Source organism: Lolium rigidum, chromosome 2 (genome assembly GCF_022539505.1).
Source record: "Lolium rigidum isolate FL_2022 chromosome 2, APGP_CSIRO_Lrig_0.1, whole genome shotgun sequence".
In the NCBI taxonomy this organism is placed as follows: Eukaryota; Viridiplantae; Streptophyta; class Magnoliopsida; order Poales; family Poaceae; genus Lolium; species Lolium rigidum.
In genome coordinates, this window is record NC_061509.1 from 74382178 (window position 1) to 74454266 (window position 72089).

At 43.4% G+C, this 72089-nt stretch overlaps 3 protein-coding genes across 4 annotated transcripts; 1 reads left to right on the top strand and 2 right to left on the bottom strand.

Moving 5' to 3' along the window:
• The first annotated feature begins 4928 nt into the window (after positions 1–4928).
• LOC124691957 (rab GTPase-activating protein 22-like) lies at positions 4929–13511 on the top strand. Of its 2 annotated transcripts, XM_047225247.1 has the most exons (12): positions 4930–5403; positions 6011–6109; positions 8173–8276; positions 9844–9998; positions 10176–10658; positions 10752–10874; positions 10954–11042; positions 11130–11330; positions 11687–12094; positions 12563–12646; positions 12755–13141; positions 13223–13511. In XM_047225247.1, exons 1-11 carry the CDS (start codon positions 5257–5259, stop codon positions 12776–12778), a joined length of 1917 nt encoding a protein of 638 aa, XP_047081203.1. In that variant the 5' UTR covers positions 4930–5256; the 3' UTR covers positions 12779–13141; positions 13223–13511. The 2 variants fall into 2 exon arrangements, with proteins under 2 accessions (XP_047081202.1, XP_047081203.1); XM_047225246.1 differs by having other exon boundaries at positions 4929–5403; positions 9844–10658.
• Positions 13512–29427: 15916 nt separating this feature from the next.
• On the bottom strand, positions 29428–38568 carry LOC124691958 (nuclear pore complex protein NUP205-like). The gene is made up of 19 exons (XM_047225248.1): positions 38396–38568; positions 36983–37075; positions 36799–36912; positions 36566–36724; positions 36425–36480; positions 36270–36342; positions 35986–36176; positions 35686–35896; positions 34915–35079; positions 33298–33468; positions 33078–33179; positions 32339–32482; positions 32142–32264; positions 31971–32063; positions 31142–31270; positions 30826–30926; positions 30091–30210; positions 29928–30003; positions 29428–29755 (listed from the first exon to the last, which is right to left on the bottom strand). The coding sequence occupies exons 1-19, from the start codon at positions 38468–38470 to the stop codon at positions 29672–29674; spliced, it is 2280 nt and encodes a 759-aa protein (XP_047081204.1). The 5' UTR covers positions 38471–38568; the 3' UTR covers positions 29428–29671.
• Positions 38558–58153, bottom strand: LOC124689886 (nuclear pore complex protein NUP205-like; the record flags this gene model as incomplete). The annotated part of the gene is made up of 26 exons (XM_047223344.1): positions 57992–58153; positions 57798–57893; positions 57261–57335; positions 57058–57162; positions 56859–56969; positions 55820–55979; positions 55560–55642; positions 55327–55446; positions 54990–55217; positions 52859–52948; positions 52511–52666; positions 50049–50165; positions 49771–49977; positions 48917–49017; positions 48702–48834; positions 47942–48072; positions 47751–47870; positions 47381–47498; positions 40813–41010; positions 40602–40720; positions 39983–40133; positions 39784–39896; positions 39630–39711; positions 39462–39548; positions 39294–39371; positions 38558–38590 (listed from the first exon to the last, which is right to left on the bottom strand). Coding segments are annotated over exons 1-26 (3159 nt in total), but the record flags the coding sequence as incomplete, so codon positions are not given.
• Positions 58154–72089: the final 13936 nt, after the last annotated feature.

Sequence of the window (72089 nt, forward strand, 5' to 3'; positions counted from 1 at the left end):
CCCATGGCGGAACCCTCCCGGTTCCCGGCCTCCAAACGCCGCGAGCCCCACGGTGGGCGCCAACCGTCGTTGCCTAATCGACGGTACCTCGGAGGAGGGATCCTCACGAGGGGGAGAAGAAGTAGGGGCCATAGGGCGGAGTGCACACGGGACGGTGGTACGCGAGTTACCCAGCTTCGGAACACCCGCACGACGACGGTGCCTACCGCCGCTTGTCCGGAATTATCCGGGCGCTTTCGCGTTGTTACAATGAGTTGTGGTTGTGCCTCTAGGGCTCCCAGGATCCGGCTTATAAAGGCGCACGGATCTAGGGTTTACATGGAGAGTCCTAGCCGGATTACAGATAGCCTAACTATGGTACAATGTCTTGCCGTGTACGTCACGGATCCGCCTTCCATATACGTCGTACTGGATCCGGGTTCCTCATGGGCCTCCACGGATCCGGGTTCCTCCTAATGTCGGTACGGATCCGGCTTACTGATCCTGGGCCGGACTTCTTCCTTCATGATCAACGGCAAGATCGGGCCGCCCGATGGGCCACATGCCTCATCACCGTCCGTGGGCCACCCGGGCTCGCCGGATCTAGGCACCTGTCGATGGTACACCCATGAAGTATACCCACAACACTCGTACATGAGCACAAGAGGCATGGCTGTAGGATCCTCACAGAATTCTCTCATATCTTGTTTGGTGGCTAATAAGACTAAGGAATTCACTCTCTCACTTTTCGTTATATCACTCACGACATTACAATTCTCTCGCCTATCTATAGATGCATCCTCCAAGTTTACTTCAATCTTCTGACGAGACTCATTCACAATTTGTTGTGGTGACATAGGCTGTAAGTTAATTCTCTTGCCCTTGAACTCCAAGTGATATGTATTGGCGCGGCCATTGTGTTGCACAGAACGGTCATAGAGCCATGGTCGGCCCAACAGTAGGTGACAAACCGTCATAGGAACCACATCAAAATCAATGGAATCCTTATACGGTCCAATCTCAAAATCAACATGTACCATGTGGCTCACCTTCATCTCACCATTATTGCTCAACCGCTGAATATAATATGGATGCGGGTGCGGTAGATACTTCAGTTTCAGCTTGGCACATAACTCTTTGCTTGCTAAATTGCGACAACTCCCGCCATCAATAATGACCTTGCAAGCCTTGTCAGGACCAACTAGTGCCTTTGTTTGGAACAAATTATAGCGCTGTGTAGATGCACTCGGCTGCACATTAAGAACACGCTGCGAGACAACAATAGTTTGAGCTTCAGAAGGAAAAGCATAAAAACCATCACTGTCATAATCATCCTCATCTGGAGCATTGGGATCAACATCATCTCCAGTTTCATACTCATTGTCCTCATTAATGATCATAACTTTTCGGTTAGGACAATCTCGCTTGAAGTGACCCTTGCCACCACATGTATGACAAAGCATATCACGGTTGCGTGTTGTCGACATGTTAGAACTAGTTCCACTTGCTGCAGGGGACGGGCTTCTTTGTGTTAGACACATTGGAGACCGGCTTGCTAGACGAAATAGGAACATCCGCGGGCGCGATGATGGCGCCATGGAGGGCGGCGCGCGGGGTGTGTAGCGCCCAACGCCTGTAGCACGGCCCTTCATTTGCAGTTCTTCAGCCAACTATGACTCAGCTTCTCTTGCATGATGTAGCAACTCATTCATAGTAGCATAAGTGTGATAACGCACAATGCCCTTGATGTTAAATCTGAGACCATTCAGAAATCGCTGTAGTGTCATCTCAAGAGACTCACGGACACGGGCACACTGCATAAGCATCTCCATCTCCATGTAATAAGCATCAACTATCAACACACCTTGTTTCAATTGGGTCAACTTGTCAAAGACGGAACGCAAGTAATTGGTAGGCACAAAACGAGCTCTCATTGCCGCCTTCATAACACGCAACGTGATAATGGGCAGCTCACCATCTTCTTCTCGGGCACAAACAAGTCCATCCCACCAACGCAATGCATAGCCATCAAATTCGAGAGGAAGCAAGCTTGATCTTCCTATCTTCGGTATAGTCGGGATGTAAACGCCATAATCTCTCAATCTTTAGCTCCCATGTAAGATATTCTTCAACATCGGTACCTCCTTCAAATCCGGGAATTGAGAACTTGGGCTTACCCAAACCATCTTCTTGTTGTTGAGGAACACGTTGGGCTCCGACGGGGGCAAAACCACGACCACGGAAATCACCAACACCACGGCCAATACCACGACCCATACCACGCCCTTGAGCATTAGCAGCTTCAGCATTGTCGCCTTGCACACTGCCATCGTCATCATGTGGTGGTTGTTGTGGTTGCACCATAGTACGTATCTCACCAACGGCGTTAGTCAACGTCTGTATAGATGCTTGAAGAGTCGTCATGGATGTTTGAACGGTGTTAACCGCTGTAGTAGCCTCATCGACCTTCAAGTGTACACTCTGAATATCCTTGTCCAACACGTCACTAGCAACTCGTAGTGCTGGATCACGAAGTGCCTCATCGACCTTCAAGTGTGATCACGAAGTGCCTCAAATTCCAGCCAAGTAACTGTCGCTGCTGGATCCTTTTTCTGCATCACATCAACATTCTCGGTAGAAGACATGATTAGTAGGTTAGTGCACTAAACAAAAATCTTTGGTGGTACTCTCACAACTCACTCAAAACTGATAAGAAAGGTAAATCTTACCACTCCAAAGTGAATTAGTATTGCCTACCAACTTGGATTGACGGACTAGTGCACGGATGTAGCGAAGCGAATATCAAGGGTATAAGAACAAATCACACGACAAAGCAGGATATATGTGGGGCTGTAGGTGGGCTACCTATTTGCACCAATAATAAGCTCTAGCGCTGATCGTAGACAACCAATGATACTCACACAAGGCGATATAATGGGTCAATGCAACTATATGTAGGAAAGGTTGCAATGCACAAAAGAGACGCTAGCAAAGCTCAACGCGACAGGCACAAGATTGCTCAACTACGGGTGCAGTAAAGTAAACTTAGGCCTTCACTTGATTCAACTAGCACTTCACTTTTCTTTTTGTATTTTCTTTTTGTATAACACGCAGCTATGTAGCTCTTTTTGCTTCTTTTCTATTTTCCTTTTTTTTTGATTTTGTGACACAACTCCTTGATAACACGGCCAACAGAAATTGCAAAGCACAAAAAACCTAACGAGCAGCCTGTCGAGCGGTAAAACTAGTCTCTTCTGGGGAAGTTCCTAGTCACTTATATTGAAAGGCCGTGTCTATGGTTGGGAACAAGCACACTGTACGCTATATGGACTCAAAGTAACAAAAACTCGACACCACTTGATATGACAACACAAGATGATAGTATAAACTCAAACCCTAAAAATACTAGATGGAAGAAAAAGATACGCAAAAACAACTACGAAAAACAACTAAAACTTGGAATTAGTGCAATCTAAGGCTATGGAAAACTCTAACCCTAACTTTTTATGGCTTTTTCCGGATAGGAAAACACTCACAACTCAACTATGGGGTCGATTGTGGATGGCTTACCGAGGAAAACTGGAAATCTGATACCAAGATGATAAGGGGTTGCCCGATCTTCTCAGTAAGCGACGGGTGTTGATGAACACGTGATGGTAGCAGCGGATGAAATCGATGATGATGAGGAGGATAACTTGTATGACGCGACGAAGTCTCTCGATTGATTCCTGATGCCAACGCAACAGCTCTCAACCCTGCAAGATATTCGCAACTCCACACACTTGCGCACGTAGCCGCCGACCACGAAGCGGTAGATTGTAATCTTCTAATTCCCAATGGAACAGCAGATCACACAAACTTTCGCAGCATAAAACTCCGGATCGCAACGAATTGGAGAGTTGGGGAACAATAGTTTTGCTTAGCAAACAACTATGAACTAGGGTTTATCTTAAACGTGGTCTCAAGCAACTTTGGGGGCGTCCTATGGACTTACATAGGCGTCCAGGACGACCTCAGGTCGAAAAAGTACGGAAATAACCGACCCAGAATAGATCTGGTCGAGATAGACTCGGAGTCGGCCGGTCTGGCGGCCGGTCGACCGGGTCTGGGACCGGCCGGTCCGGTTCAAACCGGACCTGGCACCGGGTGGTGACCGGGCGAAGCTCCCGGGCATACTGGATAGTGCCCGGATGGCACAAGCGTCGCGTTCGGTTGAAACCGGGCTGACCTGGCGCAGAATCCGGTCGGACCGGGTCTGTGACCGGATGACCTGGCGCAGAATCCGGTCGGACCGGGCCTGGGACCGGCCTGAACTTCAGCTTCCCTCTCGCGCATGCCTCCCGCTCCTCCCTCGCGCGTCCATGGGATGTCTTCATGTCCGGCTCCATGTCCAGCTTCACGTCCATCTTCTGGTCCAGCTGCTCCTCTCCTCCTCGTGCGATGCTTGCTCCCTCCTCGTACCTGATCATACATAAGTAATAGCACTTAGGCGGTATAAAGTTCTCATCAATCACAATATCGTTTAGGAACAAGTTCACCTGTTGTTTAAGTAGCTTCGCACGAGCTCGTGTCATTGGTCCAATCCTAACTTCATTGGATTTGAGCTTCACAGCAGGTTCATCTTCATTTATCAATGACAGAGGTAGTAGTGAGGTACGGATGTCCTCATCATTGTTGCTAATTATAAAGATAGCAAACTAAACATGTAGCCTATCTATAAAGCTCGTTAGTAATTTCATCTAAGGATTCGTATTTTCCCCCCTGCCACATATCATATTATAATTGAAAAAGAATTTGATTTACGATGAATTGAAAATTAGTTTAGTGAAATGAATTACTAATGGAAAGGCAATTGAATTTCCACACTTTGTAGATGCAATTCCCATATTTGAACAGTACTAATTTGTTAGGTCGTTGGAAATACCCTCTACCTGCACGGAGAGGTTCGTTGCTTCCTCCACTCTTCCTCTTCTCTCTCTCCCACGTCTCCCACCCAAGCAACCGCGCCGGTCGACGGAGACTATTCCTTCGTTCCCAGGCACGGCGGCGGCGGCGGCGGCGGCTAATCTCGGCTTCATTCTCTTCGAAGACTAAGATCAGGACAGAGGCGAGCTCGCTAGGGAGCAGTTAGCGCGCGGCGACCAGGCCGTGGACTCGGACTAGCAGCGATTTGGATCCCCCGATTCATTCGATTTGCCTGCGCCGGAGATCCAACTTCCCCTGCCTCCGTGCCGCGCCGGAGAGGGGAAGGAGATCCGTCCGAATCGGACTCCATCCATGTCCCAGCCCCGCAGGCCCAGCAGTACTGCCGGCGGGGATTCCATCAGGTCATGGATCATGTGCGGCGGCCACCTCCAGCGCGGCGTCGGCTCCCTCGTCCGCGAACACCCCTGCGGCGGGGGGCCCGACCCCTACTACCTCAAGGTTTCCTATCCTTTCAATACACATACATATCCCTTCTTCGATTCTGCTCACTACTGTATGTATATGTGTCTATAGTAGTATATGCCAATGCCATCACACCAGTAATGCTCACCATTAGTGGCACTGATTGCTGCAACACTTGAGCTTCTTAACTAATCTTCTAAATCTAGCTAGCCACTCTTCTCAGCAGTCAGCGTATAGTCATCTCTACATTTGGCAATATAGAACATAGACTGTATTTTGCTTCTTCATACACATGTGCACAGCTCGATGCATACTCACCTCCCTTGCTTTGGATAATCCCTTTCTCTTTTCCTGCAATTCCACAGCTTGATCACAACTCCCATCTTCAATTGTACTAGTACTGTATGCCAATGCCATCAGGGAGGATAATAATCCTCTTTATTATCAATGCTTGCTGCAGCACTTGAGCTTCTCGGCTCCTCATCTAAATGTCGCTATCTAATCTTCTTCTCAATCTGTGTTTCTATATTTAGCCTGCAGCATAAACTCTTATGTTTTTCATTATACACACGCGCGCACACTACCATTCATGGTCACTTCTTTTGCCTGCCAGTACTCACATTTCCTTTCTGCATTTGTACAGGGGGGCAAGATGCTCAGGCCAGAGAAATGGAACGCTTGCTTCGATACTGAAGGAAGGGTCACAGGGTTCCATAAGACCCTAAAGTTCATCGTCTTGGGAGTGAGTTCACTAACTAATACTGTACCTATGCGCACCTGAGGCAGATCATACCAGGATGATTTATTATGCACCCCGAAAACCCAGGGAAATTTGATGTTAATTTAACACGCTGATCAGGCCTTAGAAAGTTAGGGCATGTTTGGTAGACCGGGGCTCCTCAGAAATTCTCCTCCCAACCGAGATTTGAAGGAGATACTATGTTTGTTAGGCCGGCTCTTCCCATCTGCGCAGTGCTGAGGAGATACGGAAAACGCCCCAGAGCCGGGATGAGAAAATCCCGCAAACCACTGTAGCAGCGGCCCGCGCACCCCCCAGACCCCAACCCGACATCTTCATTTTTCCCTTGGCTCCCGCATCGCTCTCGTGCCCCTCCTCTGCACCCCTCCACTGGCCGCCGCCGCCCGCCCCATGGCCGCCATCCCTCCTCTGGCCGTCGGCCGGCTGCGCCCCCCGCCCATGGCTGCCTCTACCTTGCAGCGCGGCCTCTCCTTGGACGCCCCTTGACATGCACGGGCCGCCGCCTCTCCCTGGACGCCCTCGCCCCGCGCGGACCGCCGCCTCTCCCTAGAGACGCCCCTTGACATGCACGGGCCGCCGCCTCTCCCTGGACGCCCTCGCCCCGCGCGGACCGCCGCCTCTCCCTAGACGCTCGCCGGCGACCGGACGGCTGGGAACAGGACCTCCTCGACGCGGCCGACCGCCCACCGCCGAGCGGTAGCTCCAATGGCCGCCGTTCCTCCCGGCTCGCCACCGGCGAAGCTCCACCGGAATGGAATGGACCCGGTCCGCCGCCTCAAGCCGCCAAGACGGCTCCAGGCCCCTCCTCCTCGCGCCGCCACGCCGGATCCAGGCCCCTCTTCCTCGCCAGGCGCGAGCCACAGCTCCGGCCAGCCTCCCCAAGAAAGGACCCGATTGCTTTTTTTTATTCTGCTTAAGGACCTTTGTGTAAAAATTCGGACTCAGCACGTCTCAACGTATACAGCCTATACCAAACAACTTCTCTACTCACCATTTCTCAACCAGGCCGGGCTACCAAACACCTACAAAATCTTAGTTGGGCTTGTATGAGGTCAACATGTATGAGTGTTCCGAGGCGCCTGTGGTGACTTCGTCAATTTCAAGATCCAATCCGCCGGCCCAGTCTTCCGGAGGTGCTCATAGGGGTAGGGTGTGCGTGTGTGCGTTCATAGGGGTGAGTGTATACGCGTGTATGTGAGCGTCTGCGTTTGTACTGTGTTTCTCAAAAAAAAAACATGTATGAGTGGAGATAGTTACTCTGAGGTGGCCCGGGCTACCAAACACACCCTTAATTTCACAAATGGATCTCACCTTAGACAGCTATCTTGTCACACTATATTCATGCTGTATCCTGTACCAGGAAATTACCGCACCCTATTTCTCTTGACGCATTGATCTCACCTTAGATACTTAATTGGTATCACATTAAATACTTTCTTAATTGACAAATGCTTCATAGATCTAATTTTCATCTTCTTGTACCTTGTACACCTGTGTGCCTTTATCATGCATATGTTTTTAGCCTTTCACACAACGTCTTGAAAATTCTATGCCCCAGCACAGTTATATATGGACTGGTATTCTGTACCAGAACCCAGGAAATGTCACTTGGCTTACATATTTCATTTGGCACATTGATTTTGCCTTAGACATTACTTTTTACACGTTGATCTGATCTTACACAGTTAAATTTGACACATGGTCTCACTTTAGAGGATCCGCTGACCGAGACAACAATTTTTCTGATGCTTCACATTTGATGCACCATTCATCTGCTAATAGGAAGTTTGGATTAACTGTGCTGATTGTAATAATTTTTGCATTTCTTAATTAATTATACGGATCTTTTTTGGTCTGGGTGATTCTTGAATTTGCACAATAAGCCAGATGAATCAGATTACTTTGTCACTGTCATTTTGATGTACACCATTTCAACATGAACCGAAGCATGTTCCATCCTACAGCTGTGTGTAAACAAAGAAAGCACACCGACACCTGTCTTCTGCTTTTAACAGCAACTATTGACCTCCATTATCGATGTGCAGGGTATGGATCCCTCTATCCGAGCAGAAGTTTGGGAATTCCTTCTTGGATGCTATTCCTTAAGTAGCACAACAGAGTATAGGAGGAAACTAAGAGCTGCTCGAAGGTTTGATCTCGTTCTCTGTTAAGTCCCATGGCTTTAGAAGTTTGACCGGCAAATTAGTTTTCTATTTGCTTATCTTCAATAATAGCTGTATTAGGCATTGATTTGGCTATTTATGCATTATACCGAAACTGGAAGCGCTGTAGCTAAATCTCCCCATCCTTTCCAGTTTCCTCGTTGTCTTCTATATATAAAGCATAAAACCACTGCCAAAGGCTACAGTTGTCCATTGGTTTGTACTTGTGTGTAGAACATGGGAGATAACGGCTGCTACATTTGATGTAATTGGCTCCATGATTGTCACTGTGAACTAGGCAATCATGGAACCTGACAGACGCATGGCCGGTAAGGCGCACACCAAACTGTTCCCTCAGGTGAACTTGAAAGGCTGATTTGAACAACAAATTAGCGAGGTCAATCTCGATACCAATTAGAGATAGAGTAGCTCTACTTCTACACTTCTGTAGTAGAGAAAAACAGGTAAGCAGGTTCCGGAGATCCTAGCAGTAGAGCTCAGGCAGAGAAGGCTGGGGAGATGCTGGCAATAGAGCATATGCAGAGCTGGTTGGGGAGACCATAGCAGTGGCAACACAGGTAGATGAGGTGAGGGAGAACAAAAGAAGAACATGGAAGACAGTGGAGAACAGAAGAACAGAGAGAGAAGAGACAACTGACTAGGGTGGAAAGAAGGAATGGAACAAAGGCAGGAGACAGCCACCCAGGAAGGTAGTGGACAGAAGCCTGTTGGAGGAAGCATGCCTGTGGCAGCGTTCGCAACGGGTGCAATGGGGGCAGCAGTGCTGTCTAGGACTCCATCCTGAATGCTTTTGCGCCTACTCGCTCCGTGACAAGCATAATTGGCTCGATAACTGAATATATTTGTGCAGTCCACCTCACATGCAGTTTTGTGCTTCAACAGTGTACTCTACACTTTAAGGCTTAGGTCCCTTCATCCCCTTGATGGCTCAGAAGATATTATGTGTTACATACACAGAGAAAATGAAATACGGGGAATCTAACTTACACGATTGATAGGTAGCTTGGGTGAACAATCTACATAAGTTTCTTGCTTCACCCCCGCCAGTATATAATAAGTTACCATAATGCATGCCATCCATGCCAAATATTAAATGTGTGCATCTTCATGTACATGGCAGATGATATCAACCAGACTCAAGTTCAGAATCTACCATGAAGGGCTATCATATCCATTGCCACAGACTCATATCGTTAGCCAACTAATTTTTATTCCTTGAACCATTACCGGCCAATGATTATCTATTCCTTAGTGGTGCTACAAGGATTCTAGTTTCAGTCTAGGAGGTACTTTGCATGATTTTGTACCATAATATTATACTCTAGCTGATTATACAGTTATTTTTTTCCTAACACCTAGAGGCTGGAGTGTTTTACATTTATTGCTTTTACATTGCTATTTGTTCATAGAAGGCTGATTAATTCAAACTTCTGTGTTTAACCGGAATGGTTTACCATTTCTGGTTTTACACATGCGAGCAGTGGGCATTTTCGGAAGCGCCTAACCTCATGCTTTTTTTCTATTTCTATGAAGGGAGAAATATCAGTGTTTAGTTAAGCAGTGCAAGAGTATGCACCCAAGCATTGGTACAGGTGAGCTCGCATATGCTGTTGGCTCGAAGCTGATGGATGTCAGGACTACGTCGAAAGAAACCGACTGTAGAGAAGAAGTTAGCACAAGTCAACGAGGTACAAAACACACACCTGGCAGCACAGTAGAAAATTCTAACTTAAATTATGACTCTGGTGGCACACCACTGTCACAAGAAAGAAACAGCTGTAGCAAATCGGTTGAACTAGTTGGTTTCAAAGTACATAATGATAGCTCTGCATATAATTCTTCCAAATTAATGGTATCATCCACAGCGGTGAATAGTTGCTTGTCAGACTCTGGGGATTGCAGCGACATGGGCGAACCAAGATATGACAGTGAGACCTTCATGGAGTATCCCTCCCTGCCTGCTGCAAACTTGTTCTCAAAGGCTAGCGGGGATGCCAATGGAATCGACGAAAGCCTTTGCAGTTTCCCGGTTCCTGAAGATAGGTTAAGGCAACGTGACGAACGCATGCACAGCTTCCAAATCAATAATAACATAGATCTCATTATAGAGTCCAATCCCAGTGATCTGTTCCGGGCTAGCAACAGTGACTCAGCCATCTTTCACTCAGACGCGTTCAAACAGGATAGATGGTTAGACGATACTACTGGCTACAACAGTGAAATAGTAGTAGATTCTTTGAAGATATCTGATGCACCAGAAGCAGATTTTGTCCATGTAACCAACTCCGACAGTCCGGTTACCAACAAAGACAGAGTCGCCGAATGGCTGTGGACACTTCACAGAATTGGTATGCTTATCTTTCTCTCCTCACACCACACAATTAATATGGCCTATTATGATTGTCGTATTGTGTTCTAACGATCAAAAATGTCTCGTGCAGTGGTAGATGTTGTCAGAACAGATAGCCATCTTGATTTCTATACAGAATCGAGAAATATGGCTAGGATGTCGGATATACTTGCGGTTTATGCATGGGTTGATCCTTCCACTGGATACTGCCAAGGTTTGCATACTTCAATGGAGCATTACATCATTTTACTTCGATTAATTAAACTTAACTAAATGGTATAAGTTGATTGTAGGTATGAGCGATCTGCTTTCCCCTTTTGTTGTCCTATACGAGGATGATGCAGATGCCTTTTGGTGTTTTGAGATGCTACTGAGAAGGATGGTAATTATTAGCAACTATCTCAAATGATAATGCCATCTGTTAGGTTGCATGATTTAATGCATGTAATAATCTTTTGTTGCACCTCAGCGTGAAAATTTCCAGATCGAGGGACCAACAAGAGTTATGAAGCAATTGGAATCATTGTGGAAGATAGTGGAATTGTCAGATACGGAGTTATTTGAGCATTTATCAGCAATTGGTGCTGAAAGCCTTCATTTTGCTTTCCGGATGCTGCTAGTGCTTTTTCGTCGAGAGCTATCTTTTGAGGAGTCGCTCAGCATGTGGGAGGTCTGTCAGGCATTTCCATATGTGATTTGGACGGTTTCTAGTTTCTATATAGAATTTTTTTCTTTGGATGCAAAAATTGTTAGGTGAGAATTCTTTGAAATAGTTAATGTTTGTGACAAGGTTGTTTTACCTGCATTGCATAATCTACAAATTAAATGTGGTATTTGGCCTTACAGTAATCACAGTTAATGTTCGTGACAAGGTTGTTTTACCTGCATTGCATAATCTACAAATTAAATGTGGTATTTGGCCATACAGTAATCACAGCGAAGTACCCACATAATTCAATTAATATGTTTAAATGCTCTTCATAGTATAGTCGTGTTCTGTTAACTAACTGTGATTTGTGTCTTCAGATGATGTGGGCTGCTGATTTTAACGAAGACGCAATCAGGAATTTAGAAGAGAACTGCCTAGAACCGTTGCTAGTAGATGCAAAGAAGGATTTGTCATGCGAGGTCAAAGAAGAGCACCGGGTGAACAAGTTCACTAGAAGAAAATCCAAAAGCAGGAGATTCTATCGTAGAAACGGTGAAATGCGTGGGTCTTGCAACCATGGAGTGAAGTCTAGCACACAAAATCCTCTGTGTGGCTTGTCAGGTGCTACCATCTGGGCAAGGCATCAGCAGACGCATCATTTGAGCACAAATGTTTTGACAAAGAATGGAGACAATGAACTGCCTATATTCTGTGTTGCAGCAATTCTGATAATCAATCGACACAAGATTATCAGAGGTACACACTCGATAGATGATACTATCAAGGCAAGTCCAGTCACTACTCTCTTTTCAATCTCCTGTCACTATTTTTTTTTCATTCTTGAGTCACTGCTTGTTCTCATGTTATTTAAAGCCTTTGGTCCATGATCTACTAATACTTATTCGCAGTAGACCTTGTGAAGTGTTAAATATCGTTCTGATGCATTTTGATGAGTTAAGTTTTTGTAAGGTAGACGAGTTATGGTTAGGACTGCATATTTCTGTTTTGATAGGTCTGTAAGGTAGACGATTTATGGTTGGATATAATTATGTTTTTTTTCTGACACATTTGCAAGTTATGACAGCCACTAGTCATTCTCTATATAGTAGGTCTCGGTGTAAAAGTTGCTCTCCTGCTGAAATTGGATGGATTTTGGTGTGCCAGTTTCATCAAGTTTAGATCTACTGCAACTGTATTTGTATATACATACTCCTTTTGTCTTTCCGGAATTGATCTTGTCAATTTTTGTTCAGATGTTCAATGACAATATACTGAAGATTAATGTGAAAAGATGTGTGCGCATGGCTGTCAAGTTGAGGAAGAAGTACTTGCACAAGGTAAACTCCGATATGGACACATCTAAGATTTAAATTCCTCGTGGACATGAGCATCATCCACACATGACATAGTTTTCTTTATTACTGTTCTTGTCTCTTGGATTACAGTCGCTTAAAGGAGGTCTGGAGTAGTGATGAGGAAGGAACTTGAAGAATTCAAGTTTCCCCTTAGAAGAAAAAAACATGATTAAATACTGAAGATCAATGTAAAGAGATGCCTGTGCAATGGCTGTCAAGCTGAGGAAGAAGAGCATCATCCACTCACTACATTAGTCGGGCTTTTGAGTACAACTTTGCTTGTCTCCTTGATTAGTCACTGAAAAGAGGTCTGGAGAGGTCCGGAGTCATGGGAAAGGAACTTGAAGAATTCATGTTCCCCCTTATAGAGAAAAAAAACATAATTATATCCAACCATAAATCCAATGTCAAAGGAGGGCGAAGTTGAAGCAGCGTGTCTTGAGCATGTCCAGGACTATCTGGACTATCTGTTTCAAGGTAGATATAAAGCAAATCTATCTCTGCTTCTCGTGTTGGCCTCAGATAATAGTTGACAGATTTTTGCATACCTTGTTTCAGCCTTTCAGGGAATGTGTACATAAGAGCATGGGTATACTTGGTAACAGTTGTAGATGCGGCGTTGGAAGCGGGAAGTGTAAAGAAAGGGATCCCGCAATGTCTGCTGTGATTGTTTCTTTTGTACAATAGTGACGACACTGATGATGCTATTTATAAATTCTTGACCGCCGGTGTCTTGTCGAAATGAAACAGAAAAAAGGAATGTAAAATGGGTATAAGTCTATTTAACGGATCTATTAGTTCATTCATTCAATAGAGAATAATAGGAAGAGCCTGGTTGTCGCGGACAGTGTTGTGTTTATCTGTTGACATACTTGCATTTCTCCCAGGATGGTGATTTTCTAGGAAATATAAAAGGTGATTATCTTAACCAAGATGCGGATTATTTTTTCCGCAAACAACCCTGTTTCACTAGCCACACCAAAATTGAACTGTCCTAAAATATCAACAGTTGCATCATGATGTAGGGATGATAAATTATACTACCACATCAACATCCCTTTCTTCATTGCTCGTCCAACGGTTTAATAAATCGAACACTGCCACCTCCCCTCGCATCGGACTGCGGTCGCTCATCGAAGAGTGCACAACTTGCCCGCTGAAGAGGTGCTTGTCCAGGTGGACTCTGCTCAGGAAGATCACCTGCAATGTCCTTATTGTTCGCACAAACAACAATATGGGGCTGTCATTGAATGGATGTTGTGAAAGAAGAATTCTAGCTCAAAACTAGACAATGATTTGTTGTACTTACACTTAATTACCACAATCAGTTTCACGGGCGTTCTCTGGTCTCTTGATCACCCTTAGGAGTTGTTTGGTTGCAAGTGATAAATATACCAGGGAGCCAAATTCCAACATGGGTTTCTTAGGGCTTGTTTGGATGCACCCAATCCCGAGAGGATCCGCGTGTTTTCCCTTGGCAAAAAAACACGGGCTGATCTGCCCCGGGAGAACCCACCGTGGCATTTGGTTGTCTTCGAAGGGAGGGAACCCGAAACCTCTCCACGCCTTTCCCTGGGAGAACGATCCACTAGTCGGGACGTCGGGGAAGAATTCCTCGGCTCGCGACAGAGAAGCGACGGCGCTGGGCGCAACTCCTCCCGCCTCCCAATTTCTTCCTTATGCGACCTGGACCGAGCACCCCCTCCCGATTTCTCTCTCCGATGAACTGGACCGAGCACCCCCTCCTGAGCATCCTTCTCCCAAAATCCAATCGCCACCGGAAAATCAGCCCCCAAATCGAATCTGGCTTGCTGCTCGTCCGCGGTCTCCAGTTCCTGACGTGGCTTGGTTGGCCGGCCGGAAAGAAATAGAAAGAATGACCTAGGAGGAGAATGAGCTCCTCGATCCACAACATGATATTGACCTTGAAGAACGAATGAAGAAGAAAGAAGCCTCGAGAGAAAACATTGAAGAAGATACTGAGAATCAAGATGAGGTATATGATTCTGATGCTGAGACGTTAGAGGCAAAGGAAGAAGCTGGGGTAAACCGTGAAAAGGAAGAAGAAGCTATAATATCCAAAGAAAAGCAACTAGAGAAGAAGGCTAAGAAAAAGCCAAAAATAAAATAAACCAGAGCCAGCACGAAAGGTAAAACCGAAGGTATCAACTCGAGATATTCCTTACCCTAATGGAATGAAGGTTGATCATAGTAAACACATTTATGATGCTTTTGCTAATGCTCTTGCTAAACTTCGTTTAGAACTTTTGTTATCACAGGCTAACTAGTACCAACTTATACTAAAGTCCTTCGAGATATTCTTAATCGAAATAAGAAAGTGACTACAACTATGGCCGTAAATACTAACTATGGAGATAAGCTCTCAGCTAAATTAGGTGATCATGGCATACCTACTATTACTTGTGCAATAGGGAAGACTGGTATACATAATGCTTTATGTGATCTAGGACCTTTATAAGAAATTAGACCTAGGAGAGTATTCTCCGACATCCATCACTTTACAAATGGCGGATAAAACAACTAAAAAACATGTGGGAATGATAGAGGATGTTTTGCCCAGAATTGATCAACACGTCATACCCACTAACTTCATAATACTTAATATGCCTCATGATGATAAACTTTCTATTATACTTGGGAGACCTTTTTTAAGTATTGCAGGTGCAAATGTTGATTGCACCGGCGGCAAGATAGTCTTCAATATATATGATGACCAAATTACTCGGTACTTTCCAAAGAAGCCAGAAGAAGGAAAATATTTGCCACATGTGCACCCAAAAGGTAAATGCATTTGCTAGTGGACAACCTAAGGTAAGTTCCACTAATCAAAAATATGGTTGAAACAACACGCAAATTTTCAGTAAAATGCTTGATGGGAGTCAACCCATATTTTCCTTTCAATAAATTTTAACTTTTTATAGTCCTTTGCTTTATTTATTTTTAGCCATTAGGTTGTCGCTAATAAAGTCTGCTTAGTTTTGAGGGTCTGCAGATATTTTCGGTGAGAATAAAATCAGAGATTAGAAGGAGAATGGAAGTTGGGATCAATTTCCAGTAACTTTAGCGGACGTCGGTACGGTGGCGTACAACCGTACCGCGCGCCCGTAGCGAAGAATGGAGCCTCCTCGCAAATTCGACAGAGACTCCAGTAACTTCAGCGGACAGCGGTACAGGGCGGGATCCGCCCGTACCGTCTGCCCGTACTAGTTCCGGCTTTGGAACATCAATTTTCGACGAAGGCTCCAGTAACTTTAGCGGATATCGGTACAGGGGCATCCGCCCGACCGTCCGCCCGTACCAGATCCAGGTACACAATCGTAACCCAACCAACATATCCAACAGTGGCGACCGTCGGTACAGGAGGGTTTGCCCCGTACCGCCCGCCCGTACCGAGTGCTCGGCTTCGTGAAGACCACGGCTGGCAGCGAAATCCCAAGCTAGCCATTCTCTCACATCTTTCTCTCAAAAACTCAAACCCTAATTGCCTACGATTCTTCGCCGATTTCGTTCGTTTGAGTTGGGGGATCTTCACATCGGTACGGTTTCACGGCCGATCCATGTATTATTTGCAGCAATGAACGGTTGAATCTCTCATATTGGATACCTAGATGAGCTCATACTTTTTGAAATTTCGTGTTGATTCTACACGTTTGAATTTAAAGTTTCTGCTTGTAATCATTGTACTATATCATAGAAACCTAATGCCTATACTTTTGTTGTGAATCTTTTTTCAGCAATATGAATTTCGGAAGTTTGTACCGTAAGATCTCGACGAGTGGTTCTGGTGGCTCGAGCAGCCACCCTAACTCGCGCAAGAAGCCGCGTAGGGAGAGGGACGGACTTGCAGCAACTTCAACAAGGAGTACAAGCTATTGGCTGAATGCAAAGTTGTAAGGGTATTTTACCCTTATCCATTATTTTGGTAACAATGACACCATTGCTAGAGTAATCGTACTAATACATGTCTATAAGATTATTCCCATGTATTAGCCAAATAGGCATAATGGTGTATCAATGGAACAAGAAGGTAAAGGAGACCCCCCACTTCAACAAAAATGAAGAAAGGCTTTTCAGCCTCAGGCCGGTCTTTGGTCCGGTTGGACCGACCCTAGCACCGGATGGCCCGGCGCCGACAGGCCCCAGGACCGGTGCCAGCCGGGCACCATCCAGTAAGGTCTCCACCTTCGCCCGGTGCTGGCCCGGCGCACGGTCCGGTTTAGACCGGCCGGTCCGGTCTCACGCCCGGTCGCGCCGACCTGAGGATCGGCCTCCCCGGCGCGTGTCGGATCCTGCACCGGTGACTTCCGAGGGTATGTACTATAAGCCCTCGATCCACCTCGGTCACGGCCCGGCGCCCAGACCGGTTTGGACCGGATGGTCCGGCCTACGGCCCGGTTGGACCGGCCCTTGCGCCGGATGGGCCAGCCCCAGGCCCGGCTGACCAGCTCCCTCGATTGTTTGCTGAACTGGACAAGTTACAACGGCTGGATTTCAAGGGACCATATAAATACCCCTTCACCTACCTCAGAACACTTAGGCACTACATTACAAACTGTTCTTGAGCTCTCTCTCTCATACTCCATTGATAGAAACACCAAAAGCCTCAGATCTCCCTCCTACTCCACTCAAACTTGAATCCCTCCGGGGAAAAGATAGAGGAGACCTAGATCTAATAGTTCCACCAAGACAAATCTTGTTCCCCCTTGTATTCATCGAGATACCTGCTCTCTAGGGTTCCTTGGAAACCTAGGTGGGCAAAAGAGGTCCGGAAGCATCCGGGCTGTGGATTTGCTCCTGACAAGATTGTGAAGGTTTGGAGGCTACCTCAAAGTCTACCACAAGTAAGAAGAGTTATTCCTTCGTGGGATAGGCTCAGGAGAAGAAGGTGAGCCTTCATGGCGTTGGAGAATCCTTGATGGGACCCCCACCTCTCCAAACATGACGTACCTTCTTGCAAAGGAAGGGAACACAGGAATAAACCTTCGTCTCCGCGTGCTATCGGTTATTTATAACTGAACTCTTACTTGTGATATATCTGCCTTGAGAGCCTTCGTGCTCGAGTTACTTGTATCATCATATAGGGTGCCTCACCTAGTTTGCATTAGGCTCACCTTTATATTCCACAAAGCCTAATATTGTAAAGAAAGAATTAAAATTTGTAGAAACCTATTCACCCCCCTCTAGGTTTACCATCTCCGAACTTTCAAAAGTGCTCCCGACGAAGTGGGTCGACTCCGAGTTTCTCTCCCACCAAAGCCTCAGTGGCGACTTTGACATGCTGGTGCGGAATGCCGGCATGGAGGTATTTGCGTCTCTGAACCAGGACACCTACAAGCGTGCCACCCTGGAGTTCCTCTTGACCTTCCATGACGACCTCGCCCTCCTAGGCCGCCAAACCACTGTAACAATTTGGTTGAACAATGAACCTCATGTCCTTACTTTCGATGAATTTTGCGGTTTCTTCGGGTTCTCCACTAATGGAGAGCTTGATACTACTGAGGAGGTTGTCCAAGAGGTGCAACATGCCTGGCAACAAATTTCTATACACAAGAACACAAACTACATGCGGAAGAAGACTGCCACCATCTAGAACCCTGCCATCTGCTACTTCACCACCTTCTTGGTGAACTCTATTTTTGGCAAGGGATACATCGGGGTCATGGATAGCCCCGAGATGTGTGTCATCTGCAACGCCCTTTACCCCAACATGGAGCACATGGTGAACCTCGGCGCCCTTCTTATTCAGCACTTCCGCCGACAGAGATCGGCAAACTTAGGTGATATTCGTTGCGGTGGATTAGTTACCCAAATTGCTTATTCCCGCAACCTTGTGATGGCCTCGGGCAATGTTGTTGTGGGGATTAAGCATTTTGATACTAACCATATGGATAGTACAAAGTTCTTGTGTGTGTATAGGTTGAACAATCAACTTCGTGCCTATCAATTTTTTTTAAAGCTAACGGTCACTTGTTCCAAGAGTCACTTGCTCCAAGAGTTGCTTCTTTTTCTTTTGCCTTTGGTATTCCAGGAAAGGAACACTTGGGTGCTTTCACTGGAGGAGTTCCACACTTTGAGGGTGGCGGCTGGGCGAGATCTAGCCCTTGAAAGAAATGCTGCTTGGGAGCAGCAAAATGACCAAGCTGGAGATGATGACCGGCAATGGGGAGAACATGGTGGGATGACTACGGTCAGGACCACCAATTCCTGCAGCACCAATACCAGCAGACGCAGCAGCCCTACATGCAGCCATAGGCGGGATACGACTATGACCCGATGGAGGAGTACGACACCTTGGTTGGTCACGTCGGTGACGTGGGGAGCATGTTACATGATGTGAATGCCAACGTGTTGTCTCTCACCTAGATCTTCAACGAGTTCTCCACCAGCTTCCAGACCTACTACCCGTACCTGCCGCCGCACGGTGGTGCTGGCGGGCAATGATCCAAGTTAGGCTAAACACCTAAGCTTGGGGAGGTTTAAATCCTCCACCTTTGCATTCATATTTCAGTTTATTCTTTTCGTTTATTTCTTTTCTTGTCATTTGCATGTTTACTTCTTGTTTTGCATTTATAATTGAAAACAAAAAAAATAGTTAAAATTTCCTCTATTTGCATCTTGTGAAACTCTCTTTACTTTTTATTTGGATTTTTTGTAAGTTATTCGCTTCCAGTGACCTCGTGATGGGAATGGAAGGGAGGAAGACTCGGGTACAAAGTAAGCAAGCAAGACGAGGTACCATTTCTCATCTTCACTCTCCTTGTAATCCCATTCGTGATCATATCATTATTTGCTTGGTTGCACTATAGTCTCGCTCCCCATTTAGCTCGCTATCATATAAATTTCGTTCCCATGCTAGTGTCACCCTTTTGGTTTTGTTTCACAATCATTGAAGGAGGTATGAAAAACAAACGCAATTTGATTCATGCATGTCTTTTTAATAACAAGAACAAGCATGTCTTGATGACTTTGGTGTCATATGTGTGTCTTAAGGTTTTAATCTTAGTAGTGCTCAACCACATATCTTGATGAATTGATTTGATAACACTTTTTGAAAAGACTTGTTCGAAGGAATGGATACTTTGCAGTGTGTGAGTTGAATACCAAATTTGTGCTTTTACTTTCAGCAATAAAAAATTTACATATCCAACAAAGTTTAGCAAATTATATCCATGCCCATGAGACTAACAACTCCGCTGGCCAATGAATGATCTGCAGACAAAGAGTCCCGATATTCGCTTATTTTGAGTTGAAGGCATGGGGAGCATGCTAGATGCTGCCCGTGGGCAAAAAAATTAGATTCATGGGGATGGATATAACCGCAGTTTTACAATTATCAGTAAGCACGTATGCAATTCATTCAAGTTTCCATCAAAGTTTTGCATGTGATCATCACCAATGGGTAGAAGATCTTGAAAAACAATGAAAAGATTGGGTGTTAGAAGGTCATGATTCTTGATGTGGAGGTCAATGATTTGCTCTAAGTTTAATTCTCTTTTTTACTTACACATTCACACCCTTAATTTGACCAAATCATTGATTGCTTAAAATATCTATTTACTCTCAGTAAGAAGAGATACACCGAATCAATGCATTCACGAGCCTAGCCAAACTCTTGACACTATCCATGGGTTTCGAATTTATTTTGATTAGCAAAACTACACGTAGTTAGGACGCGACATTAGGTGCAACCATTTGAATATCTTATGATCGTGTTTGACGTTGCAAGGTTTTTGAAGATGAAGTTGATATCACTTCGAACTTGTGAGCTCTTCTACTCAAGTTTATTTCTCACTATTATTCTTTTATCACTTTGTCAGTCGAGGGTGAGTAACAGCTAAACTTGGGGATGTTGATAGCTCCAAATTTTGATGCTTTTACTGTGGATTCTTCACCATCTATCACTTGGCTTCATTGGGTATTCATTGGGTTTTCATTGGATTTTGTGTTTCAACTAATGTTAATATCGCAATCTAGGTGAAACCTTGTTTTGAATTCTGTATTTTAGGAAACCATCATTTATGGAGGATCCAAAGACATTTATGAGTTGATTGCAACGAAATAAGAAGATTTCCTTTAGAGGCCAATTCCATCCTGACACAACAGGGTGTTTAGCAGGCAGCCATACGGGCGGGGCCGGCCATACCACCCGCATGTACTGTGCGCCGCGACCTTCCTCATATCAACACAAGCCTCTTTCTTGAAGGGACAACAAAAGAAATGCAACGCAGCAACCACCATTCCCTCCAGAATAGAGGAGATCAGATCCGAAGAAGGAGAAGACCATCATCGACTCCCGCGAAGATCAACCCCCTCAAGATCATCCACTCATACATCAGATCCCACTTTTACTGAGAGAGAGAGAGAGAGAGAGAGAGATTCATACTTGTAAGATTAGGGATTGGAACCTCTATTCAATCCCGGTTTGAATTTGATTTGATCTTCAACTATTGTGGCTTGCTATGGGTAATATCGAGATGAACTTCATTTACATTGCTATAATATTATAGTGCTATTCTCCTCTAATGTGTGAGTAGATCCCATTGGCGTGGGAGATGTAGGGGATTGGCGAGATGTGTCGTGCCTATTTTATTCCATATATTTGTGAATTTATGATTAATATGATTATGTATGAGAATGAATGTCTATGTGCACCTAATGCTGTTATCTAATTTAAGGGCCCATGTAACATGATCTCAAGAACTCATAGACATGAACTTGTTTGCTGGTGAATCGGCGACCCCCCGAGTGACACGACCAATATCAAAGAGGATCTAGCAATACTAGAGGAATCAAAAGGAACCACCAAACTTAAATCTTTGATCTGATTTAACCACCTTAATAGATGCGATGACCATGTCTTTGGTAACATGCAGAAGGATCATTGGAGAAAGATAAATCTACTTTTCTCTTTTGGGTTGCTTGCCTTCTCAAATATAAATAGGAAGGATCATATTCACTTATCACATTTATTCAACCAGGAACATTCACTATCACCATGAACTGAATCTCCTTGCGCGTACCTTTCCATATACAGAAACCATTTACTTCTTAATAGTCGTTTACATTTATGCACTTTACTTTATTGCACTTTCAACACTTCAAATTTCCTTATTCATATTCACCATTTTCCATTTCAATCCTTGCAGTCAATTCACTTTGTGACACCTTGGGTGCGACAGAAAAACCGCAGATAAACATCCTCCTACGCTCCTCTTTGGGACACGATATAAAAACTGGAAATAATACTTCCACAAAAACATGCATAAATGACCCTGTGTTCTCGTAGGCCATCAGTAAACCGGATTGGTTTCCTGCAACTGACTCTGACCTGGTCAGATGGTGGACCTCGACATATGGCTAGGGAGCGGCACAAACAGGACCTTTGGACTGTGATCATTCTTGTCTTCTAGTGTATATGGAGGCACCGAAACGATGTGGTGTCCAATGCCACCAGTTCGTCCATCCTGACGATCAAGATGAAGATCAAGGAGGAGTTCGTGTGGTGGCGCCTAGCTAGGCTCTTTCGTACGGATAATTTTGGCTTCCCAGATCTGGTGGAGTTGTGGTGGTAGTTAGGAGAGAAAGCTTATTCATGGCGAGATGCCACCCCATGTTGGTAGCATACTATCCGCTTGCGGTGTTGTCTTGGGATTCTTTGCCCTTTCTTCTATATATATATAATACACCTTCTAGGGTGTATTCTCGAAAAAATGCTTGGCACCAACTTGATGGCCATCACCTGATGGCAGCCGACACGTCCTAGAGGAAGCCTCCAATCTAGACCTCAAATAGAGAGACAAAGGGGGGTGGATCAGTGGATGTGTGGTTGGAGCGGACGGAGCAGGTGAGCAGATAAGGTAAGTGAGGTCATGAGGTAACAAGGCGGAGAGGGGATACGATCATTTGAATCGAATGGTTGGTTGTGCGTCGCACCCGAGATAGAGTTGTGCGTCACCTCTCCTTATCTTTTTTTTCCTTCATTGATTAAGTAGGAGTAAACATAGGTGACAGAGCAGCTAGGTCCCCACACTAAGATTTGTCCCATCACATATATCAACTATAAAAAAAAAGCATATAAAGGCCCATCCCTACTTAGGCTAGCCCCACCCTATCAAAATGAGCTAGATCCGCCTACATATATAGCAGGCGAGGGAAAAAAGGTAAAAAAAATGGTTACATCACACAATAAACAATCACATCATTCCATTCACACGACCAAGTCACAAGAATTGCACTAATGCATCTATAACTAAACATTTTTTAGTTGCTACTTTATTCTTTAGCACCGAGCAATACTATGCAATGAGGATTCACAAATTTCTAGCGTGTGTAACCTGTCAAAACCCTTGACACATAGCAGCATAGAGGCACGGATAAAGTGGCGTCCCAAAGACTGAAAATATATTTGATTCAATCATAGTTTCCATATTGCAGCTTCACTTGGCAGCGTGTCGGGTTCCATTCTAAGCTTTGCCAGTGCACAGTAGGATTATAGCATCATGTTACTGACTGGCAACAAAGTACTTCTTGTTAGGATCTGCTTCATCCCATGTCTCCCATGTTCCCTGCTTCAATTTGATATTGTCCTTAGTCATTTAGGGCCATCTGATGAAGATCCAACGAGGGAGATTGAAAAGGCAAACTTTCCATCCAAGTACGCTATAATAGTTAAATTAAGACTCGGTACTAAGTAGTTCTCTGATGTAATAATGGTACTTATAGTCAAGGTTCGTGGTCGTTATATAAGGCCGGAGAGAGGGTCGTCGGGTGGTTCAAAATATATGAACAAAACCCTAGTTCTTCTTCCTATTTCCTTTATCTTGCCTGCAAATTATTTCCAATTTATGTACTTTCCCGCTCAATTCCTTGTCAAGATCTAGTTGTGGATGTTCCTTCTTCCGTAGGATCTTGACACTCTGCCGATTGTTCAAAGGGCTTCAACTGTGAAAGTTGTACCTAGATAAGAGCGATTTCTGATGGAAAATCTGAAGTTAACAGTATCAATGTATGAGATCACACGCATTTGTTGCCCTGATCCTATGTGCGAAACTTGTTACATTCAAAAAGGATTAATCCGGACCCTATTCACTACGATGCTCATATAAGGGGTACGTAATGCGGAAACCACAAGGGTAGCTCGAGGTACACGTTGCTCATTTAATTTTTTTTTGAAAACAAAATTTTAAAACTTCAAAAAATTCTGAAATTAAATGTACATGTAGATAAAATTGTGATCTACAAAGGTGGAAATTTTTGACTGAAAATACCTTATATTCGGAGCTGTACAAAAATGACAAATTCTGATATGAAGTGAACAATGTCGGATTTCAAAATCTCAAAATCTGTCCAATTTTGTCATTTTTGTGCAGCCCAGAATATTAGGTATCTCAAGTTCAAATTTTACAAATTGGTATATCCCATCATTGTCTACATCTAGATTTTTTGTTAGATTTTTTTAAAACTTTAAAATTCCATTTTCAAATTTTGCAAAAAAAAAGGAGCTACATGTAGCTCGTGCTAGAAAAGTTCACTCTAACGTAACATGTCAAAACAAGCTCAGTACACCCTGATCTAGCGAACAAAATTGACGGAAGCAAAGCATGTGACACGTACGACATGCTACAGAAAAGACTACACTATATTCAAAAGCACATAAATGATGCTCTCTCTATTTTATATTAGTTGTTGCAGATTCGTATGTATCTATACAAAAAAAAATTGTGTTTAGATACATTTAAACCAGCGATGAGCGGACATTGGTCTTCTCAAGGTACATGTCACTTGCATCATCGATGTCGTTCTCCAAGTACGGCTCGGCGTTAGTGATGGGTTCTCCCATTTACATGTCACGAGCGAACCATGGAGAGGTGTAGGTAGAGGCTGAGGGACAGAGGGAGCCGTTGCTAGAAGGCGGGAGGGAGGAAGTAGATTTATGTCTTTGTGCGGCACGGCGATCTTAGGAAGATCAGGAATGAAAACATTAATAGTGTGACTATTAGGGCATATCCTCGTATCTCAATCGCAACCCATATTGAAACTCATTTAATAGCATAAATCATGAAGCAATCCAACGGTCCAGCTAGTTACAACCCGTGTATGACTAGCACGAATCACAATCACGAGGCAATCCAATGGCCCGAACATTTTTTCTCTTAGTTGCAACCCTATTTGTACCTAGAAAAACTCAGTTGCAACTCATGCTAGCTCAAGTCATTGTGCAACCCTATGGTTTAGATGTCGACTCAAAATCTAACTCCCATTCGATTGAGAATTAACAAAACAAAAATTAATTAGTAAAAGACTCTCAAAACAAGAAAGATTACGGTAACTAAGGAGAAGGATTTTAAGAGCGACCGTGCTCTACACAAATCGAAACTCGTACAACAAAATTATGATCTTTCTTGAAGTCCCTCGCCTCCCTTGCACGGCACAAGTCCAAGCCACTGTATCTACTGCCCCATAGCTCGGCTGCACGGAGACTAGAAGTAAGACCATCTCCAATGGCGACACACAAATAGGTTTTTATTTGCCGGTATTCGTGATCACCGAAAGCGAGGCCCAACCATGTTCCACAGATATGTCTGTTTTTCCTTATTCCTGGCATAAATTTTGGATGGGTGTGACATCCTACCCTAGGTCTCAATAGGATTGGCAGGATATTCATATCAACAAGTTGCAGTTTTTTTTTCCCGGAAGCTTATCTCCAAAAAACTCTGAGGTTAAGCATGCTTGGCCCTGAGTAATTTGAAGATGGGTGACTAACCAGGAAGTCTTTCTGGGGTGCACACAAATGAGCACAAAGATCGCATAAAAGACATGTGTGTGCCAAGAGGGGAAGTTCCTGGCTTGGGGTTGATCGACGAGGACGTCGATCTTCTGAAGGGGGATGAGTGTGACATCCTAGCTTAGGCCTCAATATGATTGATATGATACTCATATCAAAAGTTACCAAAAAAAATCTGCAAGCACATCTCCAAAACATTCTGAGGTTAAGAGGTCTTGGCCAGGAGCAAATTGAGGATGGGTGGGTGCGCAGGAGTGAGGATGAAGTGTGCAGAAAAGACATATGTTGGTATGTGGGGACATTCTAGAGATCCTAGAGAGTTGCTAGGGGTAAGAGGCCCGAGGCCAGAGTGGTTCGGGGTGTTGAAAGGACGAGATGTCGCCTAGATGGGGGTGAATAGGCGTTTTAATAACTATTACGGATTTGGCTTGTAAGAATGTGGAATTAAACTAACGTTTATTTTACAAGCACAAAACCTAAATATGCTAGGCTCAACTAAGTGCAACAACAACTACAACAACAACTGAAGCAAAGCAAGATAGGCACAAGATACATGTAACACAAGTGATAGCAAGATATAAGTACATCAAGCACGATGGCTTTCACAAGGAAAGTAAACTCGGGTATATAGATAACTGAGGCACGCGGAGACGAAGATGTAATGGTGTGTTCCTCTACACAAGGTAAGGTACGTCACGTTGGAGAGATGTGGGCTACCACGAAGGTCTCCCGAACGCCGCGAAGGCTCACCTTATTCTCCAAGTCAATACCAAGAAGGACAAAGGCCTTTCCCTTATGGCTAGATTTTTCTCCACTCCAGAGACGGCAAGCTCCACAAGCACTTCACAAGCTCCACGAAAAAGAAGCCCGGGCCTCTTCACAATCTTCCTTGAAGAGGTCACCGGAGCACCAACCGCCAAGCCAACTAGAAGGGCCCCCTCCAAGAGTAACAAGCTCACGATCTCTCACTCGAACGAATCGTAATGGAGAGCTCAACACTTATGCAAGGATGCAAAAGCAAGAACACCAAAGGTGGTCAAATTCTTCACACTCCAATTCCACCAAAGAGACAAATGCTATGGAGGAACTAGAGAGGAAGAACAAAGGAGGAAATCAACAAATCACTCCAAGATCTAGATCCCAAGATTTCCCCTCACTTAGAGGAGGAATTGATTGGTGGAGATTGTAAATCTAGATCTCTTCTTTCAAATCCCTCAAGAAGATGCAAGAATCATGGGAGGGATAGAGAGGAAGCAAGCTTTTGAGGTTCAACAATGGAGTATGAGAGAGAGAGAGCAAATAGTGTGGTTGACCTTACCTCCTCAAGGAGGAAGAATGACTATTTATAGTCCAAGGGGGGAAATTAGCCGTTTGGGGAATTCCCGCGACCAGTGCCGGCGGTAAAACCGGCACCGCAAGTTCACACGCCATAATGGTCCGGCGAGCAAACCGGCTGACCGAAACCAACGCCGAAAATCACCAGGCCGGATCGGTTCTGAAACTGGCACATCGGTTCCCTCGCCGGAACTAGACCCGCTCACCTGAACGAAACCGGTTTTGCAAGAACAGTGTACTGGAACGTGTTCCGGCAAAACCGGAACCATTTCGGTTTGTCGAGATATTCCGCCAGGAGAGCCGGCACCACCAGTTTCAATGCTGAAATCGCCAGAACCCCTCAAACACCCAGTTTTGTCAAAAGAACTTAACTTTCACAAATATTGAGACTCCTCACAGAATATTTTATATGATTTAAGAGAGAGAGCATCCCAATGTCAGGAAACGGTAAAGGCGTCCAAACTTGAAAACGGCAATAGAAGATGCATGCGGATTCCATTTTCGATGAACTTGGGCTTATTGAAAAGCTAGCAACAAATTCAAGAACCTCACACAGAGAAATACCAAGAAGTAACAAGAATAGGGATGCAAAGGATTGATCTCCCTAAGACGATGCGATCAAGTAACTCAACCGAAAGCCCCATCTTTATAGTGCGGCTATCTATCCTAGAGACCAGTAAAAGAAAAACCTAGCTAGGCCATACATTTGCCTTGCGCATCCTCCTTGATCTTGATGACAACGCTTCAAGCTCCACTTAAGCCGGAATGTTTCACTTGATCGTTGTTGCTTCGTGAAGACTCACAACCTCACATGTCTTCGATATGCTCATCTTGAACGTGCCCTTCTCAACCTTGATGCATTCCCATGGCAAAATATCTTGTATCTCTTCATGCTCTTCATTTCTCATTCTTGATCATATCATATTCTTCTCTTCAAATCGATGATCTTGATGCCAATATACCAAAGGTATATCATTATATTCATGGCATCCATACTTGAATCTAACACATGGAATACAAGCAAGATCTATGGGTATAAACATAATGAAAACATTAGGATTTTCGTTAGTTACCAAAAACACACTTAGGGGCAATGTACCCTTACAAGTGTTACATTTGCGGTGGTACAGGCAACGCGCGAACAGGTCACCAGTGACATGCAAGTCAATGAAACAATTTCTATTCATTAATTTTTTGGGGGTTGGCTATATGTTTTCATTACATTCTAAACATAACTAGGCTAAACGGGCGCATGGTTTCATCAACGTAGTTCAGAGCTTCCTTATCCATCGTCACCCCTTGGCTGCAACGGGCGCATGGTTTCATTGGCGCGGCGCATCCTCTCGTGGTGGTCTGCCTCCTAATGGACCGGGTGTAGGTCATGGTCTATCGTTGCTCCGCCGCATGTTGCGTCGCCTCGTGAGCTGTGATTGTCGTTGCTTCGGCATCGATAGACACCTCGACTTCGACGGCCCGAGGCCAGCCGTGCCACTCCGACGCCACCAACACGGCGATGAAGCGAGCATGTCTGTGGGCCGCCTCTTCCACCTCCAGCACGATGTGGAGGTCGGCCTACTGGCGTGTGGCCTCTATCGGCGCCTGTTCGACGATCTATTCGGCCATCCGATAGGAGTCCAGCTCTTCCCAGGCGTGGCACTCTGCTGCCATGAACTAGCCGCCGTGCTCCTCCAAGGTCGCCATCTGGTGGGATAGCTCGACGATGTTAGAGTCAATGTACTCGTTCGAGGCTTCGAGGGTTCGTTGTCGCGCACTGTAGAAGGACTTGAGGAGCGATGTAGAAGGACTTGAGGAGGGTGCGTTGCTCCTTGGTGGTCGGCGCGCTCAGGTTGTCCTAGCCGCCATCAGAGTAGCCCCGATCCTCGCTACTTGTGGTGGGGCTAGGAGAGAACCTCTTCAGCGCAACCTCGCTAATCTAGGCCGAAGTGACGAGGGCGATCAAACATGGCTACAGTTGTGTGGCCTAGCCGAGTCCCTTGGTGGCCACGATTTATAGGCACGGTTGCCTGGATGGGGAAATGCGTGCCCGGGCTGGAAAACATAATGGAAAATGGCGGTGAAATGGGGGCCACATCGGGAGAGCTTGGCGGGAAACAGCGAGTGCAGCTAAGACACAGTGACGGCACCATGAAACTCTGGCTAGCAGCAGCAGCCACCATTAGCTTCTGTTTACGCTTCGGCTTCAGCACGGACAGCTGGCCTCACAAAATGCAGGATGCCATTGGGGCGCTCGTGACCACAAACTGACCCACAGGCACCGCATACAAAGCAAAACGAACAGATATTGTGTCTCGGTCCATGATAGAGGTGGCCTAACCTGTAGCAGTACAAGACTAAATGCAAAACTGCAACTAAAAATAAATCAGAAGCCAGTATGCGCCCTACAGGAAACTAAAACTTACCGAGTCACGCAGCACAAGCAGTACCTAAACAGCAGGCTGCGCCATAGATAACAAGAACAGCTACTGCGCGAGATTTAGGTTGGGTCGGTTATGGCTGGAACTTTGTCAGTTTAGCACCGTCATACCCAAATCATAAAAACGCTCCTACTATATATAAAAACGCCAAAACCAAGGATAGTATGCAGTTTTGACAAGAAATCCTCCAAATCCTGAATCTTGAGACAGCCAAATTGCCCCATATCTTGGAAAGTGGAGGGGATCCATTTACAACTTGACCAGACTATTTGATTCTTGGTCAACATACCACAGCAAAAAATTGGCATCTCGCTAGGGCTGCAATTGTTACAACATGTGTCTTTATACAACAACAATGTTACACAGCTAGAAATCTAGCAAACTACACTTATCCTACAGACATTTGTATTGTATACAGCTCCCTGACATTTCTCACATGGCCATGCTTCTTACAGTTGTCTCTTTCAGAGTGCTAACAGATCTGTGGAACAACTTGAGATTACGTCCAACCTTGTCCTGCGAGGGGCAACAAAAGAATTGTTTCATTCTTGGTAGGACACTAACCCCAACAAAACCAAGCTTGAACCAGAAGTAGATCCCGAACATCTCAGCAAGCTCAATAGAAAATATTCATCACTTCACAAAAGTTTGCTGAACGGATGAACAGAAACATTCATGAGTTTAATACCTCTTTTAGATTCTCTAGCCTTTCCAATATAGGGAGTAGTTCATCAGAAAATGAAGACAGATCTTCCGCACAAGCTCTACGAATATATAAATGTGATTTTGTTAAGACTTGGAGAATAAAACAGTAAGAAAAAAATCTTTGCACAATTGATAAATATTCATACTCATCATGAAAATGAACGAGGAGAATAGTGATGGCACATTCAGCGACTTGGAGTAGAAGTGTTATAAGTTGGTCTCGGTTGCCAGCCATGCAACACAAATCTATCATTGCAATATACCTCCTGTAAAAAGAGAAACATTCTCGTGGTTATCTACTAAAAATGCAGTTGATGAGGAGTGGATAACATTAACCCTTAATACCAACAAAAGTACTGAAGATTATTGCAGGATAAGTATACTTGTGCATGATGCAGCATCTAGCAATAGCAATGATAATACATTTTGCCACCATTGAATATTGATGTGCTCAGATTTTTTTCCCTATGCCATCCCAGACAGAACAGAGAGATTTTAGTCAAGGTATTAGGAATATTTTCATAGTTCGCTATGTTTTCTCTTTCAAATATGTGTATTATTACTGAAGATAATATTGGGAATCCTTGCCCACCCTTAGTCTACAAGGCGACTTTGTCTTAAGTTAAACATGTTTAAGCTTGACCAAACTAGAAAATGAATATCAACATCTAGAATAACGAAAGAATATACTACAAAAGCATATTTGATGATAGATTTGGCATTATATGTGTTGATATTTTTCCTATAAACTTGGTCAAACTTAAAACGTTCTGACTTATACATGGATGGCGGGAGTAACAAAGGTATTTGAATGATAAGATAGAGTACATGTGAGCCAAGAGGGTGGGCAAGGATTCCCAAACAAAATAGAGATCGCGTACCTTTTACGGATGTTATCGTTGGGCGAGATGCAATCTTGCTTCATGCATACTTTTATTATCTCATCGACCTCCTTCCTAGATAACTCATTCAAGTCACGAACCTACAGGATGAAATAGACATATTAACTGTTGTGGAATCAAAGATTGAGAGCATAAACATAATCAATTTCAAATCCAAACTAAACCGCTCAGTCCTTTCCATCAACTCCAGATATGTATGCTAACTTTCAACTGCAGATTCAGTGTGTATGCTCCTTGATATCTGCTCTAACTAATATATTTAATCTGGAAGGTACTAGCTCGGTAAATTGAATACCTTATTTAACAACAAATATTTTTCTTCACCTACTCTCTCGAGAGCAAGTGTTACAGAGTTCAGAAGATCTGAAACCATTTGAAGAGTTGGTTGCTGCTGACCATGTTCGCTGTTATCACCGACTGAGATCTGCAAGGTCAATTTGCAGAATGTTAGCAACGGCATATGAAAAATATAAAGCACCAAAGAATTGGACTGCATGAGACTTATACATGAGCAGCCACATATATAATGCTGCATTGGCCACTTAGTTCAATTTCATAATCTCCTTTGTTGATTCGGTACAATGGTACTAACTGCAAAGTGTTTTGCACGATTGCAGGAAGTTATCTATATTGGTTAGCACTACATAGATCACGTTATAGAAAATTTAAACATGTTTATTTTGTAAATATCATAAGTTGATGTGTTCACACAAGCATATTACTTTGAAATGAACAATCAAAGTTCCATACTCAAGACCGCCAAAGCATCTATTAAGGCCATGTGCAGTAACATGTGGAACATAATTGGTGTAACATTTTTAACACACCAACTGGAAATTTTGGAAAAATCTGGAATTTAACAGCATAAAATATATATTAAATTTTAATTTATAGAGACAAACAATAAAGGCTACTTCACAAACCTCACACCTAACGACTACACCGCACAAGTAACAGATTATTACTAACAACATTCTGTCAAAACGTATGATGACTGCACCAAGATATCAAAATCTCCAAAAATACTTATTATCCTTTATTGGTATTTGGTATGAAACCTGATAGTACGAGAGGACATGACCAAGAACAAAAAATGAATATGGGTTCAAAACTACATCACTTACTTGAAACCGCATATTCTTCTTCGTAGCCAGAAAATATAGGTAAGATATCAGGCCAAAGCAGAGACCAAATAATACCAACTCTGACTTCTGGTTCTGGTAAGCAGTGAAGTTTACATGTATTAGCAGAGTCCCAGGTGCATAAGAGAGCATAAATAGAAGACAAGGGCTTACTTCAATCATATTTGGTGATTGAATGAGATTCAGAGACCCAAAATCAAGACTAAAAAGAGAATGCATCATTGAGAATAGATCTTGGACATAGCTGCATTCATCATTTTCCTCATATGCCCATACCTATAAAGTATAGGGTGAAAGTGAATCCGCCATAATAGAAAATACCAAAGTCAAATGAGAAGCAAATAGCAAACCTTGCTGAGAATAGAAACCACCATATTAAGCCGCTCCAAGGTGAAGGCATTAGCTCCAGATATGTTCTCTCTTAAAATGCTATTAAAAATTGACTGATTTTGCTTGGCAAAATCCACTATCTCACGTACAATTTTGTTCTTCACCTGAATCAAAATTCAAGTTTCAACAGAAGGACAGAAATACAGAAATTCTGTAGACTACTATCAAAGCAAAAACTGCATCTCAAGTAAAGCTCATTGTCACTAATAGGGCCACGATCCCCATCAAGACTGTTGATTATGGAAGCTCAATGCTACTTAGATCGAATTTTTATTTAATTTAAATATTTAAATGTCCCTGAAGTTGTGTCATTGTAATTTTCAGATTGACAAAATAGGAAGACTATGGGAAAAATTATGCTACATTAATTACCCCAGTCACAAGTGTGATATCCTTCCAACTGCATCATCAAGTCGAGTATATTTCCATCTAATTTCTCCTTTTTTAAGTTTGTTTATTTTTAAAAATAATATCACGAGGCCATCCCCAATTGTGACTGTCAAAAAGTTGAACTTCCAAAACAAAATGACATTTAACCTTCATAGTTTGTTCTGTGTCAATAACCTTTTTTTCCCAATGCATTATGCACATGTCATGAAAAATATGTGGATTCCATTATAGTAGTAACTATATAAATTTTATTTCAGAATGCACTATGCATATGAGATGAAGAAATGTGGATCAGACATATAAGCTAACCTCAAGAAAATCAGCTGAGTCCACAAGTGATGTGAAAGATGTGACTATTCGCAGGACTGGTGCAGTAAGTGAACGCTTCTTGTCAATTTCCACAGCTCGTTCCTTCACAACATTGGAGTTTAGCCTTGAATTTCCCTGATAATATACTAATACTGTAAGCGCGTCTGCACAAAAAATAGGAGTTAATTAAGAAATAAAAGGTGTCAACTTCATGGCGCACCTTTTTCTGATAACCCAAGAGGTTGCATGATGAAAGATTTTGTAAAGCCCCCATGGACAATAAAATCTGAGAGCCATATTTGCCATAATGGTGACTGATTCTCAGAAGTAACGAAAACTGAGCATCAGCAGTGCAAAACCGTTGTGAAAACTCTGAGGAGAATGACATGTCCTGCAAAACCAAGAGAAAGTTGACAAAAAAGACAGGGAAAAGCAAGACCAACGGACAAAGAGCTACAGACACCAATATTCATTGCTAGTGATAATTACAAACCACAAGCTATAGGGCATGAAAGAAAATCTATCACAACAAACCGTGACTAACCTTTTCCACACAAACCCCATCTTAGTGGGGTGGTTCATCTTTAATACTAGATATGTGTACTAAAAGACAAAATAATGAAAAATAATGCAGTTCTCAGGCTTCATAAAGCCATAGAGATATGTAGTCACAGCCTTTCCGTAAAAAAACATAGGCATACCTACAGTTTCTCGTTTCAGAATTCCGAGAGTAAAAAAGGCCATAAAACAATCAGATATAGGGGTTGTTCGATACATGCACAGAACCTGTTTCCTACAAGTCAGAACAGCAACCTAACAGAATAAAACATTGTTTGGATAAGCTCAAGATTCTGTGGATATAGAGAACTTGGTTCTCGGAAACCTCAGATTTCGCATTTTGAGACAAACAATTATTAGTGGTTTTTCCAGAAAATACATTTCCATGTACTCAATAATAACTAACTCCTTCTGTCCCGTTAGTTTCTAACAACTTCATCGCATCTGCTTGCCTTTTGCCGTTCGTCACCTCGGGAAAAACTTTTTTAACCCAAGCAAGATTTTCTATAACCTGATTCTTAACAGAAAAAATAGTAAAAATGATTATCCTAAAAGTCAGTCTAAAACCCGTTTTCTAAAATCTGTTTCGTAATCATGACTATCCAAACAACCACGTAGAAACATTGGCTGGACCATATATTGATGGTTTAGGATCAATCAATAAAACAGACATCTTTCAGGAAAATCCCTAAACAGTTTCACCTTTAAAGTCCTATCCCGACACCCTTTTAGGAAAATGAAAGCCACACTTACTCGATATGCACTTGGCAAGCCAACGCAACCAAAAGTCCAAACTGATGAAAAGGACTAGGCAATCCACTTACACACTTCACCACCCCCTCTCACACGCGACACAGAAGTCAACAGGTGGATAGAAGAACGGAGGGTGGAACAACAATTTCAGGATAAACTGCACAAGCCAGGACGCGAACTCAAGACATTGGGCTCTGATACCATGTCAAGCTTCATGCACTAGCCATTAGAACCAAAAGTCCGAATTGACAGAAAGGGCTAGGCAATCCACTTATACACTTCAACAGCACTATCCAAAGCTGATATGTTTGCCTAGAATAATTTTCTCTTCTTATTCTCTTATTTTTGTGATTATTATTAATTACACTGCCTAACTGTAACACTGACACACAGAGGGACAAGAACGAAAAAGACGCTCCACAACACAAGCACATATTCATTTGTTGGCAATAAGGGAGTGGTTTAATAAGACAATGCCTAAAACTAGGCAAGAAAATGTTAAAACAAGAGGAAACAAAGCTTACACCTTTGAGAAATAGTTGCTAACATCACTTAGACAGGATCTGAGAATTCCTCGACTTTGAAGCTGGTTTAAGAAATACTTGTCATGGTCAATACTAATTAATGAATCAAGAACATAAAATGAAATTGCTTTCCCAGCTTCGCTTCCATGGATAGCATCCTTAGTAACCTGTAATAGAACAAAACTGTAATGAATCATAATACATTCAATGAAATGCTTAGTAAATTTACTCAATTTACAACTTCTATGAGTCCTAGGGTTGGTAGATAACTCTTATCATACAACAGTCAACAGTTCAATAATTATAAATTGAAAATGGTGTATGCAAGATCCAAAACCATCTCAAGATCAAGAACACCATAACCATGACCAGGTGTGGTGGGCAATGCATAAAAAAAGCCCACATGGCCTCTTTGATTGAGATTTAGTGGTACTACATATCCATGTCCGAGATGTAGAAGACACTTGCAATCATGAGAATGTAAAGCCAAATCTTTAGAAAGGAATGCTACCCAACACTGTTAAGAGCATCATCTAAAGCATGAAAAAATAACATAGAAATTATCTCCAATCTATCCAGACATATTGTCAAGATTGGCCTAGTGTCAACTGAGTTATTGTTTGTTGTTATTAAAGCTACCCAGAGTATTTGGTCACAAGCTACCTCACATGCATCTTCAGACATGACAGGGTTTTGCAATTCAACTGGTTGGTGAAACACATCAAACATTACAAAGTATCATTTCTTTCATATTAACAGAAGAGTGGTCTAACCAAATCAATGACTGCTTGAGCGTCCTTCCTTATGATAGCAAAGTTAGCACGTGCTAATTCACTTTGTTCCTTCAGAACCTTTTGAAGAGTGAGTTCATCGTCATCTCCCTCCTGTTCTTCAAGTAGCAAGAAACGAATAACTGATGGAGGAACATCAGAGTCGAGAATGCTACCACAATATTGGAAGTAACTCAATAGTAATGCATATTGGCTGCAAAAGACAATCCAAAGTCTCCATTTAAATTTATAGGAGAGAAGTTAAAAAAATGACACTGTAGTCACTTATGACGCTAAAATTACCGTCTTCTCAAGGTTTCAGACGATTCATTTCGGGTTATTGCCATAATGAGCTTGAACAACAACGAGTTACAGGCTGCATTTGACAGCTGTTTTGCCGAAATAATGTCAAGGCAAGTAACTGCATCAGAATCTGCACCAGTTGGGCATACGAATCTTTCATCCCGTAGTTTAGCCATACAGGTCAATGCTACCTTGAAAATGATCAAATGCACAAATTTTCATTAGTCTACAGAAGGTATTGTACTTGATTGATAATTGATGCATGGCACCCATGACTAACTTACATTGGTTAAAATATACGCCATTTTCACTGAACAGTCTGGAGATGATGTGGCACCCAATGAAGCATCAAGGAGCCTGCAGCATTGTGTCCAATAAGATTGTTACACTCATCAAGAACATAGAGTTTAGATTCTAGGAGAAAGGAGGCTCCACTCACTCAAACAATAACTGTGAACGGTCTTCAAGCAATGACATCCTTCTTGATACAGCAACCTGGGATTAAAAAGAGAGCAAACAGTGTATTATATCAAATTTCCAACACAACGAAGTTAAGCAGCCATGCAAACAGAACACTCACTTCAACAGTCTGAGACCAGCTAGTCAACATGTGAAGCTGGGCTGCCTGTTCTTCAAGATTTTTGTTATATCTCCAGGCCCATTTCAGCATATGATGGAATGATTCCTTTAGCTCGCCTTTCTCAGACTCGCTCAACTGTGTGTGCAGTTCTTGTGACATCTGAATATCAAAAGGAGCAACTTGTAGAACACAATAAACTCAAAAGATAACATGAACATGACTGAACACACAACCTGGATAAGTTTTTGATGGAAGGCATCCAGATCAATCAGTCGATCACCTCTCTCCGAAAAATAATATACACCGCCAAATTCAGATGTTGCAGAATTTCTTAGGATCTCTTCAATCTATGAATACCAAAAAAATGATGAGACATAAAAAACAAAAATAAGAATTCGATGGGTTTAAAATGCACACCTTCGACTCAACTCTCAGATTTGAAAGCAACTGAGGATATTTCATAGAAGTGTCTGGACATCTGAACTGTACAACTTCAAGCAATTCCAAAACCTGTGAAACAAATAAAACATGAGATTTCTAGCATGGAAAAATTGTCAAGACATCTTATTCTCACTATAAAAGTTCTAAAAGTGGATATTTCTCGAGTTCTGTGGTGCACTGAATGGTGGACCATCATAGTGCATGTGCAGACACGACTTGTGTTGAGGCCGGTGCACCATTTGAACTTCCAACCACTTCTGAGTCCATTGTTCAGTGGCTAGGCCATCAATAATCCCAAATCCATGGCCACAGAAGTCAAAAGACCCTCAAGTCTGTCAGTGATGTTGCCACCAGAGGGGCTGGCCTTCGTTTTCCACAATTCACTCGGCTTGAAACCAATTTTCTGGATATCAAGCACCTAGACAGCTCCACATTTTACTTCTTTTGGTCCATAAACATTGTCCGTGCATAATCTAACCATTTGATGTAGTTGCACAGGTACTAGAAATTCTAATAGATTTCTAATTCATGTGTATGGTACCTAGTGATAGCAAAACATGGCCCACTAGAAGATGTGATACTAGTTTAAGGTTACGAGAAGGAACTGACAAAAAACCAGGAAAGCAGCTAAAGCAAGTTGGACAATTAAAGGCAACTGCAGGAATTATATCTGAGATGATGATCAACCAGTAAGCAGAAACCATCATATTCCCATCCAGACCTCTGTGGTTATGGTACTGACAGATTTCGAGGTGCTATCACTGAGAAAATAAGATATCCCAATAATTGGGCAAAGCTGCAATGAGGTAGAAAACAATAGGCCCTGCCCCAAAAAAAATATGTCGTGACAATGGAGATAGCATCGTACTTATCTAAGTACACACGTCCAACTGGTTGCTACTGGTGACATCGGTTCCATGAACAGTTTGGTTTATGTATAATCTGTATATACTCAAGTGAAAATCAAGTTCAAATCTCACAATCAGACAAGTTTCCAACAAGCTGCATTTTGTATGGAGTACCTAAGACACCCAGTAAGCAATAGTACACTCAATATCTTCCCATTTTACCAAGTGTTTTCAACAGAACGCTCGGCACAAAAGCGACACTCTGTAAATAAGTTGACATGTGTCCACTCTAATCGCGCTTGACAGAATCTAGATGGTGAAACTTATTGTACCGAGTGTTTTTGCTAGGAACTAGGAAAAAAATCATTTAGTCTACCAATTCATGGATGAAAATAATCAGATAACGATAATAAAAAATACTGATAACAGTCCACACACACTAAATCACGGATTAGATAGACACTGACAAACACAAACACTATTTCTTCATTCATTACAAAAAACATGCCAACAAACAATAATAGCAGACATTAAGCATTACCTTATTTCTATTCATTGGTCCATTGCTAGTGTTGATGGGAGTGCCGGGAGATTGGAACATGCTTGCATTCTTCATGTTCTCAGCGCAGTGACCAAAAGTGTCATTAAGAATAGCCAGAACAGCCTCCCGATACACAGATGATGATATATCGGATGCATGTAGTGCCAAAGCTAGCATCTTCAGCAACCACGCCCTCTGAAACCAATAAACTAAAGTTTAACAGAACAAAAATACCAACAAAACTATAGCAGTCAACCATCAAAACGCAATAATATCCTGAAAGCAGCCATTTAGATTTTGCAGCTCAGATATGATTGCTAAGTAGCAAGTTTCAAGGTCTCCACAAATCCAGTTGATTTCCCACATCGCATCAGATAGAAAAATTGTGTTGTCAACTCACTAGCATTTTTCAATTATTATTAAAAGTATTAGCATTCCAACATCGTATCTAAGTAGTGGCACAATTGCAACACAATACCTGAAAATGGAAAACAGTGAAACACCTGCAAAGGTTGATCTTAAAGCCCGTAACATGCCGTAAATTACTGTTTTCGCATTGTACTTTCCTACAATTTGTGGCAGACCATAATTCCATATAATCCCTCCGTCCCGAAAAGGATGTCTCAGATTTGTCTAAATTTGTATGTATCAAGATACTAAATAGTGTTTATATACATCCGAATTTAGACAAATCTGCAACCTCCTTTTTGGAACAGAGGGAGTATAAAGAGTAACTCAATAGAAGATTTAATTACTCAACGAATTAACATCAAGTTTTCACCAAGATTGGTTATCAGTTTTAAGAACTATTGCAAAAGGACTTCTAAAGACCTGATATTGAGAAAGATTTTTCCCTACGCGAGTAATCAAGAAAGATCAATGTGTATGAGCTTAATACCTGATGGAGAGTGCTGATGCGAAGAGCTTGATTAATGTTCCTTTTGGGAAGTGGTGAAACAGCAATGGTTTCCACATGCTGATATCAGTAAACACAGAAAATATGACTTCAAATTCAAGTGTTTAGCTATGTTAAGTCAACAGAAGAAAGAAAACAAGGAATGTGAACCTTCGAAAAGAACTGATACTTCGTTGTACTCAGGAGATCCATGACAGGTCCACAAGTTAAAGGATCAAGACATAGCTCATACAGAAGCTGAATTCAGACAAGGAAAATGAATTTTGTTCCAAAAAAAGTAAAATAAGATCTTACTTCTGCCAAGCTCAGAAAACAAACCTGAAAACTGAACTCGTGAAGTAAGGCGTTTATATCAGGTTTTGTCACTTTTTCGAGATTGTCAAGGATTATCTTCAAGCAACTGCAGTATAATGACAGTCAGTTCATCAAACAAATTACATCACTACATGTAAGCACGCAGCATGAAGTTAACCTGTAGTGTGATTTTGGTTTTAGAACAGTTCGTTCTATAGGTCCGTTGACATCAAATCTTAAGAGTAAATGTGTAATGTTGGGAGCTGGACGACAAATATTGTCAATAAGTAGCTGCATGAAACATGTCTAGCACAGTTAGAAGACACATATATTAAGTAGCCCATAAGAGAAACTCGAAGATAGATACAAACAGCAACCTGTAGTATTAGAACACCAACATCATCTTTTGTGTTCTCTATGACCTGGAAATCATCAAAACGGTACTCCAAGCAAGCAGCATAATCCTCGATTACAGATTTAGAAACATTATCTTTCAGAAGCAACTGGACAAGCCCAACTATTCTAGAACTGTCATGGAAAGCAACAAGTGGTAAGCAGACTGGTATATTTCTCTTCAGTAAATTGTAGATGCTAATATGAAATAAAACACATCTCCAGCAATTAGCAGGCTGAAACAGGCAGCGTGCAGCAAAAATAGATTGGTTATCAGTTTTATTAACTATTGCAAAAGGACTTCTAAAGACTGATATTGAAAAAGATTTTTCCCTACGCAAGAAATCAAGAAAGATCAATGTGTATGAGCTAGTACGATTTGTCCCTACGCGAAAAATCAAGAAAAGCAAGAAAGATCAATGTGTATGAGCAAAAAATAGAAGAAATTAGATTCCCATCTGAAACAAGTGGTAAGCAGACACAAGTAATATTACTCCCTCCGATTCATAACTAGGATGGATGTATCTAAAACTAAAATGTGTCTAGATACATTTATATTGGAGACAATTAATATGGATCGGAGGGAGTAGAGAAAATCCATACCTCAAGATGCCCATGATTTTTATTGAACACTGTTGAATTTCAGGAAGATAATCATATCGGACAAACTCCAGCAAAGCTATAATCTGTCTATGATTTTGAGATAATACAACATCCAAGGGCTGCATAATTCAAAGGACAACGGAAAACGATGAGTTAGAGAACAATGACCAACAAAAACTAGAACAATGACATAATAAGAAAGAATAAAAACCTGGTAGAGTGGACGGAAAACATCTGCAAGAACCAGATCTCTCTCCATTACAAGAATAAATATTTCAAGTGAAAGATGGACAGTTTTCTCCAGAAGAATCCCGTAAGTTTGGGTAGTTCGCTCATTAATAAGAGTGTCAACACCCACTAATACGATGTTCATAATATTGCGGAAAGCAACCTTGCCACACATGAAATCCTGCAGTAGTTTCACAACCACGAATTATTTATACCACATATGGAGGATATGTACAAGTTCATAAAATATTTAGCATTTGAAACATCAAGATCAAACGTATATTTATGACATCGAAGAAGGGGCATAAAGCATAAGCGAATCAGCTACTGGAGCAAGGAACACTAGTTTTATATAAAATTTAAAAGCACATAATGTATACTGACCCTTCTTAAACCATTGTCCTGTTGAGAAATATCTAGTTAAGTAAACAGATGTGTACACTGTACTTGAAGTTGACAAGTGTGAGAATCAATATATCGAATTTGGTGATACTTTCCTGAAGGAGCTTTCTTTTCTGAGCTCATAATGTTGCTACAAAGGTATGATATATGGAAAGAAAGGTGACAGCACACCTGATGACAAGTGTCTTGCAGAATTCAGTTTACAAGTAAAGTAGATGAGTAGAGCAATATACTTTGACTTCTATTTTTCATAGGGTGAGCGAGAATGGTATCAACCACTCTAATCATGGAAACTTAAACTACATATATGGCATGATGCCATACAGCCCTTGACCATGTTAATATCTCTAGCCTCACTTTCATGAAGAAGAGGATGACACTAGGAGAGTTGGGGCAATTTTCGTTGGTTTATTTCTCACACATCTCACACAAATGCCATGCCAAACTGAGGGCACGGGGTTACAAATTTATAGCTGCTAGCCAGCCAGAACATGCTAGTCTAAAGATGCTAACTGCCAGTCCTTATGCTAGTCTAAAGATGCTAACTGAAAGATGCTAACTGCCAGTCCTTGATGCCTCTAAAAAGCAGTCAAAGATCAGGGATGCTATCCTATCCTAACCACCTGTCCTTCACAAAGGACCATGTGTGTGCTGCAGTCCACAGGCATGTGTATGCTGCAGCAGCTCCACAAAGACCAGAATACAATGACTTATTCATCATTCTCCCCCTAAGTCTTGTATGCCGTCTTGCGGGAGCGCTGAGCCATCCCGATTCGGGAGCAGAGCTCGAGGAACTTGACCCTCCCAAGAGGCTTGGTGAGCAGATCTGCGAGCTGATCCGTGGTGTTGACGTAGCTTGCATGGATGCTCCCTTCCTCCAAGCAGTCTCGGATGAAGTGGTACCTCAACCGAATGTGCTTGCTCCGTTCATGAAAAACGGGGTTCTTTGCCAGGGCCAAAGCAGACTTGCTGTCCACCAAGAGCTGCACTGGTCTAGTGTCTCGACCAAGGAGATCACCAAGCAGTCGAGCGAGCCAGAGCGCCTGAGTGCAAGCGGTGGAGGCCGCTATGTACTCAGCCTCACAGCTGGACATGGCCACCACCTGCTGCTTGATCGACCGCCAGCTCACGAGGCACTTGCCGAGGAAGACGAGGATCCCGCTCGTGCTCTTGCTCGGTGTCGATGTCGCCGGCGTGGTCGCCGTCGCCGTACCCGACGAAGTGCGCCGCCCCAGGACACCTAGGGTAGTGGAGGCCATGGTCGAGAGTCCCCGCAATGTAGCGGATGATCCTCTTCACGGCCTCGCAGGTGCTCCGTCGTCGGTCGCTCCATGAAACGACTAACGTAGCCGACGGAGAAGGCCAAGTCCGGCCGTGTGTGGGCGAGGTAGCAAAGGCTCCCCACAAGACGCCGGTATTGTGTGGCGTCCACTTCCTCCGTCGTGCTGTCGCGGCTCAATTTCAGCCTCTCCTCCATTGGAGTGAGGGCTGGGTTGCATCCAGTGAGCCCAACTAGTTCAACGATGCGCTTGGCGTAGGCGGTCTGCCGAAGCGTGATCCCGGAGTGGTCCTGGTGCACCTCGATCCCCAGATAGAAGGAGAGGAGCCCCAGATCACTCATCTGGAAGGTGGCCTTCATCTCTTCCTTGAACGCTGCCACCTCTGCATCCTTGATGCCGGTTATCACCAAGTCGTCGACATAGACGCCCACCAAGAGGGTGTTTCGTCCACTCCCCCGTCGGTAGACGGCCGCCTCGTGCGGGCTTTGCTCGAAGCCCATTGCCTTCAGCGTGGAATCCAGCTTGGCATTCCACGCCCGTGGTGCCTGCCGCGAGCCATAGAGAGCCTTGCGCGGCGGAGTACCTTGCCCTCCCGGCCGGGAATCGCAAATCCCGGCGAGCTGCCGCACGTAGACCTCCTCCTTCAAGTCGCCATTGAGGAAGGCAGACTTGACATTCATGTGATGGACGCGCCAGCCCTCCTGGGCAGCGAGCGCAAGGAGGAGTCGCACGGACTCCATCCGTGCCACGGGAGCGAAGGCATCGTCGAAGTCGACCCCTCTCCGCCGCAAGAAGCCTCGTGCCACCAAGCGAGCCTTGTGCTTGACGATGGCGCCGGCTTCATCCCTCTTCAGCTTGAACACCCATTTGAGGGTGATCGCGCGGTGACCACGAGGGAGGTCAGCAAGCTGCCAGGTGTGGTTCTTCTCGACCGCATCCATCTCCAACTGCATGGCAGCGCGCCATCCTGCGTCTCTCTCAGCCTCTGCAAAGGACTGAGGCTCGCCGTCGTCACATGCAAGCTGCAGCTGCGCCTCCAGGTCGTGAGGCACCTGTCCCGGCACCGGCTGGTCGCCGAGAAGGTTCTCCATCGTACGGTACCGCAGCGGCTCGCCGCCATGATACGCGTCGATGCGCTCCCCGTCGTGAGAGAGCGGGGAAGCAAACTCCACCGGGCTGTGCTCAACATGAGCTGGTGTAGACGTGCCCGGAGGAGTGACTGTCGGTGCTCGAGTACGTGGTGACGCCGGCTGTGGTGGTGTAGCAACCACCGGGGTCGCTGGAGACTTGGGGACCGAGGTAGGCGAGCTTGTTGAAGAAGAGCTGCCTACTCCCCCGGCTGCCTCGAAGTCGACGTACTCGACAATGAAGTCGTCATACATCGGAGTCGAGCTGTCCTCCACCGCCTTGCCCCATGCCCACCCTCGCCCTTCGTTGAACACGACGTCGCGCGACGTGCGCACACGTTGTGTCTTGGGGTCGAGGATGCGGTAGGCCTTCGAGCCCTCCGAGTAGCCAATGAACACTCCCGGAGTGCTCCTGTCGTCGAGCTTGCCGATGTGGCTGAGCTCCTTGGCGAATGCGAGGCAGCCAAAGACCCGCAGGTGGGAGACTGCCGGCTTTCGCCCATGCCAGGCCTCGTACGGCGTCCTGCCGTCAAGCGCCTTAGTAGGCGAGCGGTTGAGGATGTAGACGGCCGTCAGCACCGCCTCTCCCCAGAAGACAGCCGGCATCTCTCTGCTTGAGGAGGGCCCGAGCCATCCCCACAACCGTCTGGTTGCGCCGCTCGACGACGTCGTTCTGCTGCGGGCTGTAAGGCGCGGAGTAGTGGCGCTGGATGCCTTCCTCAGCGCAGTTCGACGCGAATTCAGTCGATGTGAATTCGCCGCCGTTGTCGGTACGCAGCACGCGCAGCTTGCGGCCGCACTCCGCCTCCGCGGCAACCTGCGAGCGCCGATGGTGTCCGCCGCCTCTCCCTTGCCGCCGAGGAGCACCACCCACATGTAGCGGGAGAGGTCATCAACGAGCAGCAGGAAGTAGCGTCGTCCTCCTGGTGTGGCCGGTGTCACCGGGCCACACAAGTCCCCGTGCACGAGCTCGAGCTTCTCCTTGGCTCTGAAGCTCGCCTGCTGGGGAAAAGGGCAGACGTCGCAGAACTGCTCCACATGGTCAAGGCACGGCATGCCTCGCACCATCTCCATGGTACTCAGCCGCTTCAGGGCCTCGAAGTGAAGGTGCCCGAAGCGCTCATGCCACTGCCACGCCTCGTCCTCCCGACGAGCAGCGAGACAGAGGGGTTGTGCCACCTGCACATCAAGAACATAGAGGCGATTTGTGCCTCTGGTTACCTTGGCAAGCAGGTGACGGTGGCGATCCCATATGCGCAGAACTCCGCTCTTGATCAACACGCGGGAGCCGTTCTCATCCAGCTGTCCCAGGCTGATGATGGAGTTCCTCAGCGCGGGGATGTAGTAGACACCGGTGAGCAGCCGGTGCTCTCCAGTCTTGGCGGCGAAAATGACGGAACCGACGCCCTTGATCTCCACGGCGGAGGCATCCCCAAACTTGACGGAGCCTCGCACGTCGGAGTCGAGCTCGGCGAAGAACTCCCGTCGGCCGGTCATGTGGTGGGTGGCGCCGGTGTCGAGGCACCACCCGCCAGTCTTGTCGTTGCCGGAGCAATCGCCGAGAAGGGCGTGTGCTTTCGGCTCGTCAAGGTGGAGGAGAGTGGTGCGGTGGAGAGCGGTTGCGGTCGGTGCCGCTGGAGACAGCTCGATGCTGGCATGCGCCATGAACAGAGCTGGCTCCTCCTCCCCCGCCTGTGCGACGTGGGCCTGGCCACGTCGTGGCTGTCGGCACTCGTTGGCCCAATGACCAAGCTTGCCGCAGTTGTGGCAGGCGTCGTCCTTTGCCGGCTTGGGCTTGCCGGCAGCGCCTCTGCCGGCATCACCTTGCGCCTTGGCATGGCCATCCTTCCGCGCCTTGCGTGGCTTGCCGCGCTTGCGGCCGCCTGTCGAGGAAGAAGGCTCCCCCTTCTTCCGGTCACCGTGGCCAGCGTCCCACTGCTCCCGAGTGAGGAGCAGCTTCCCGCTGGTGGTGATGGGCCTCGACGCTGACTGTGGCTCGTCGGTGTCAACGACCTTGAGGCGAACCTATCGCCTCCTCGATCGTCATGGTGGAGAGGTCCAGCAGGGACTCGATCGAGCGAGCCATCTGCTTGTACTTCTCCGGGACGCAGCGAAAAAGCTTCTCGACAGCTCTCTCCTCGTCGTAGGCGTCATCGCCGAACTGCACCATCTTCTGCAGCAGTGTTAAGACGGAGAGCAAAGTCATCAACGTCCTCACCTGGCTTGAAGGCCAGGTTCTCCCACTCCTTGCGAAGTGCCCGCGGTGTGGACTTGCGAGCACGGTCGGCCGCCGATGCGTCTTGCGGCGATGGCGTCCCAAGCCTCCTTGGCGATGCTCGCTTGTGGAGAGCGAGAACCGCATCTCGGCCGGGACTGGCGGCGATGAGGGCGTCCGGCCGCCGTCGATCCTCATGATGGTCGACGTCGGCGTCGTCGGGCCCGCCTCCCACATGTGCCGCACCCGGAGCCCGATCTTCATGATCGCGGCCCGCTCGACGTAGTTGGTTTTGGTGAGGGTAGGCCACCCAACACCGGGACCAACTTCCCTGACCACCGTCCGGACCCCGTATAGGCCGCGGTCTTGGTCATTCCAGCCGCCACCGCCGTGCGCGCCTCCTCCGGGAGCGCCATCCCGAGGTGCGCGGGCGTGCTCGGCTGCCCACTGCGCTGCCCGCTGCGCCGCCTGTGGCGCCGCTGCGTCGACGCTGCCGTCAGCCAGAACGGAGTCGTTGGCGCTGCCGCGCAGCACCTCGACCTCCGCCGCCGCCGCACGTGCTGCCTCCGCTGCTTCTGCTGCTTCTACCTCCGCTCTGGCTGCTGCTAGCTCCGCCGCTGCCAGCCTCGACGCCCTTGCTGCCGCCGCAGCGGCTGCCGCGGCCACTCGTTCACGCTCCTCTGCCGCGGCGCGATCGGCCTCCTGCCGACGCCGCGTCGTCGGAGGTAGCCGTGTGCTGAGAGTGGCCGTCGGACATGGCTCGCTGCCGGGGGCTGAGCGCTGCTTCCAACGAGCTGCTGCTCGACAACCCGGACGGAGGGAAGTAACCGAGGGCGGTTGAGGCTGCTACTGGTTGGGGCTGCTCCCTTCCCTGTGAAGGGGAGGAGCAGGAGATGCTCAGACTGCAAGACAACCTTGCTCTGATACCACTTGTTAATATCTCTAGCCTCACTTTCATGAAGAAGAGGATGACACTAGGAGAGTTGGGGCAATTTTCGTTGGTTTATTTCTCACACATCTCACACAAATGCCATGCCAAACTGAGGGCACGGGGTTACAAATTTATAGCTGCTAGCCAGCCAGAACATGCTAGTCTAAAGATGCTAACTGCCAGTCCTTATGCTAGTCTAAAGATGCTAACTGAAAGATGCTAACTGACAGTCCTTGATGCCTCTAAAAAGCAGTCAAAGATCAGGGATGCTATCCTATCCTAACCACCTGTCCTTCACAAAGGACCATGTGTGTGCTGCAGTCCACAGGCATGTGTATGCTGCAGCAGCTCCACAAAGACCAGAATACAATGACTTATTCATCAGACCAAATGAAGTGAAAAGGCTACTAGAGAAACATAATAGGACATATTACTACAGATCAGGACTAAGGAGTATGTGGTGCTTACAGAAGACATCTAAATGGAAGAAAGTTTGTTTTTGAGAGATAAATGGAAGAAAGTTGTGAATGTGATTTACTCACTAGTACGATATGTGTAACTTGCATAGATCTAAAGGGCAAAATAAGTGGACATACTTTGACTAGTTCTAGCACAGGGAGCTGTTTCTCAATTGACGCATTCGATGATGAAGGTCCAGACGTGCTAAAAGCAGCATAAATATCATCATCCTTTATGTCGTACATGCGCAAAACCCTGGATTTGAACAAGCCAAGTTATTTTAAGAGCATAATTGCACTGTACAGCAAAACAAACTGCAGTATAATGCTGGATTCTTTCACTAAGCTAGATATTTCCCACTGGCAGGGATAGCTTACTACATTATACAATTTTATTTACTTTCTTGTATATAACTTGTACATAGTTGATATGATTAGGCCTCTCTAGACTGTTCACATACCAAAAAAAAAAGATAAAGAGAGAGAGAGATGTCAGTCATTTACTCACAGGCGAAAATGCTCCAAGCAGGCAAGTGCTAATTCCCACTTTTCCCGAGGGTCACCATAGGCTCTTTGGGGAAAAGGCCCAAAGACATCTTCATATACAAACTTAAAGATACCCATGAACCTAGAGGGGGAAAAATACTCTTCAAAATGTTTAAGATCAAGCATAGGCTCAGAATAGTTAGTAATAACTACCTACGGCCTTTGTCACTTATGTTTCTTTCTTCTGCAATGAGAGCATTGACCAAGTTGAGAAATGATATGGTTGACGGATAACTCTCCCTCCTTGCTTCAACTTCATTCAACTCAAACCTCATGTCATAGACCTAAAAACAATACTTTCATCAAATTAACCAAGCTACTTACACTTAGTATTATATAGGAAATTACAAATAAGATCATTTTGCCCCCTCAAGTTCTCAACTCATGCCCATCAAACCTCATCTCCAAAACCAAAAATATGCCCTAACATGCTAAATGACAGCAATGTGAATGAGCAAACATGTTATTAGCAAGATCTACAATCAATTTAAGTACTCCCTCCGTTCCTAAAAAAGCTTCTCAACTTTGTCTAAATACGGAGGTATATAGACATGTTTTAGCTCTAGATACATCCGTATCTAGAAAAAGTTGAGAAGCTTTTCTTTGGAACGGAGGGAGTACATGTTATGTCCTTCCTAACATACACAACACGAGACCGAGTCGATATAGTTTCCTATATATTGCTATGAGACAAGTTACTTAAGTAGTTACTTTGTGACAATCCATTTAGATCTATAATCCATTTGAGTATTGCTTTGTGACAAGTTAGATCTATAATCCATTTAAGTATACTTCTTAACATGTCTCACGTTGTATTGCTTTGTGACAAGTTATTACTTATGTCGCTGAGTAGCAGATATAACCCGCGCGAGTTAAAACTAAGTAAGTATTTTCCAAGTGAACTCTGGGGTACCTGTGTTGCTGTGTGCTGCCCAGGTGAAACCGTAACCACTGGAAGATCATATTGTTCAAGATAACTCCAAACAGCATCTTTCAACTGGGGTGAAACTTTGACAAAAGCAGTGATTGAGTTTCGCAAAGCCCCTGTACATGAATTAGCACAAATTATAGAAAGCAAAAAACCCCAAAAGATGCCAAAAGTACACATGTAGACATAAAACATGTACCTTCAAATATGGGGGAACATTTTCATAGCTTAGAAGCTTAAACAAAGGTTCGATGTCAGGGAACCATTTCCTTCTTTCAGATGGATTTCCATTTTCCACCACCTGGAGTATATAGATAATTTATGCAAAAAAATTAGAAAAACGAGTACTGCTACATAACAAAACAATGTATTTTTTAGACAAGCCAGAAATAGCTCCTTTCTTCAGAAAGAATATATGTAAGAAGACAGCTGACTAGCAGAAACAGATTAATTGCCTAACACATGCACATGAACACGTACCAGAAGCAGCATTATTTTATAGATCAATACATCATTGACAAAAGCAAACAAAACTATAGAAAACAGATCTAGCTTAAACCCAACATACACAAAGAGAAACAAGGATCAGACAAACGACAAATTGGACACAGGGACCAGTGAGATAACATGCTACCTAGAGATGCAAGTGGGCCAAGATTAGGGTTTTCCCCTGTACCCTATTTGGTTAAAAAATGAACTAACAAATTTGGATGACATCATCATTTTAGTACAACTTTTGCACAAAAGAGGGTAAAGGGTACCCTAATGTTGTCCCACTTGCATCTATACCCTCGCTGCTATTCCGGAGTGCCAGTAATAACATAAACAAGGCAAGGAATAAAAAGATAAGAACGACTTGAATTTGCTAATATATAGTCTTACTGGTATTCTCAACTTTACCAGAAAGAATATAGACTTGACAACATTTCCTCATAACTAGAATTACAGCGTAAATGATATGTCAGGGGGAGCTAATGGTGAAAAGTAAGATCCAAATATTCCCAACCACGAAAGATGATAGAAGGCACACGAATAAGTGATGGAAATTGCAAACCTTCTGAAGGACAGCTAAATACGCAACAAGTGCCTGTGCATCCCCCTCTGGAAAATCAGGCAACATGCTTGTGGCAGATTGAAGGGATTTCTTAAACTTTTCTTCATAAATAGATAAGCAATCAAACAAAGTGTTCCATCCAACTGAGCGGTAAACTTTTCCCTGGAGCAATTCATAGACTTTGGCAGCACCAACTTCACTGGAAGCCTGACAAGTCCAAATAGTTCAGTCGGAGCAAAATATGGAACAAATAACAGAGCAGTAAACATTTTGCATACCAAAGTACTAAGAAGTCCAAGGAAGGCCACAAGAGTTTGTGTATTGGTGTGATCTTCACCTGCATATACGACAAAGGTCCACAGTTCCTCGTTTCCATGCACTAGCTCAGGCTCTTTCTGATGAGAACACAAAATTACAGCTCGATAAAGCAACGAAAAAATCAGCATGTGAGCAAAGGTTTTTAAGGTAAATGTGAGAATACTTAAATGTCCTTTTATTGAGAACAATGGAAAGTTAGCATAAAAGGAGATAACAAAGGCAATCAAGTTACTTTGATGTAAAACAGGAATATCATGTTACGCTCAAGCAATTCTCTTGGTTACAGAAATAATACATAAACATTCATCCAGTTGTCACAAAGGGGACTGGTCCAGAACAGGTTTTTTTTTTTGCGGGTACAGAACAGGTTTGTTGAAGCTCAAACCCAAACTCAACTGACAGAAACCGTTGATTAAATCAGTAGCTTAGCCACGCTAGATCTTGACCAAATTACAACGGTTGGCAAAAAAACACAGATCTTTGAGTGGGTATCGAATTGATGCCTAGGAACCTAGGTACAGGGAGCACTTGTCATATTTATAGATATACTTTCCTATCCAATAAATCTAAAAGGATGCATCTAACTATGAAAACAAATTGTGGTTTGAATCAGTATTTCTGGCATGAATGGAAATATTGATAGAACCACTATTTGTGATTTTAATAGTAACTAGCACAATGCCCGCGCGTTGCCGCGAAAAAAAGATTTTGACGTTGTAGATTATATTATAGGTGCATGCACAATGATATGAATTTGTTTTACTTTACAGTTGCCGCGTAGAATACATGACGCCCAAATTAGTCCACGTGTGTAATCCTAGCATTAGTTTGCCCATTCAGTATTGAGCGGTGGCTTCTCTTCTGAGGTGAATTCCAAACATTTACCTCATATGTCCACTTTTGGCACAAATTCAATGTGCATGTCTCACACTAAAACCCCTAAAAATTATTTCTCAGGTGTATAAATAATAAAAATAACAATAATATGTTCAAAACTTTGCAGAACATAAAACTTGCTTGAACTTTTTAAAATCCATCTTCTCTTACGGATATCTTTTCTGAAATTAAAGCTGGAAAAGGAGTATTTAGAAATAGCCCCCTTTAACGGAGGTCGAAACCAGCTCGAGGGCCCAGTCCACACGCATGCTAGCCTAGAGAGACCGTCAAGCACGCGCGTCATGTTCGACTCTACCGGACTCCGGAGGAGCCGTACGACGCCTCCTCTACCACTACCAGAGCTGCTCAGCCCCAGCTTACTTGATTTTGGAGATCGCCCGTGCTCTTTGTCTTCACCAGACCTATCCCGACTGGCACACACATGGTCAAGTCCTCCACTTTAATTTCCAGCCACAACTGCTTTGCTTTTCAGGTAGCGCTTTCCCATGCCTCACAATGGCAGGCCCATCATCAGCACATGGTGAATTTAATTCCTTCCCAATCACTATATTTCAGATCAAACAACGGCGCTGCTGCGTGTTGATTCCCAGCTCGGCTTGCTGATACTCTAGCTAGTTTACAAACGCATACGCATATAAACCGGTGTGTCTCAGTTCAAGGGAGCGAGGCGGGACTATTTTCTTGACAGAAATGATAAATCCGTACGACCAGATGATGGATCGGTATTCCAGGAAGCACAGGCCAAACGACAGAAGAAGCAACAGGCCAGCCCAAGAATTCATGGGCTCACGGACGGCCGGACGGGTGCATGCGATGGAACGAGAAGCAGCGCTCGATGGTCGAAACAAACAGTGAATCGTTTTTTGCTAAGCGGTGGCATTCTATGTAAATTCGACTGAAAGCCAAAGGTAAACCCAAAACGGACAAAAAATTTGGGGAGAAACCTTACTTCCTTTATTAGTAGGTAAAGATATCAAATATGTGCAAAAGTTCCCAAAAAACTGTATTTTTCACAAGTTCAGCAAAGAACCTGAAATCACACATCATATCATATAGTGCACAGGATAGCTACAGACTTGACTCATGTATTTTGGAAGCACCAAAGTACTATTGGCAGCCACAAACAAGTACTCCCTCTGTTTTAAAATATTTGAAGTTCTAGGTTTGTCCTAAGTCAAACTTCTCTAAGTTTGACCGAACTTACAGGAAAATCTGTATTGCAAAAATGCATTGCATGATGAATCTAATAAAACTAAATTGGTGTTGTGGATGTTGATATATTTTTCTACAAACTTGGTGAAATTAAAGTAGTTTGACTTAGGACAAACCTAGAACTTCAATTTTTTTTGGACCCGAAGGAGTAATTTCTAATTACAGACAATGACCTAGTTATAAAATTATGATAAAATCATAAAACTAAGAATATGAGGTTAAACTCAATGACATCATGCTATATCATGTACATTTTCAGGTCCATAAAATTCGATTTTTTATTAGAAGAATATATAAATGAATGAAGAAATACCTGGTAGATTTCTCCAACTAATTCCAGTAGGGATACAAAAGGCTGCTTAGTAGGCTGACCAGTCTGTTCTCCGCTTATATTAAGATCTTCTCTATGATCCCGTGGTAGAGCATATGGACTGAGAGCATTCATTGCTTTTTCCTTGATTTCCTTTATCTGTTGAAGAAGATACTATTATTGTTTTCTTTTGCCTTGTTTGCAGCACGAGAGAATAGAGAGGTACTTGGCAGTTTGCATGTTGTTCCCATTGTAAAACTTTAACGAAACAGTGATAGCATTTTGTTGAAACGAAAGAAACTAGAAACCTTGTTTGGAAAGTGCCAACATATTTTGAGGAACTATTCTAACCTTATCTCTACAAGTTGGATGGGAGAGAAAGCACATCATCAACTTGTGTGCATAGCCAGTGTACATGTAAACAATGTCATCGTCATCATTCTGCATGAAATGAGAGGAAACAGTTATACCCAGAAAATCGCATACAACCCCCATATGTTAAACAGATATTTGGCATTCTTACACAAGAAATCTTACCGATAATATATATGAAAAGAAACAAGATGGACCACAAGAGATATTGATCTCGCATTTCATGTGCCCAATGGAAAATTTTGATATGGAGTTGTAGCATTATATCAACAACAAAAAATAACCACTACTTAGCATCTAATGATAACCCTTATTGTATGTAAATACTCAGAACATATCAAAATATTGATTACGAGTCCGATGATGGTGGTGAACTTATTTTGCTTGCTTGTTGTGAACTTATTTTGCTTGCTTGTTGTCAACTTGTTTTGGTCTGTGAACCTTGAGCCATTTATCATCAACCTAACCTACCATAAGAACTTATTTTGCTTCCTTGTTGTGAACTTGTGATGTGTTGTTTGCTGGTTTGATTTGCTACTTTGTTGTTCTTGTGATGCGACTATGTGAGTTGTGAGAGCTATTTGTGGTCTGTGAACCTTGTCACCTATTTGGCTATTTGTGTTGAACCTTGTTATGAATTATTCGGTATGTTATATGATGTGTGGCTGTCATTTATCTTGCCACGTGTGGCTGCATATCGCCATACTATGTGGCTGCATATTTTCACATGTGCGGCTGGCATGTTAATGTACTGAAGCATTTTCATAGATATGGAGCACACACTAATTCACATGTTCAATGTTGTAGGTTTGTTGCCTTCCGGTTTGGACGCATCAAGATCAGACCGTCCAGGTAAAAAATCTATCTTTTGTCTACCTTTTTATATGCCTAGAGTAGCATATTTAAGTATATTACATAGCTGGGAGCATGGCAGTATGGTGTAATACATAAAAAACAAGATATATGTTGTCAATATATTGCCATTCTTGACCGATTAATCCAGTTAATTGGCCGATTCACCTATTAATGTGTACTCACAAGCCAACCGAGCAGCCACCAGTTAACGAATTCCTGAACATTGGATGCCAGTGGTGGCAGGCGGGCACACAGGTAGCGTTAGGCGCTGGGGTTGGGCGTGGCTTCTGCAACGCCAGACGCTAGGATGACGCTGGAAGATGATGTTCAACATAAAGTACTGGGGGTAGGAAAGAAGGGCCATAGCGGCCGGAGGAGGGATGACTGGTAGCCGCTGTTGCTATCTCACTGCCTGGATCCCCTTTTGATGCATTTCATTTTTCACGCCCCATTGGATTTTCTGTCAGCTTGGGATATACGATCAAGGGCGATGCGATTAGTTTTGCACTCAAATCTAGCTCAAAGGCCGCCATGAGTGGGGCCAGGGACGACTGCTCGACCACTCTACCGGTCGGCCGCCCTCGCAGTTTTTTTTTCCATTAACATGCTGTAGAGTTTGCTGGCACTTTGCAATAAGAATGGATCTGATGCTATCTAGCTGAATTCTGTATTTGTTTTGAGGTGGCGTTCTCCTAATAATTAGGCTTTCTTCTGTTCTTTATTTCTCTACAGGGAACTGAATTCATAGTTATGGATGCTGTCCTATGTACTCTTCGGATTATACACGGCTGATGAATTGTTTTGCAGTACACCTTCATGCTATGCATCTACCTAATAAGACATAAAAAAAGGAGTGTTTCAATTCCTAATTATTCTCTTCAACTATTAGCAATGGACCATTCTTTTTAATATTTATTCAATTGTATAGAGACACACGTTTGATCAAGATAAAACTGATTTCAAATAGTGAAATTATCCACAGAATTAAAATATTCAAAAAATGTCAACCCGTAGGATGCCCATTTGATTTAGTGTGACACCGTAGCAACGCACGGGTTATGTGCTAGTATTTTTAACATTCTAAATGACCCTAAAATGACAGTTGTACTGGAGTAATAAAATTGCCGAAGAAAAATACTCATATGTACAAAACAATCTTCCGGTGCTCAACGAGTGGTGGTCATAATGGTTTATTGGTATACGATTATCAAATTAAAATACCAGAAGATGATCTAATAGTCTAGAGTTGCTATACCTGGTAAGCAGCTGTTTGCATAACACGCTCCCGTAAAAATTCAAAAGCATTCAGGCGACAAATAATATCCAGACATGACCAAATATCAGCCACAACTCCGGAGGAAGCATTAATTACTGAGTCTCTTGCACTATTTTGATCTTGTGTTAACATCAAAAGAACAGTCCACGCAAGGCGCACAATACCAACAAATCCTTCGACAGTGGTATTGTTACATGTCCTCGTCACCTGGCATTATAACAATCCCAGCTTCAAATGAGCATAAATTTTGCCATATGTTCCAATTACACATGGATTAGTTTGATATGTAAATTTAAGCACGAGTTTTAAAGCTTACTAGCTCATGAAATTCACGTCTGAACGAGGAATCAGATGGCAAAGATGCTTTCTCATGGGAAGTACTTAGGGCATCAGAAACAAAAGTCACTACAAGAGAGAACAGAACGCCGTAGGTGATCTGCAAGGATAAATGATAGTAAGTATTGCATGACAAGTTGACAACACAAATAATTAAAAATTGCACGAATACCATTTCTACAAATATCAAAGTGACTGGTTCAAACATCAAACCTGAAGCTCAACACTAGTATTTTCATTTACTTCAGCTGCACAGTCTTTTAATATCAAAAACGTATCCTTAACCTCCTTGGGACCTAAATGAATTTGCAGACAATTAGTGGCCGTTCTCTGTAACTTAAAGTGAACAAAAGGGGATTCCTACATTCCCACTCCAGGAATGCTAATGAATAACAACGATTCAAGTCATTACGTAGGCGTATCAGAAGATCACAACAGGTGCTATCGCAAATCTCACATTGCATTGAACTCACCCATCAGTTTGATAAGTGCAGAAAGAGCAAGGCAGTGACTCAAACTTAATCTCTCTCGGGAGACAATGGCACGCCTCTCAACAAGAGCCCCTCTGAAATCAAGCACATATCTCTCGGAGCTTGGTCGACCAATGCCAGACGGTTCTTCCCGATTAAGCTCCTGTGGGGAACAGATATGAAATTGTCAGTGGTCATTCTTCAAGAGAGTAAAAAAGAGATGTAATATTTACAAATGTATCCTGGAATGAGTTAAAGAGAGGTGACACGATTGCAAATGCTTCCTGGAATGAATTGTTCAAACATGCTACTCCAATTTCAAAAAGTATGCAGTGCTTTGGGCATGGCAGACCGTGATATGTTACTTAGACTATCAGTTTCTATAGTAGTATGTTCACAAAAAATATGTAAAAACATATCGTATGAAAGTACTTCTGATGGTAAACTAATGGCATTATGTTCACAGAATCAATCTAGATAGCTCGGTAGTTGTGGTCAAAGTTGGAAAAATTAGCTACACGTTTTCAAAGGTAATTTCAAAGGTAAGACATAAAGCTGAAACATCCTAACTACGAATAGAACTGCAAATAGGATTTCAAGAGGGGGGAGGGGGGCAGCCACAGAAACAAGGCCCTCCAAGGTAAAGGTGAAAATGATGCGCAAGCCCCCTCCTTTTGTCCATTAATTTAGTTGTAAATTTCAATCTTGAAGCTTGAGTTCGTAGGGTAAACTTTAATTCCTCGAAAGCGCACAAAAATAGCAAACGCGGCTTCGGTTCAACCGGAAACACAAATTTTAGTGGGAAAAGTATTTCATGTGGGCTGTGGCCTGTGCAAAGAAAGGCTGAAAAGCTAGCAGCTTTGTCCACCAGATTCATTTGTTGCAAATCGAGTTCTGAAGCATTTGCATGTAAGTTTTCTTTTTCAGAATTTTCTAAAATCCACAATTGCATTCTTCTTGGGCCAAGACCTAGGAGCTAAGTCCATAAGAAGAAGAAAATGTGATGCAGCACATTGCATGTTCAAGTTCAGTGAAGTCCAACCTTTACAAGGGTGATTATCCGCTGCCGGAGACCGTCGCTAAAAAGAGCCTCCATTTGACTTTGGATTTCATACATCAGATCAGCATAAAGCCCTTGGTCGAGTACAACAGACTACAGAAGATAAAGAAACCAATGTAAGTGTCCATCAAATCTCAAATTTTCTGTACATAGCTGGGATGAACTTGAATCGGTAGACTACCCGCAACAGAATGTACAGAGAAGTTATAAGATCTCTCCTCTCCATGTACCAAAGGCCAGCTGCAAGCCTATATATTTCCAGTGGCTCTCGACCATATAGAACCCACTACAAAATCACGACGAGTGTGGGGTAAGGTAAATGGTCAAGTGCAAGCATAGATAATAGGTAGAAAAAAAAGTAGACTTCAATTTTGTAAATTATACCTCTCTGTTGGCAGAGACTAGCAACCGAACACACTCAATTTCATTAAGATTGAGTTCGTCACTCAACTTAAGGGCCTGAAAAATGAATAGACGCAAACTTTAGCATCAACGTAGCTACCAAAAAGATACCAGAAGCCATACAATGCACTGGTTATAAAATAATTTAAGCATAATTAGAAGGTACGAATTTACAGAAAATGTGTACAACTGTTTTCCATGGTTCAGCAACGCAACATCCGACCAGGAAGAGATGAACCCTGACAGTGGCAGGATCCTAGCCTACCAAGAGCAGAGTAGCAGACCTGTCTGCCCATGCAACATTGATGAATAGCCTACTTATTCATGTGTTTGCAATCGCTAATCTTGTCTCAGTTATCTACCAGAGATTAATCAAACTTACATGTTTCTTCGAGAAATCAAAAGCTATCTCAACCATCTCTATTCTGAAGCTTCAATTAGTTGCGCCAACACGTCACACAAGGTAAATGCAGCTTGCATCGCGCCGACATATCAGGATGGAGGGGGGGGGGAACTTACAGTCTGCACGTCGGTGTCATCAAGCGTGATTGGCGGCATGTCCGGGAGCCGAACCTCCTTTGCCTCCACCTGAGTTCGATCGGACGCCTTGGGCCCCTGCACGCGCACAGACGACGGGAGAGACGCCAAAATCAGACCCCAATTAAAACCGAGCTCACCCAAAGTAATTCTCGAACGAGGGACGCGGGACGAACCGGGTACGAGAGGAGCGCCCGGAACGCGGGGGCGGCGTCGCGGAGGGCGTGGAGAAGCTCCACGCGCTGCGCTGGCGACGGCGGCGCGGGGCTGAGTAACGCCGCCTCGACGACGGCCAGGAGCTCGCGCGGAGGTGGCGGCGCCATGGCCGGTGAACTCCCTCGCCGGAACCCTAGAAGTCGGCGGTGGCCGGCGGAATGGGAGGGGGCGGATTTAAAACCCTAGGTAAGCTGGAGGCGGGCTTCTGGGTTTTGGGGCTGCTTATTAGGACCGAGGGCGAGGGAGATGAGCTGTGGTCGCGTGACTCCTACGAGGTGGTTGCCGCATCTGAGCCGTTGGTCACTTCTGAATGCTTGTCCTGGACCGTCCAAAATGCTACTACAAGAGATTAATTATAGGAGAATTATGAAAAAAAATGAGACGCACAGATTAATATCATCTCCTTCCTGAAAATAAGTATTTTCACTTATCAGCTTGACCATAATCTTATTGAAGAATCGTGACCTAGAGCTATGGCGACAGCCAAGGCGACTAGGGTTTTGCTTTCCCCGCCGCAGAAGTTCACGTTTGTGAAGCTTTCATCCTACCCTAGGCCGAGGTGGTGGTAGATCTGGACGTGGTGGTCGCTTTGATGATACTTCCAAGGGAGGGTGTGATAGAGAGCCTATGGGGCGAAGACGGTTTAACCAATCAAGCTAGCGGCATAATGCATTAGATTATGTGGAGGGGGTGGCAGTAACTGATGAGCACCTGAAAGATACAACTACAAGTCCTATCAAACCATCTGACATGGTATGGATGATCTGGAGAACCAAAACCTGGGAGCAAAGAGAGCTTTGAACAATGATTTTGATAGGGTGGAAGATCGTATGGGGATTGGGTAAGGGAGGGGTCCCTCTGATGACCCTATTCTGGTTGTTCAGAAGAAGCATGTGGTATATGATCGCAACAAACACTCGAAGAAGACTGGATCAGACTCCTCTTTAATAGAATCAGCGGGTTCCCTAGATGAACCTGCCCGGTCGCAATGAGGATATTGTCCTAGAATTGCCACGGTTTGGGTAACGCTGCGGCAATTCGAGCGTTGATGGATGTCCTAAGGCGCCACAATCCGGATGTGGTTTTCCTTACAGAAACCCATCTTGATTGTTACCTAGCTCAGTGCCTACACCGACAAATGAAGATGGACTTTTAAATTGTACAAGGAAGTGATGGTAGGCGGGGAGGTATTCTTATGGTGTGGGAAAGGGAAGTAAAGCTTACACAAATTTATGCATGTCCGAATTTTATTGATGTATCTATTACGGAGGAAGATGATAAGGAGTGGAGATTTACCAGTCTCTATGGGGAATTCAAATGGGCTGAGAAATACAAAACTTGGGATAAAATCAGAGGAATCCACCAAAATAACAATCTCCCATGGATCATCTTAGGTGATCTGAATGAAATTTTGTATGAGCATGTGAAGGAAGGAGGAAGGGTCAGGCCGCAACAGTACATGCAGGCTTTTCATAATACCATCGATACTTGCGGTCCTAACTGATATTGGCTTTATTGGCGACTCTTTCACTTGGCATCGTGGAACCATGAGGGAAAGATTGGATGGGGGCCTAGCTAATGCTAGTTGGTTCATTTGCAACCGAACGCTGCTTTACTACATATGGAGTATAATCATTCTGACCATAGGCAGTTACTTCTGGATATTGAATACTATATGGCTGCAGCGGGCCTTCAAGGAAATAAACATCAGAGATTTGAGGCAAAATGGTTTAAGGAAGAAGGGTTTCTGAATATAGTGGAAGAACAATGGAAGCAAACCGATCAGGACAGCCGATCGACGTAATGGATAGACTGAAAGCCATGCACGCAGGCCTTCATGCATGGGATTCTACGATCCTCAAGAAGCCCAAGAAAAGACTAAGGAAAGCCCAACGGGAGCTAGAGGAGCTTATGCGCGGCCCAATAAATACAGATACTGATCAGCAAAAATTTGAATTACCGTGGTCTTCCATAGTTATGCTTCGGTACGAAACAAAAAAAGAATCTGATCAAGCAACTTGAAGATCCTACAGGTGCGACTGTCCAAGGTACAGATAACCTGAAGCCAATTATCTTCGATTATTTCCAGAATTTGTTTTCCTCTGAAAATAGTATGGTTGACCTTGGATTTATGGAGAAAATTATACCCCGGGTTTCACATGAGATGAATTACACGGCTGATGATGTGAAAGAAGCAGTTTTTAGCATTGACGATTTAAAAGCCCCAAGCCCGGATGGACTTCACACCCTCTGTTATAAAAAAAAAATTGGTATCTTGTAGGCAATGACATTACAGTAGCGGTTCTGAAATCTATTAATGATAAGATAATTCCAGAAGGATGGAACGAGACAGTTGTGGTTTTGATTCCTAAAGTGGATAATCCCCTGGAGGTATTACAATTCAGACCCATATCATTGTGTAATGTTGTTTATAAAATTATATCAAAATTGCTTGCAACAAGATTGAAGGTTATTCTCCCGGATATCATCTCACCAACTCAGAGTGCTTTTGTCCCCGGGAGATTAATTACGAACAATGTCTTGGTGGCGTATGAGTGTGTCCACAAAATTAAAAATAAGAGGAAGGGAAAACTGGTTTGTGTGCGGTCAAGTTGGACATGCATAAAGCTTATGATAGAGTCGAATGGAACTTTCTGAAGAAGATGATGATTAAAATGGGGTTTCATTGTCTGTGGGTGGATTTGATTATGGCTTGTGTTACTTATGTTTCATATGAGGTGAGATTTAACTCAGTGATGAGTAAAGTTTTTAAACCCCTTCGAGGTATCCGTCAGGGAGATCCTCTTTCTCTGTATTTGCTCCTTCTAAGTGCGGAAGGTCTCTCAAGTTGCTTGTTACATGCTGAGGAGATTGGTGGCATTGAAGGGATCAAAGTGTGCACGAATGCACCATCAGTTACCCGAATGCGCTCTGCTACTTTATCCGTATCAACGGATACGAAGAAAAATCCTAGCGGATGCGTTAGGTACTCGATAAAACATATCTGTGATTTGATTCACGATAAGTCCTTAAGCGGCGTGTGTCGAGTTACGCCAGTATTCCGGGTTCAAGTCCAGTGACTTGTGCTTGAAGTAGGTTTATGTGGGTTTGCCACAAGAGTAATTAACTGGTACCTGATCCATCAGATGAACCAGCCCCATCTACCAGTATTCCTGTACAAAATAAACGATAAATGAAAATATTCGGCTCGTTGGTATGTAAAGATGATTCAGTTCTACGTTGGAGATTTTGCTCGATTCTACGATTCAAACAAAATCTCAGGGGCTACTGACATAGGCATCCCGAATGGGTCTACTAGATAAAGTACCCGAGGGCGTTTGGAGGCCCACGACTTGAAGATTCTCAAGGCCCAGAAGCCTGGCGAACATCAATATGGAATATAGATTTGTATTAGGAATCATGAGTCATGTAATTATACGGGAAAGACTCAGATAGTCTCCCAGAGTTTGTAAGTTGTACGAGAAGAGAACCATCGGCTCTCCCTTCTATATAAAGGGGAGCCGAGGGAAGGAGAAAAGATCGAATCTATTGTCAACATAACCCTAGTTTTCTTAGTCGAGCACCTTTTCGGCTGAACCTTCGAGATCTACTTGCCCTCTACTTTCTACGAAACCCTAAGTCTACAATCTATAGGCATTGACAAGTTAATCCCATGTCACCTCCCGCTGAGGGATCAGAGATCAGACACACCCAACTCCACGAAACCAAGAAACACCGCCCGCATCAGATCTCAAGAGGGAACTTTGGAGAAGACAACATCCGGACAACTACGTGGATCTTCAGAGGACAAGGCATCACCCCCTTCATCAACATCCACCGATGCACCTCCATCATCATCATCATCCTCCAACCATAGTTGTAATCTTAATTGCTATTGTGGATTTGTATTCGAATTTGTTCCATTCCTTTAATTCATTTCACAAGATTATGGTGATGTTCTTGATTGTCTCCACGTGTGAGTAGTCTTATTAGTTCTTGGGGAGATGGAGAAACCCTAGCATGAATATGAGATAAATCTAAGATGATCTGTGGTTTTAAGTATTAATGTGTGTTACTTTTCTCTCTTGTTATTACATGTTGTGCACCATGTAATATTGCCTATTGGACTTGAGAGGGAACTACTCTTTGAATTGTGGCAAAGTGAACATTGGGAAATGACATTACCGTATCGGCGCTTTGACACATGAATAAGGGGGATAAGAGGGATTCACAAAGCTCATATCGATAACCATAGGGTACACCCCTTAATAGCACTAGTCCATATGTGGCTGCGGAAGGGTAGATGATATGGTTATTAGAGATGCGATGACCGATCGCTTTCTGGGCGCATCTTATTATGGTGCTCTTTGATACGTCTCCAATGTATCGATAATTTCTTATGTTCCATGCTTGTTTTATGATGATACACACATGTTTTATACATACTTTATGTCATATTTATGCATTTTTCGGCACTAACCTATTAACGAGATGCCGAAGAGCCAGTTGTTATTTTCTGCTGTTTTTGGTTTCAGAAATCCTAGTAAGGAAATATTCTCGGAATTGGACGAAATCAACGCCCAGGATCTTATTTTTCCATGAAGCTTCCAGAAGTCCGAAAGGGAAACGAAGTGGGGCGACGAGGCGATGCCACAGTAGGGCGGCGCGGCCCAGGTGCTGGCCGCGCGGCCCTAGCGTGTGGGCCCCTCGCGTCGCCCCTAAACCTACCTCTTCGCCTATAAGAAGCCTTCGTCGATAATAGTTCCAGTACCGAGAGCCACGATACGGAAAACCTTCCAGAGACGCCGCCGCCGCCAATCCCATCTCGGGGAATTCAAGAGATCGCCTGCGGCACCCTGCCGGAGAGGGGAATCATCTCCCGGAGGACTCTTCACCGCCATGGTCGCCTCCGGAGTGATGTGTGAGTAGTTCACCCCTGGACTATGGGTCCATAGCAGTAGCTAGATGGTCGTCTTCTCCTAATTGTGCTATCATTGTTAGATCTTGTGAGCTGCCTAACATGATCAAGATCATCTATTTGTAATGCTACATGTTGCGTTTGTTGGGATCCGATGAATAGTGAATGCTATGTTATGTTGATTATCAATCTATTATCTATGTGTTGTTTATGATCTTGCATGCTCTCCGTTATTAGTAGAGGCTCTGGCCAAGTTTTTACTTGTAACTCCAAGAGGGAGTATTTATGCTCGATAGTGGGTTCATGCCTCCATTAAATGCAGGACGGTGATGTAAAGTTCTAAGGTTGTGGATGTGATGTTGCCACTAGGGATAAAACATCAATGCTATGTCTAAGGATGTATTTGTTGATTACATTACGCACCATACTTAATGCAATTGTCTGTTGTTTGCAACTTAATACTGGAGGGGGTTCGGATGATAACCTGAAGGTAGACTTTTTAGGCATAGATGCATGCTGGATAGCGGTCTATATACTTTGTCGTAATGCCCAATTAAATCTCACACTACTTATCATAACATGTATGTGCATGGTCATGCCCTCTTTATTTGTCAGTTGCCCAACTGTAATTTGTTCACCCAACATGCTATTTATCTTATGGGAGAGACACCACTAGTGAACTGTGGAGCCCGGTCCATTCTTTTACATCGAATACAATCTACTGCAATACTCGTTCTACTGTTCTCTACAAACAATCATCATCCACATTATAAATCTAATCCTTTGTTACAGCAAGCCGGTGAGATTGACAACCTCATTGTTACGTTGGGGCAAAGTAATTTGGTTGTGTTGTGCAGGTTCCACGTTGGCGCCGGAATCTCTGGTGTTGCGCCGCACTACACTCCGCCGCCATCAACCTTCAACGTGCTTCTTGGCTCCTACTGGTTCGATAAACCTTGGCTTCTTACTGAGGGAAATTTACTGTTGTACGCATCACACCTTCCTCTTGGGGTTCCCAACGATCGCGTGTTGAACGGAAAGACATACGTCAACTACGCGCAGCAAGTAAATTTCTGGCGCCGTTGTCGGGGAACGAAGAAAAGTTACACCACAAAGATTTTCAACTCCCACGTCAACAGCTAAATTTCTGGCGCCGTTGCCGGGGAGATCAAGACACGCTGCAAGGGGAGTCTCCACTTCCAATCTCTTTACTTTGTTTTTGTCTTGCTTTACTTTTATTTACTACTTTGTTTGCTGCACTAAAACAAAAACACAAAAAATTAGTTGCTAGTTTTACTTTATTTGCTATATTAAAAACACACAAAAAAATTAGTTACTTGCATTTACTTTATCTAGTTTGCTTTATTTACTATTGCTAAAATGGGTACTCCTGAAAATACTAAGTTGTGTGACTTCACAAACACAAATAATAATGATTTCTTATGCACACCTATTGCTCCACCTGCTACTACAAGCAGAATTCTTTGAAATTAAACCCGCTTTACTGAACCTTGTTATGAGAGAGCAATTTTCTGGTGTTAGTTCTGATGATGTTGCTGCCCATCTTAATAATTTTGTTGAACTATGTGAAATTCAAAAGTATAAGGATGTAGATGGTGACATTATAAAATTAAAATTGTTTCCTTTCTCATTAAGAGGAAGAGCTAAACATTGGTTGCTATCTCTGCCTAAGAATAGTATTGATTCATGGACTAAATGTAAGGATGCTTTTATTGGTAGATATTATCCTCCTGCTAAAATTATATCTTTGAGAAGTAGCATAATGAATTTTAAGCAATTGGATACTGAGCATGTTGCCCAAGCATGGGAAAGAATGAAATCTTTGGTTAAAAATTGCCCAACCCATGGACTCACTACTTGGATGATCATCCAAACCTTTTATGCAGGACTGAATTTTTCTTCACGGAACCTATTGGATTCAGCTGCTGGAGGTACCTTTATGTCCATCACTCTAGGCGCCGCAACAAAGCTTCTTGATAATATGATGGTTAATTACTCTGAATGGCACACGGAAAGAGCTCCACAAGGTAATAAGGTAAATTCTGTCGAAGAAACCTCTACCTTGAGTGATAAGATTGATGCTATTATGTCTATGCTTGTGAATGATAGGACTAATGTTGATCCTAATAATGTTCCGTTAGCTTCATTGGTTGCTCAAGAAGAACATGTTGATGTGAACTTCATTAAAAATAATAATTTCAACAACAATGCTTATCTGAACAATTCTAGTAACAACTATAGGCCATATCCTTATAATAATGGTAACGGTTATGGTAATTCTTGTGGGAATTCTTACAACAATAATAGGAATACCCCCCTGGACTTGAAGCCATGCTTAAAGAATTTATTAGTACACAAACTGCTTTTAACAAATCTGTTGAAGAAAAGCTTGGGAAAATCGATATACTTGCTTCTAAAGTTGATAGTCTTGCTGCTGATGTTGATCTTTTGAAATCGAAAGTTATGCCTAATGAAAGTAATGATATTAAGTCATTTGCTACAGTAAACGCCATCCAAGTTAGAATTAATGAGAATATAAGATTGATGGCCGAATTGTGTGCTAGGTGGGAAAAAGAAGAAAATGCTAAAGAAGACAATATAGCTAAAGTTTGGACTATTACCACCACTAGTAATGCTAATGCTCCACATGTTGCTGCACCTCCTACTATCAATGGTAAAATAATTGGTGTTGGCAATGTTTCTACTTCTAATGCAAAACCTGCAAAACTGCCTGAAACTGCTAAAACTGCTAAAACTGCTTGTGATAAAACTGCTGAAATTTTTCCCAACATTGGGGACAATGATCCCATTGCTTTAGATTATAATGGTTTGGATTTTGATGATTGTCACATCTCTTAAGTTATAAAGTTCTTACAAAAACTTGCTAAGAGTCCTAATGCTAGTGCTATAAATTTGGCCTTTACAAAACATATTACAAATGCTTTTATAAAAGCTAGAGAAGAGAAATTAAATCGTGAAGCTTCTATTCCTAGGAAGTTAGAGGATGGTTGGGAGCCCATCATTAAGATGAAGGTCAATGACTTTGATTGTAATGCTTTATGTGATCTTGGTGCAAGTATTTCCGTTATGCCTAGAAAAATCTATAACATGCTTGACTTGCCACCATTGAAAAATTGTTATTTGGATGTTAATCTTGCTGATAATTCTACAAAGAAACCTTTGGGGAGAGTTGATAATGTTCGCATTATTGTTAACAATAACCTTGTCCCCGTTGATTTTGTTGTGTTGGATATTGAATGCAATGCATCTTGTCCCATTATATTAGGAAGACCTTTTCCTCGAACTGTTGGTGCTATTATTGACATGAAGGAAGGTAATATTAAATATCAATTTCCTCTCAAGAAAGGTATGGAACACTTCCCTAGAAAGAGAATGAAGTTACCTTTTGATTCTATCATTAGAACAAATTATGATGTTGATGCTTCATCTCTTGATGTTACTTGATACACACTTTCTGCGCCTAGCTGAAAGGCGTTAAAGAAAAGCGCTTATGGGAGACAACCCATGATTTTACTACAGCACTTTTTGTTTTATATTTGAGTCTTGGAAGTTGTTACTACTGTATCAACCTCTCCTTATCTTAATTTTGTTGCATTGTTGTGCCAAGTAAAGTCTTTGATAGTAAGGTTCATACTAGATTTGGATTGCTGCGCAAAAACAGATTTCTTGCTGTCACGAATTTGAGCAGTAGGCTCTGTAGGTAACTCAGAAAATTCTGCCAATTTACGTGAGTGATCCTCAGATATGTACGCAACTTTCATTAAATTTGAGAATTTTCATTTGAGCAAGTCTGGTGCACCTAGAAAATTCGTCTTTACGGACTGTTCTATTTTGACAGATTCTGTCTTTTATTTCGCATTGCCTGTTTTGCTATGTTTGATGGATTTCTTTATTCCATTAACTTTCAGTAGCTTTGTGCAATGTCCAGAAGTGTTAAGAATGATTATTTCACCTCTGAACATGATAATTTTGATTATGCACTAACCCTCTAATGAGTTGTTTTGAGTTTGGTGTGGAGGAAGTTTTCAAGGATCAAGAGAGGAGGATGATACAATATGGTCAAGCAGAGTGAAATCTCTAAGCTTGGGGATGCCCCGGTGGTTCATCCCTGCATATTTAAAGAAGACTCAAGCATCTAAGCTTGGGGATGCCCAAGGCATCCCCTTCTTCATCGACAACATTATCAGGTTCCTCTAATGAAACTATATTTTTATTCCATCACATCTTATGCGCTTTACTTGGAGCGTCTGTATGTTTTTATTTTTGTTTTGTTTGAATAAAGTTGGATCCTAGCATTCATTGTGTGGGAGAGAGACACGCTCCGCTGTTGCATATGGACAAATATGTCCTTAGGCTTTACTCATAATGTTCATGGCGAAGGTTGAAACTGCTTCGTTAAATTGTTATATGGTTGGAAACGGGAAATGCTATATGTGGTAATTGGTATAATATCTTGAATAATGTGATACTTGGTAATTGTTGTGCTCATGTTTAAGCTCTTGCATCATATACTTTGCACCTATTAGTGAAGAAATACATAGAGCTTGCTAAAATTTGGTTTGCATGATTGGTCTCTCTAAGGTCTAGATATTTTCTAGTAAGGGTCGAACAACAAGGAAGATGGTATAGAGTCTTATAATGCTTACAATATGTCTTTTATGTGAGTTTTTCTATACCGGTTCATACTTCTGTTTGTTTCAAATAACCTTACTAGCCTAAGCCTTGTATTGAGAGGGAATACTTCTCATGCATCCAAAATCCTTGAGCCAAACACTATGCCACTTGTGTCCACCATACCTACCTACTACATGGTATTTCTCCGCCATTCCAAAGTAAATTGCTTGAGTGCTACCTTTAAAATTTCCATTCTTCGCCTTTGCAAGATATAGCTCATGGGACAAATAGCCTAAAAACTATTGTGGTATTGAATATGTACTTATGCATTTTATCTCTTATAAGTTGCTTGTTGAGCGATAACCATGTTCCTGGGGACGCCATCAACTACCCTTTGTTAAATATCATGTGAGTTGCTATGCATGTTCGTCTTGTCTGAAGTAAGGGCGATTTACCATGAGTTGAATGGTTTGAGTATGCATATTGTTAGAGAAGAGCATTGGGCCGCTAACTAAAGCCATGATCCATGGTGGAAGTTTCAGTTTTGGACAACTATCCTCAATCTCTTATGAGAATATTATTTGTTGTTGAATGCTTATGCATTAAAGAGGAGTCCATTATCTCGTTGTCTATGTTGTCCCGGTATGGATGTCTAAGTTGAGAATAATCAAAAGCGAGAAATCCAATGCGAGCTTTCTCCTTAGACCTTTGTACAGGCGGTATAGAGGTACCCCTTTGTGATACTTGGTTAAAACATATGTATTGCGATGATAATCCAGGTAATCCGTGCTAATTAGGACAAGGTGCGGCACTATTGGTAATCTATGCATGAGGCTTGCAACTTGTAGGATATAATTTACATAATGCATATGCTTTATTACTACCGTTGACAAAATTGTTTCTTGTTTTCAAAATAAAAGCTCTAGCACAAATATAGCAATCAATGCTTCCCTCTTCAAAGGGCCATTCTTCTACTTTTATGTTGAGTCAGTTTACCTACTTCTCTCCATCTTAAGAAGCAAACACTTGTGTTAACTGTGCATTGATTCTTACATACTTGCTTATTGCACTTATTATATTACTTTATGTTGACAATATCCATGAGATATACATGTTACAAGTTGAAAGCAACCGCTGAAACTTATATCTTCCTTTGTGTTGCTAAAATGCCTTTACTATGAATTTATTGCTTTATGAGTTAACTCTTATGCAAGACTTATTGATGCTTGTCTTGAAAGTACTATTCATGAAAAGTCTTTGTTATATGATTCAATTGTTTACTCATTATATTTACCATTGCTTCGAATCGCTGCATTCATTACATGTGCTTACAATAGTATGATCAAGATTATGATAGCATGTCACTTCAGAAATTATCTTTGTTATCGTTTACCTACTCGGGACGAGCAGGAACTAAGCTTGGGGATGCTGATACGTCTCCAACGTATCGATAATTTCTTATGTTCCATGCTTGTTTTATGATGATACACATATGTTTTATACATACTTTATGTCATATTTATGCATTTTCCGGCACTAACCTATTAACGAGATGCCGAAGAGCCGGTTGATGTTTTCTGCTGTTTTTGGTTTCAGAAATCCTAGTAAGGAAATATTCTCGGAATTGGACGAAATCAACGCCCAGGATCTTATTTTTCCACGAAGCTTCCAGAAGTCCGAAAGGGAAACAAAGTGGGGCGACGAGGCGACGCCACGAGAGGGCGGCGCGGCCCAGGTGCTGGCCGCGCGGCCCTAGCGTGTGGGCCCCTCGCGTCGCCCCTAAACCTACCTCTTCGTCTATAAGAAGCCTTCGTCGATAATAGTTCCAGTACCGAGAGCCACGATACGGAAAACCTTCCAGAGACGCCGCCGCCGCCAATCCCATCTCGGGGGTTCAGGAGATCGCCTCCGCACCCCGCCGGAGAGGGGAATCATCTCCCGGAGGACTCTTCACCGCCATGGTCGCCTCCGGAGTGATGTGTGAGTAGTTCACCCCTGGACTATGGGTCCATAGCAGTAGCTAGATGGTCGTCTTCTCCTAATTGTGCTATCATTGTTAGATCTTGTGAGCTGCCTAACATGATCAAGATCATCTATTTGTAATGCTACATGTTACGTTTGTTGAGATCCGATGAATAGTGAATGCTATGTTATGTTGATTATCAATCTATTATCTATGTGTTGTTTATGATCTTGCATGCTATCCGTTATTAGTAGAGGCTCTGGCCAAGTTTTTACTTGTAACTCCAAGAGGGAGTATTTATGCTCGATAGTGGGTTCATGCCTCCATTAAATCTGGGACAGTGACGTAAAGTTCTAAGGTTGTGGATGTGCTGTTGCCACTAGGGATAAAACATCAATGCTATGTCTAAGGATGTATTTGTTGATTACATTACGCACCATACTTAATGCAATTGTCTCGTTGTTTGCAACTTAATATCGGAGGGGGTTCGGATGATAACCCGAAGGTGGACTTTTTAGGCATAGATGCATGTCGGATAGCGGTCTATGTACTTTGTCGTAATGCCCAATTAAATCTCACACTACTCATCATAACATGTATGTGCATGGTCATGCCCTCTTTATTTGTCAATTGCCCAACCGTAATTTGTTCACCCAACATGCTATTTATCTTATGGGAGAGACACCACTAGTGAACTCGTGGACCCCGGTCCATTCTTTTACATCGAATACAATCTACCGCAATACTCGTTCTACTTGTTCTCTCGCAAACAATCATCATCCACACTATACATCTAATCCTTTGTTACATCAAGCCGGTGAGATTGACAACCTCACCGTCACGTTGGGGCAAAGTAATTTGGTTGTGTTGTGCAGGTTCCACGTTGGCGTCGGAATCCTCGGTGTTGCGCCGCACTACACTCCGCCGCCATCAACCTTCAACGTGCTTCTTGGCTCCTACTGGTTCGATAAACCTTGGTTTCTTACTGAGGGAAACTTACTATTGTACGCATCACACCTTCCTCTTGGGGTTCCCAACGGTCGCGTGTTGAACGGAAAGACATACGTCAACTACGCGCAGCACTCTCCCACACACAACATGCTTGAAAGCATATTTTATCATAATTAACATGAGTCCTAATGTTAGAGGTGGATCCAATAATCTCTGAGAACACTTTGTCTTATTAAGTTCCAACCTTTTTTTATACAATGTTTTACTACTTTATTTACTTTTCCTGCAACCATTTACAACACCCTCCTTTTAATCATTTTGAGATTGGAAAACAATTATTAAGTAATATTTAGTAGAAAGTAGCAAGGGGCATTAAGACCCTAACCAGTAGCTCCTTGTGGTTCGATACTCTTATTTCGAAACTAGCTACAACTAATCTGTGTTCTTGTAGTTATCACTCCCAACGAAGGATATACCATTCGATTAATGGCCGGGAACAAATGCTGAGGTTGGTCGGATATGCTAGGTAGCATTGATTGTATGCATTGGACATGGAAGAATTGTCCAAAAGCTTGGCAAGGCTTGTACTTTGGATTTGACACAATTTTTTGATTTGCCGGGTTCTCACAATGATATCATTGTGTTCCATAGATCCCATCTTCTTGCCCGGATAGCTAAAGGTGATGCACCGGCTTGCAACTACACCGTCAATGGAAGAGTGTACACAATGGGGGTACTACCTTGCCGATGGTATATACACGGATTGGGTCACATTTGTGAAGACCGTTAGGCTGCTAGGGAATAGAGCTGAAGCTGAGTTTGCAAAAGCACAAGAGGCAGCTCGAAAACACATTGAGCGGGCTTTTGGTGTTTTGCAAGCTAGATCTGTAATAGTCCGAGGTCCAACCTGATTTAAGGATATGGATACTGATGGTGCTCCGGTGATGGCGCCAGACAATCTTCCTGAGCGTTGTTGTGGAAGCGGTTGGAAAACCCCGAGAGGAAGGTGTGATGAGTACATCAACAAGTTTTCTCTCAATACAAAACCAAGGTTTGATCGACCAGTAGGAGAAATGTGTGACTTCTGAAGGTGTTGCTAGCTGACTAGTGGCAGGGCGCACTACCGACGTCAGCAACAACGTGGAACCTGCACACAACACAACCAAAGTACTTTGCCCCAACTTACAGTGAGATTGTCAATCTCACCGGTTTGCTAAATACAAAGGATTAGACGTATCGAGTGGAAAAAGATGTTTGCAATAATTAAAGAGAACAGGAATTGCAGTAAGTAAACATAACAAGATGATTGTATCAGTGTAAAAGAATGGACCGGGATCCACAGTTCACTAGAAGTGTCTCTCCATAAAGATAAATAGCATGATGGGTAAACAAATTACAGTTGGGCAATTGATAGAATATCGACCATACATGACAAGATGATTGCTATGAGATTTGATTGGGCATTACAACATAATACATAGACCGTAATCCAACTGCGTCTATGACTAATAATCCACCTTCCGGTTATCGTCTGAACCCCTTCAGTATTAAGTTGCAAGCAACAGAATAT

Coding starts and splice junctions, on each gene's coding strand:
- LOC124691957 (XM_047225246.1), top strand. CDS start 5,257: ATGTCCCAGCCCCGCAGGCCCAGCAGTACTGCCGGCGGGGATTCCATC. Junction 6,110..8,172: donor TAAAGTTCATCGTCTTGGGA/GTGAGTTCACTA, acceptor ATCGATGTGCAG/GGTATGGATCCCTCTATCCG. Junction 11,331..11,686: donor AGTCGCTCAGCATGTGGGAG/GTCTGTCAGGCA, acceptor TTGTGTCTTCAG/ATGATGTGGGCTGCTGATTT.
- LOC124691958 (XM_047225248.1), bottom strand. CDS start 38,470: ATGAAGAATGCAAGCATGTTCCAATCTCCCGGCACTCCCATCAACACT. Junction 37,076..38,395: donor GACCAATGAATAGAAATAAG/GTAATGCTTAAT, acceptor TTTGTTTCACAG/GTTTTGGAATTGCTTGAAGT. Junction 36,725..36,798: donor TCCATCAAAAACTTATCCAG/GTTGTGTGTTCA, acceptor TTTGATATTCAG/ATGTCACAAGAACTGCACAC.